The sequence below is a fragment of the Acomys russatus genome, chromosome 31, assembly GCF_903995435.1.
Source record: "Acomys russatus chromosome 31, mAcoRus1.1, whole genome shotgun sequence".
NCBI classification, from domain to species: Eukaryota; Metazoa; Chordata; class Mammalia; order Rodentia; family Muridae; genus Acomys; species Acomys russatus.
In genome coordinates this window covers 26,058,601-26,130,689 of record NC_067167.1, presented here as the reverse complement: position 1 = coordinate 26,130,689, position 72,089 = coordinate 26,058,601, and positions in this window count along the sequence as shown.

Sequence of the window (72,089 nt, the reverse complement as noted above, 5' to 3'; positions counted from 1 at the left end):
AGGCAAGAGATCTAAATGATACATACACACACACATACACAGTGCACATGAACTGAGCATGGATAAAAAATATTTTCATAGCATTAAATATTCTTTTCCATTTTATTTCACCATTGAAAAACCTTTTCCATTATATTAGTGGTACTCAATGTATTCTCGAAGCCAGCAACTTCAGAACCACATGGGAACATGTTAAAAAATTCAGCACAGGTATACTGATTCCGAAAGCCTAGTGGCAGAGCCCAGAGACCTGTTTCCACAATCCCTCCAGAGAAATTTAGTGCTTGGTGAAGTCTGAAAACAGAGGCTCTATACAAGATGGGATGTAAAATCAGCAATCAAAAGAAACTTAGGGACTTCTCTTCACAAGCAGGACTCTTGACATGCATGCCAATTTAAATCCTGGTATTTTTTTACTCTTGACGATTAACATATAACAATTTATGAGCATCTGTTGTGATTCACTTGTTCTGGTTTATAATTTGTACTTAAAGTCTTTCTACATATGGCCAAATCTAAAAATAACCATTTTCTAAGAAAGTCCTGACTACAGGTTAGGTCTGATTATGTAGGTCAGGCAATATGTACAACAACAACAAAAAAATCATGAAAAATGCATTATTTACAGCCTGCAGAGTGGCCAGGGAAAAGTAAGTTGTAAGACAAGGTAGTGGGGAGCTCAAGAAGCAGACAGACAAGAAAGTACAAGGTAGATTCTGCAGTGGCATTGGCTATGCTAAAGTCTGCAGGCCCTGTTTCTTCTTTTAGCTTTCCTGTAGGGTTGTTGATTGGTTCATTCAAAGACCCATATGCAGGCAAGATATTCTTTACAACACTCAAAGAAAACCATTGGTTTTGTTGCATTCTGTGGTTCTGGGGTACAGTGAATTTTTTGGTCAGTAGTATATGAAACAAGTAGGTACTTCACAACATGCAATAGAAATTTATATATTATTAGTTACAATATTTCTTGAGAATTAAGGTTGTTGCTGTAAGTTTAAATATAACCACCCCCCAAGTAAATACACCTACTTTTTCCTAAGTTGAATAAGAATAAAATGTCATTTCATCTAGGACATGTAAATATTGTTTATCTTTAATAATGTTCAAATATGACTTATTTTTAATTCCTAGAAATTATAACATCCTCAAGCTGAGGGAAAGTGTCTCTTCTAAATTCTTATTGTATTTTTACTTGTGTGTACACCTAGCAGCCTTCAGGTTGGGAGTGAGTAGTTCATTTTATTTTGTAGGTTATTCTGCCCCTGTCTCAACTTTATACAGAATTAACTTTGCACGTTTCTGTTTCTGTCCCTTTTCTATGAATCTGTGGCTACTAATGAATCCCATAGTGACCCATTTGAATAGGGTCTCCTGCCTCCTCTTGCTGTCCTTGCTGCAACTCTAGGGCAAAAGAGGGCAGGAGCATGGGAATGGGAAGATACAAGTGAGGGGATAACAATTGGGATATAATCTGAATAAATTATAATAAATTAAAAACATGCATCCTGGTCTTTTATTTACCTGGGAAGGGGTCACTTCCTGTTTCATGAATTCACTAGAAGAGACAGGTGAGTACCTCTTTTCTGTTGACTGACGTTTAATTTTAAGTTGCAGCACCAATTGGAGGACTTATCGGAGCAAAGCTAGTGTTATGTATACACAGAAAAAGAATGCATATTATTGGAAAAGTTAATATCAACAATTAATATGAAGACTTCTCCACCTCAGATACTGTGAAAAATCTATATTTGCATGGAGAGCTTAAATCTCTGCTATTTTGACTTATAGAAGTATTTCTAAACATTATTAAAAAACACTCTTTTCTTAGAGTTTATAAATTCAGTTTCAGGTCAGCTTGTTGGTGGGGTGGGCTGAAGGCTTAAGGAAAACAATCACTAAGCTATAGAATCCGGGGTCTAATAAAAACACTGGCTGTAAGAAATGCTTTATATAGCTTCAACAAAGGACCCAAAAGAATCAAAAATCAAAAATCTCCATCAGCTTTGGTAATTAAGCTCCAAACAATTACTTTCTGCTTTAAGTTTTTAATAGTGCACTAGTGATTTACAACAGCCTGGAAAACAACTTTCAGGTAATTTTACTATTTTTTACTATTAATAAACCTATATTTATTTTTTAATTATTCATTTGTTTGTTCATTTTACATCCCAATTGCAACCCCATTCCCTCTTCTCTTCTCTGTCCCACCCTCCCACCCACTTCCCCCATTACCATCGCCCTGTACCAACCCACCCAGGCACATTAAGTCACTTCAGGACAAAGTGCCTCCTCTTTCACTGAGGCAGCTCTGCTATGGAAATGAGGTCCAGAGGGAGGCAGCAGAGTCTAAGCCATACACAGTCCCTGTTCCAATTGTTAAGGGAGCAACTTGAGGGCCAAGTTGCTCATCAGCTTCATCTGTGGAAGGGGCCTAGGGTCAGTCCATGCATATTCTTTGGTTGGTGTTTCAATCTGTGAGCCCCCTGGGTCCAGGTTCATTGGTTATGTAGGTCCTCTTGTAGTGTACTCAACTTCCCCATCTCCGTTGATCCTTCCTCTGACTCTTCCACAAGACTCCCTGAGTTCTGCCTAATGTTTGGTTGTGGGTCTCTACTTCTGTTTCTATTGTGTGTTGGATGAAGCTTCAAAGATGACAGTCATGTTAGGTTCCTGTCTGAAATGATATCAGAGTATCATTAATAGTGTCAGGAGTTGGACCTCTCCCATGGGGTAGGTCTCAAGTTGAAGCAGTCATTGGTTGGCCATTCCTTTGATCTTTGCTCCATCTTTTAATCCTGCACATCTTTTTTTTTTTTTTTTTGGATATTTTTTGCTTTTAACTTTATTTTTTGTTTTTTTGTTTTTTGTTTTTTTTTTTATTAATTTATTCTTGTTACATCTCAATGTTTATCCCATCCCTTGTATCCTCCCATTCCTCCCCCCCCCATTTTCCCATTATTCCCCTCCCCTATGACTGTTCTTGAGGGGGATTACGTCCCCCTATATATTCTCATAGGGTATCAAGGCTAGGCTCACAACCATAAATATAATCCTGCACATCTTGTAAGCCAGGTAAATTTTGGATCGAGAGTTTTGTGGGTGGGTTGGCGTCCCCATCCCTCCACTGGAAGTCCTGCCTGGCTACAGGACATGACCACTTCGGTTTCAATATCCCCTGTTGCTAGGAGTCTTATTTAGTCAGCCCTTTTCTGGCTTTTTGAGACATACTCATTTTTTTCTTTTATCTCAGGTTGGCCTTCAATTAGAAATGTTCCTACCTCAGCCTAGTGAATTAAAGCCATATGCCCACATACCAAGCTAGACAGCAATCTGTTTTTATTTTTACTCATTCTTTGAATATTTTATAGATGTTTATAATATATCTTGATAATATCTACTCCTTTTCTATTCACTCAACTACTCTCATCTCCTTCCCAATTTTATGTTCTCTTTACATAATACTTATTTATTCTAACACACTGCATCCAATTATCTTTTCCATAAGCATATGGATGTGGAATACACTGGATCCATATGGTCCACTGGGCAATACAAATCATCTTGAAAAGCCATCATCTGCACAAGGCTCTGTAGCTAGGGGTTGGATCTCATGAGATCTTCATCTCTCCATGTTGGAATTTGAACTGGCTCATTCTTAACATGGGTCTTGCATAGGCTTGTATAAATAGCCACTGATTCTGTAAGTTCATATGTTCAACAGCTATGCTGTGTTTAAAAGACTACATTTCCTGGCACTCCTTCCCATCCTTCCTTAGCCTTGGTGGAGTGGTTGTACAGACGTCACATCTATGACTGAGTATTATTAGTAAGTTATTTGCAACACTTTGAACAATAATTTCTGTGTTAATGACCACCTACTGCAATAAGAAACTTCTCTGGGAGAGCTTGGAAGAAGCACAAATCTACAGATATAAGCAGGCAGTTTGACAATGTGACCATTTAACAAAACAATATCAGTATGTTCTCCTTTTGAATGTGTGAATTTCCTGGCTCTGGGCTTTGGCTATGTTTACACTATCAAGGATAAAATAATATGGCACACTTTGAGGACCACATGCACCATTGTCTAGTAGGGTCCCCTTCTGTCCACTCAGTACGTCTTCCAAAAGAATTGAAGAGTGTTATATATGACTCGACAAAGTGGACTGGAATGGGGCTTGCTCTATTTTTTCATGACTTAAAATTTTGTCTTTGGTTTTGCTATAACTCTCTGTAATAGATATCATTACTTTGATAACAATATTCTTATTTACCTTAAAATCTGGTTGTAAACAAGTGCACGCTGTATATTATTACTGGCAAATTGGGATTTTCATTAAAATTACACATATTTGGCCTCATATATGATAATAGTTGTAATAGTTGCAATAATGGGCAGTCATCTGAGAGGTTTGTTCTACTACTGGATAAAATTGTAGAAGACCCTACTTCAGAAACTTCTCATGATAAAAGAAGCCTCCAAGACTAAGTTGTTTCCTTATTTTTGTTTGTTTTACAAGCAAGCAACTAAGGTTTATAGGTGTGCATTGCATATGGTTTATAGGTGTGCATTGCATATGGTTTATAGGTGTGCATTGCATATGGTTTATAGGTGTGCATTGCATATGGTTATAGGTGTGAATTGCATATGGTTATAGGTGTGCATTGCATATGGTTATAGGTGTGCATTGCATATGGTTATAGGTGTTCAGGAATTGAATTAAGGTGTGCATTGCATATGGTTTATAGGTGTGCATTGCATATGGTTTATAGGTGTGCATTGCATATGGTTTATAGGTGTGCATTGCATATGGTTTATAGGTGTGCATTGCATATGGTTTATAGGTGTGCATTGCATATGGTTTATAGGTGTGCATTGCATATGGTTTATAGGTGTGCATTGCATATGGTTTATAGGTGTGCATTGCATATGGTTTATAGGTGTGCATTGTATATGGTTTATAGGTGTGCATTGTATATGGTTTATAGGTGTGCATTGTATATGGTTTATAGGTGTGCATTGCATATGGTCTATAGGTGTGCATTGCATATGGTCTATAGGTGTGCATTGCATATGGTTTGACATGGACTTCTTATTTATCATTCTTCATTGTTAACTAAAATTCCTCTCTGTGTTTCTCTGTGCAATCTCATTTCAATGTAGTACAACTTTCTTTGAATCTCACCCATAAGAGGATAGTTGCAATTTGATCTATTACTGTGAAGAGGAAAATCAATTAATCAGAGAAGGGCCATACACTGGCTTTCAGAATTGGAATGGAAATTTGATAATTTTCATGAGCATCAGTTTAATACATACTTTAAATATGTAACTTTGTATGTGGTCCATAATACAGCACACAATTGTTAGTTAGAGAAAAGATTGTTGGAATACTAATGCATTCTATTTTGTAACCTCTGATATTTATAGACTTAAAGAAAATTTTGGTTAACTCAAATGGATGTTTTAAATTTTTGTTTGATTTTAGTCTAGATTCTGAGACAATTTATTAAAGATGCTAAACATTAGTTCATAAGACATGCCAAATTATCTGGCTGCTGGAGTACATAAACACATTTTTCTTTTCTCATTTCATGGGAAAATGATGTACGCAAGATATTCATTAAATAACTCTGGTTTTTAAGCATTCATCTTGAAACTTTAAACTGTTGAAAATGTAGAAATTCATTAATCAAAGGAGTATCATCTTTGGTTTACTACCTTCTTTTCCTTACCTTTTAACTAGTGAATAAAATTGCCCACTGTGTTCTTACATGTTTAACTATTTCTGCATTACAATCTTACTTTGTAACAGACTTTTCCAGAAAGACACAACACATGCGCACACACACACACACACACACACACACACACACACACACACAGCTCACTCACCTGATGACCAACGAAAGTACAGAAAATGTGAGCTAATATGTTTTATTGGGGTTGTTTACTGGGATAATGGTGGGGAATTTCTCACATCACGGAAGCTCATTCCAACTTGTGTGACAGATAGCCAAAGCTGGAAACAGGGCATATTGCATGCAACTACACATGTTGGAGAGAAGTTTTCTCCAGGGGGCCCAATTGGTATTCTGTCTCTTCCAGGAAGCTGAGATGCAATTTGCTTCTTCTAATCAGTTTGCTTGGCTTCTCCTCCAAGTTTTTTACTCTGAAAATCATACTGATCTCCCATCCTGCTGCACTTCGCCTTTCCCCAATGAGCTCAAATTTCTCTTCACATAATAATTCTCATCTTACACTCCTCAGAATGGATAAGATGAAAAACTCAAGTGATAGCACATGCTGGTGAAGATGTGGAGAAAGTTGAACACTTTCATTGCTAGTGGAAGTGCAAACTTGTACAACCATTTTGAAAGTCAATCTAGGGCTCTTTCATAAAACTGGGAGTTGGGCTGCCTCATGACCCAGCTATTCCACTCCTTGGAATATACCCAAAAAGATGCTCCACCACACAATGGGGACATTTGCTCAACTGTATTCATAGCATCCTTATTCATAATAGGCAGAATCTGGAAACAACTTAGATGTCCCTCAGTCAAAGAATAAATAAAGGAGCTGTGGTACATTTACACTATGGAATACTACACAGCTATTAGAAATGAGGAAGTCTTGAAATTTGCAGGCCAATGAATGGAACTAGAAATTATCATCCTGAGTGAGTTAACCCAGACCCAGAAAGATACACCTGGTATATACTCACTTATAATTGGAGACTAGCCCAACATGGGTGTTCCCTGAGAGTCTTCAGTCAGCGGGAGATTGGGACAGATGATGGGACTTGCTATTGTGACTCCAGATGATAGAGGTATGGGGGAATGGGGAAATAGTAGGATCCAGAGGGTTCAGGAACCCTACAAGAGGACCATGAAGGCTGGCAGATCTGGACCCAGGGGGCCATGCACAAACTACTGTACCCACCAAGGACAGTGCATGCAGTAAAATTAGATCCCCTATTCAGATCTAGCCAATGGACAGCACATTCTCCACAGTTGTGTGGAGAGCAGGGACTGCTCTGACATGAACTCTGGTGCTCTCTATTTGACCCGTTCCCTTTGGTGGGGAGGCCTGGTGGCATTCAGAGGAAGGGTAAGCGGGCTACCAGGATGAGACCTGATAGACTGTGATCATATGGTAGGGAAGGAGATCCCCCTCTGTCAGAGGTCTAGGCCAGGGGAATAGGATAAAAGGGGTAGGGAATGGGAAGATTCAAGTTAGAGTATCACAATCGGGATGTAATCTAAATAAATTATTTAAATAAAAAAGAAAAGAATTATCTGCTTTTCATTTTGGTACTTATTATCATTATTGGGTAACTGCATAATCCTTTAATTGTCCACCCTCTACTAGACTGCAATCTTCACATAGGCAGTAAAGATATTACTGACCTGAAGCCTTAAATTTAAGGCAAACATGTATCTATATCATCTCCAAAAGAGAATAACCAAACACCTGGCACCAAGGGCTGGTTCTTATTGCAGTAGAGACATCATTCGTGCATTTTGCCCATAATAAAGACAGAGTTTGTTAAACAAAGCCTGATATCATCAGATAAAGTTGTTTGAAGGAAGTCAAGCATGGCATAAAATTCCAAGAATGTACTAAAAGTTTTATGAATTAAAAATTTGAACAAATTATTTGGAAGTGATAGGACTGTAGAAAGTTGACCTAATATGAAGAAGTTGACTTGATGCTTGATTAAAGCACTTTATGGTAGTGAAGTGACTAGATCTTGGGCAACATGAATTAACATATTTGAAGTATTCAAAACTGGTTACACTTTGGAAATAGTCAGAAAAATTAAAGGTTGAGACTACGTGAAAGAACAAGTTCACTGGGATCATGCCTTTGTTTCCCTGTCGTGTATTCGCTGCTCCTGTCTGCCCTAAGGTGGGCTGCCTTGATCTACCCAGTGGTCTGTGCCATGCTGCGCAGCTTCACACCAGGCCTAAAGCACTGTGACCAGGCAACTGGCTCCTCACATGTCTGAAATCATGAGACAAAGTAAGTTTCCTACATTACGTTATTTTCTCGGTTCTTTATTAAAGCAACAATAAAAGAATCACAGTGCGTTCTTAAAGAAGACCCGTTTCAGTAGGTTGTACTACTTATTTTTATATATCAAATAGTTTGTCTTCTTAATGAAATTAAAGGCAAAGCTTCACGTGTTTGTTGCTGACATGCAGCACCTGGAGGGGTTGTGGCCCACAGGCTGAGAATTGCTGATTTAAGGAATGGATTCATTCTCCTGCTAGCCTTCACTAAAACTCATGAGAACATGAAAATAATGCTTCTGTCTCTTTCCGTCTCTTAATTCCTAAGATGTAGGTTTGAAAAGGATTACAAAGTTTGGGTGATCAAAGGTCATTTGTTTTTAAAACTGAGGAAACCGAGGTTTATTATATTTGCCAAACAGAATGATTAGCTAACTGTACTTCCATTTACCGCCACCCCATTTTGACATCTAGATGATACATTGTTTGATCACTTTAATTGGATATCAATTCTTTTTTTAATTTATTTTTTATTAATTCATTCATATTACATCTCAATTGTTAGCCCATTCCTTCTATCCTCCCATTCTTCCCTCCCTCTAACTTTCACCCTATTCTCATCCCCTATGACTGTGACTGAGGGGCACCTCCTCCCCCTGTATATGATCATGGGGTATAAAGTCTCTTCTTGGTCGCCTGCTATCCTTCCCCTGAGTGCCACTGGGCCTCCCAATCAAGGAGTCCATGTGAAAGTCAGTCCCCACTCTTCACTCATCTGTAGAGAATGACCTGTCCCTTGGCCAGATCTGGGTAGGGGTTCAATGTATTGTCCTTGGTTGGTGCCATAGTTTGTGCAGAACCCATGGGCCCAGATCTGCCCATCATAATGTTCTTCTTGTAGGTTTCTAGGACCCTCTGGATCCTTCTATTTCCCTATTCTCCCATACTTCCCTCACCTAGAGTCTCAAAAGAATGTCCTCACATCTATCCCAATTTCCTGGTAGTTGAAGACTTTCATGGGACATGCCCCTTGGGCTAGTATCTAGTTATAAGTGAGTTTATACCATTTGAGTCTTTCTGCTTCTGAGTTAACTCACTCATTATGATCATTTCTAGTTCAATGCATTTGTCCACAAATTTCGGGAATTCCTTGTTTTTAATAGCTCAGTAGTATTCCATAGGGTAAATGTAACCACAGTTTCTTTATCCATTCTTCTACTGAGGAACACTTACAATGTTTCTATGTTCTGGTAATTATGAAGAAGGTCTCTATGAACATGGATGAGCATATGTCCTTGTTGTGTGCTGGTGCATCTTCTGGGTATATTCCAAGAAGTGGAATAGCTGGGTCTTGAGGAGGCCCTATTCCCAGTTTTCTGAGCTAGCGCCAGATAGATTTCCAAAGTGACTGTACTAGTTTGCATTCTCACCAGCAGTGAAGGAGTGTTCCTCTTACTCCACATCCTCACTTGGATATCAATTCTTTACATTCTTGCAAAACTCTTCTGTGGAATAATGGACTTATAGTGAGGTGTACTTGACCATGTCTAGATCGCTTACAATAGCCTTACTACATTTATTTCATGGAGTTGCATTAATTAAGCTAACTTATGTTGATTTTAAAGGAATCATCTGAAAGTATAAAACAGTGGTTCTCATCCTTCCTAGTGCGACCCCCAACCATAATATTACTTTGTTGCTACTTTATAATTGCAATTTTGACACTATTATGAATTATAATGTAAATATCTGATATGCAGAATATCTGACATGTGCCCTCAAAGGAGTTGTGACCCACAGATTGAAAAACACTCGTAAAGTTACAGCAGGAAACATTTATCTACTGAGACTTAAAATGTATCCTAAGTCATCCAAAAGTTATTATATAATTATAAAATATTTAATAATTCTTATCAAAACTTATGATTATTATAGGTATTATGTAACACGATATTATAATCAATAAAGGCACAGACACATCATAGATTTTTTAGAATAGCCTTATTTCACCTGGGACATGCAGATATCTCCTGAACTATCCTTACCCTAAGCCCTTGTATCATGGCATCTGCTCTAATAATTTTCTACTTGGGTGACCTCTCATCTATAATTCTAAAATACTTGGTAATGTTCTTCATGCAGGCCATTTTCCACCATCCACACCTATCCGGCCATTTGTTCTTCTCCACATTATCCTATTGGGATGACCCTGCTTCTTCTTCCTGCTACACCTGTCTGCTTCCACCCCCATGAACACTCTGTTCCACCAGAGATGAGAACCTTCACCAGGCCTACCTTCCTCTGACCTTTCCCACAGTTCAGCTTTGTATTGGCCAAATAGGAATAGTTTCTTAGGCAAGGCTTACAAGGACAGGTGAGAATGTGTTCATCTGGGCAGCAACTGTATCTTGGAAGCCAGTGTTTAGCATCAGAATACACATATCATAAGACCAACCCCCAATAAAAAGTATTTAAGATACCTATGTAGTGAGTTTTCAAATAAACAGAAAACATCAACTCAAAACAGTTATATGTATCTATTGCATTATTGAAAATAGAGAGATCAGAAACTTGAAGATATGGCTCAGCATCTAAAAGTATTTGGTCTATAAGGAAATGGACTGAGTTCAAAATCCCTGAATACATATAAAGCTTCAAGTGGGAGGTACATATCAGCTATCCTGTTATTTCTAGAGAGAGAATAAGTGTTGAAGACAGGCGAATCCCCCAGAAACTTTCTAGCAAGATATCCTGGCATAACAGCATCAAGAAAGAAGACCCTGGCTTTAATAAGGTAGAACATGAGGACTAACACCAGAGGTTATCATCTGAACTTCATAAATGCACTGTGGCACATGTAAGCCTAATTCACACATAAACATAACACACACAGTACACACACACACAACACACACGTGTAGAGATTAGTATTTATCACTTTAAGCTAACATTTTAAAATTATTTTTAACAAATAAAAACATAAAATTCTTCTAAACATATATTTCCAGTAACAAACTTAGTATATATTTCATATCATATAATATATGATTGTGGAGTTTGTATTTTACAAAGAAAAAGGAAACAAGTTCTATGTAGTCATGGAAATTTTTTTACAAAAGTGGAATATTTTCAAATATTCTTGGATTAAAATATTACGACTTAGAGACAAAAATAATAAGTATAGTCATTAAAGTTGCAAGATGAAATTTTATACAACTTCCATGGAGTAATTTAGGATCCGTGCTTGGCAGCCAGCATCTCCACTGTATGACACTGTTCTGTATTGTGCTGAAAACCAAATACAGTGTGATTCTAGATGGGTGAACTCTCTCTGAACCTTTATACTGACTGCAGTATAAATTCTTTCTATACACGGCATCAATCATTTTATTAGATTCAAGAGTTCTTAACAATGTTGTTCTTTTTTTCTATCTTTCAGAAACGATGAGATAATTCATCTTTTCATTTATAAGTTCATATAATCATCTAACTGATGGGGAACTTGCACAGTGATGTCCAATAGTGTTACACATCACAAAAGAAACATGTGATCGCCAATAGTTCATGTTAGGGACTCAGTTGAACTTGTTCACACACAAGCCAGTGCAGGTGAGTTCAGCTCCTTACCTTACTTGTCCAGGTGTGTTCTGAACAGGCTTGAGTAGAAATTGTGAGTGAAGAGGGGTGGGAAGAACTTGATGGTTGTTTGGGGCAGAGAAACTTATTTGACTGTGTGGAGTATGGTGTACATGACACTAGACTCAAATGCTAGCTGTAGGTGCATTGTTTTGTAGAAAATTGGATGCATAGTAAAAGCTGCTGCTTTGGGGTTCCAGTTGGTATTTGTTCCCTATGTTTGTCTGACATAATTCCTCTGAGAAATATATTTAGTACTGTATCTTATTTTTGCATTTGGAAAATATGAGATACCAATACCATTAAAATAAAGCATTTGCTGCCATTGAATTCGGTCTCTTGAATACAAATGGTAGAAGGAACATAGAATCTCCTCTAAGTTGTACTGTGACTTCACCTCCAAATAGATAGATACATAGATGAAGATAGATGAGAGATAGATAGATGTAGATAACTTCTCCCCAGTTTCTCATCACTTGGCATCTTATTGTACTAGTGTTTGTTTTTCTCCCTAGTAGAAATAAAAGCACCACTTTAGTTAAGAATCTTTTTTAATTTTCCACCACTTTGACCTCAGCATATATTCAGAGGAGCCACAGGAGTAACGGGAACATGCATTTATGCTCGGGTAGGTATAATAACTTGCATTCTAATATTCATAGACCACGGCAATGCTTGTTTCAGCTCGAGCCAGCACATGATATGTGTGTGTATGTGTGTGTGTGTGTGCATGTGTGTGGCAAATGTGTTTATGAAATGAATTAATTGTGAAGATTGTAATAAAATAATCAAGTGAAGGTTAACTGCAAAATCATTTAGGCTGTGAGTCAATTTAACTATAGATTTTCGACATTTTCGTCAATGTTTCCTCTTTGTGTTGCTGATGTTTCTAGTCAAATGAAGTTTAAATACTCTGTAGGCCGTTTAAACTAATAATTTATTTCCATACACAGAAGAGAAATCTATTTAAATGAGAGATTCTTGGCTTATTAATTATTGTCTTATCATCTTTAAGGGTTTAACAACAATTGTCTGTACGCTAATTATCAGGTGTATGTGCCGGTGAGTCCCATGTTACATGATAAATTATAGCCTCTATCTTCATTGACAGCACTGTCTCTTCCCTTTTTTTCTCATTCATTCTTCACCTTTAATCCTCTGTCTCAAGTGCTGCTGTTTGTCTCTTAATTAGGTAATCACTCAATTAATTAATCTCTTTTGGTCCTTTGACAGTAGCATACATTTTCATCATATTCACTATTAGTTCCCTCCACTCTTTTCAGCTTCACCCCTGTCCCACTCCCACCCCACAGCCAACTATGTGTCTTATGTTGTTGTTGTTGCTTCCAGACCAGTTGTGATGCTCAGATATTTTAGGTCAACTTGGGAAAATATATTTCAACATTCTTGTCTCTTTTCAAGTGTGGGAAATTAATGATACTTTTTTTTGGCTTCAGTTAGCCACCATTTACTTCAAGGTTGTAAGGGAAGAGTCCATCCAGGGCAACATATTCCTGGATGTAAAAGTACAGCGTGTGTGTGTGTGTGTGTGTGTGTACACGCACACATGTGTGTCTGTTAGTGGGTCAGAGGAGGAAAGAAAAGGGAAGGGGAAGTCTATACATTTTAGACTAGCAGTGAAAGATAAAAATTGTCGTTTTTATCTCACATACTGTCTTTAGAAAACCAATTGGTGTAGGAAACCCTTTTAAATTGTTTCTTACAGTGCTATTGACAGCACTCTGGAAAACATCATCTTCTCATTTCTTTATTTTGTCTGGTGTGTATATTCAAGTTCTTTCCCAATGGCTCTGTTGTGAACAGATCATTTTAGAAGAAAAGTATCACTACTTTTCTGGCATGGAAAGACTGAAATTATTTTACAATTACTTTTTCTAAAGATTCATTTGAGGTTGAATGTCATCTAAAGCTGTACATATCCTAACAGGGTAAGTACGTCGTATTATATAACAAAAGAAGGGCTTTATCCTATTAAAATGCTTACTTAAAAATCATTAGATTCAAAGACAGTGTGGGAGTGCTTTTCTGGACCTGGCAGGACACTCAGCGGCAGAGGCTGCACATTCGGGACCTGCATATGAGCAAGTCAACATAATTCCAGTATGGAGAGAGGAAAGGTCAGGAAGCTCCCTCTTTATCAAGAGCTATTGCCAATTGACAGCTGCTTGGGAGGTGAGATGGCCAGTTATCCTCAGGAATTGGCCCTCTGATAGGCTTGCTGCTCAGGCTTCAGTACTATGATCCTAATTTCTGGAAGTAGATTGGGTGTAGTTTTAGGGGAAGGGATGCTGGTAGATTTGATCAAATACATAATGTACATACTAGAAATTCTTAAAGAATGAATAATAAAATAAATTTAATATAAATGTCAAGTTATAAGCCCTCTAGACTGTTTTCTGTACTGTCTACCACAGAGATTTAAAGGATAATATTCATTTTTATATCAATATACTCATAAATACTCCCTATGCAGGTTGTAGTGTTAGCTAACAGGTTTTTTCGAATTAAGGCAATGTAAATGTAATGAATATTTAACTTTTCTTTTCCCATTAGCACTAAGATGTAAATATATCTAGTCATGTCCTCATAATTACGATTATTAATCAGTTTTGTAGCAGCATGCTAGTATGCCAAGATGAATGCAAATGTTCAGCTTTCTATTCCCTAAGTGGTGTTGATTAAGATAAGTAATCACGGGAGCTAAAACAAGAACTCTACCATGGTAATCTAATAGTTCAAATGAAAAGCAGCCCTGAGTAGATTAATGTTTTTAATACACTATACATTTTAAGAAGATCTTAAAACCAAGAATGATATCTTTAAAAAAAAAAAAAAAAAAAAGGAAGATTAGACCATGCAATGAAATGATGGTACTTGGTACTCCAACAGTAATTTTGTAACAAAACTTCCTTCACTCTGAATTACATGATAAAATAATATTAACAGTAGTTATAAGCCATTGCATTTGAATTTGTGGATACAAAATACATTTAGCTTATTTTTTTTTATTTTGTTTGGATTCAAAGCATTGCATAATAATTATTGCCAATCATATTTGAGAGATCTGTCATCATATTAACTGTCTTAAGACTGTGTTAGTAAAAATTTCTCAAGAACTGCAATATTAAAATAACAGCATCAACTAGAGTTTATAGTACATTTTCTGATGTAGATAACTATATTTGTTTTTCTATTATCCACTTTTCCTTACTTGTCAATCTAGTAGCCAAAAGCATTTGAAATCTATATAAAGGACAAATAGACTATATCATGTTTATAAGTGCAAGTGTTTACTCAAACCCAGTCTACACTGACAGCTATATGTCATAGAATAAAAAAACTTGGAGTTTCTGAAGTATATTATATTTTGATATGTTTTATTTAGATTAGGCACATATAACTGTCATTGCTGAGAGAAAAAGTTATAACTCTTTGCAATGCATTTAGGAACTTACTGTGTATAGGTATTTCATGATTGAAAAAGAACTAACTTCATAGGAGTTAAGTGACTTGTCAGTTTTAAAATAACTAATATGATGGGGTTGGGAAGAGGACTTGGTAGTTAAGAGCAAGGAATACTTTTACAGGTACTTGGATTACATTTCCAGAACCCTCAAAAACTGGCAATGGTTGGAAACTCCAGTTCCAGGGGATCCAATGCCCTCTTCTGGTGAACAGATATATATGAGGTAAAACTCCCATACACATAAAATAAAACTTGTAAAAAGTCTAATGTCATATAGAGACAAATTTTAAATCCAAACTCTTTGGTGACAGAACATATACACTTTAAAAAGTACTACATTAAACATATCTTGTGGTTGTGTATATGTATTTGCTGTATAAATCAGCTTGTATTCATTTTAATCTTTAAGTTTTTCTATAAAGCTGTTGATATTTATGACTCAAAGATGAATAAATGATTGCTTTCATGGCTTAAAACAATCAATGTCTTCTCACAGTAGTCACCCCAAAGAGAAAACTTACACTTTAAACGTTTTATTTTTAACATTTATTTTAATTAATTTATTAATTTTACATTCTAGTCATAGCCTCCTCCCTCTTCTCCTCCCAGTCCCACCCTCCCTTACCCCAACACGCTCCCCCATTCCTCAGAAAAGGGGAGCACCCTACTCACTCACGCCAGCTGATGAAGTCACATCAGGATCAAGTTAGCCCTCTGTCTTTGTGGCCTGGCAAGGCAGTCCTGTCAGGGTGAAGTGATCACAAAGCAGGCAGTAGAGTCCATGTCAGAGACAGCCCTGCCCCCTAGAGGACCACATGAAGCTTGCGCTGCTCATTGGGTACATCCATGTAAAGGACATGGGCCCAGTCCATGTATGGTCCTTGGTTGGTGCTTCAGACAGACACCACAGGCCAACTCTGGGCCCTAGTTAGTCCTCTTATGGAGCTCTTATTGCCTCTAGGTCCTTTTATCCTTCCCTCTACTTTTCCACTAGACTCCTGATGCTTCACCCAATATTTGGCTGTGAGTCTCAGCATCTATGTAATGGGCACTTAACTTTCATTTACAAGACCATAGGTATTTTGCTATATTAAAGATTATCAACTGTGGAGAATATCCTGTCCATTGGCTAGATCTGGGTAGGGGTTTGAAGTTTACAGCTTGTATTGTCCTTGGATTGTGCCATAGTTTGAGCAGGACCCCTGGCCCCAAATCTGACTATCATAATGTTCCTCTTGTAGGATTCTAGGATCCTCTGGATCCTTCAACTTTGTCATTCTCCCATGCTTCTCTCATCTAGAGTCCCAATAGGATGTCCTCCCCTCTGTCCCAGTGGGGTCTGACTTTCACCTGTACTCTGGTGCCTCATATTTGACCAAGTCCCTTGAATGGGGAGGCCTGGTGGCACTCAGAGGAAGGATAGCAGGCTACCAAGAAGAGACTTGATACCCTATGAGCATGTACAGGGGAGGAGGTCCCCCTCAGTCACAGTCGTAGGGGAGGGGAGTAAGGGGAAAAATGGGAGGGAGGGAGGAATGAGAGGATACAAGGGAGGGGATAACCATTGAGATGTAATATGAATAAATTAATAAAATAAAAAAACCAAAAAAAGAATTATCATATTTATACAAATATTTACTTAATGAAGCTTCCCAAACATGTTGCTTTGTTATGACATAAATAATTAATGTAACATTTGAAGGGAAATTTTCTTGTAATATAGCAATCAAACAGCTTCACAAATTGGATTTCTAAATGAAACTGGATTGTTTGAGTGATCTATAAATTGTCAGATTGATAATACTTTAATTAGTAGTAAAATAAAATCTGCACAATTTCAGATTTAGAAGTATGTGCAGATATACACATATACATATACAAATATACACATACAGATATGTACAGATACAGATATATTTTTGTGACAACAATCAATGAAAAAAGAGACCATGGATTTGAAAGAGAGCAAGGAAAGTATATGGAAAGGTTTTGAGGAAGGAAAAGGGGAAATGGATATAATTATATTATAGTTTCAAAAACAAAAGAAATAATTTTTTATAAGGAACTTTATTTTATAATGAACATATTCCACTTTAATATGTTCTCAGTTATCAAATCTTTATAAATGTTTCTTTTTTTGAGTACTAGGGAGAAGAGAGACTTTATTATTCTAAAGCAGAGAGAGACAACTATATTCCCTAATTTATCATTTGTATTTGGAGAAGTTAAGGTCTGGCTTCATATAGAGAGATTCCACTAAAATTGGTTTTTTTCAATGGCCAATTTTCTTAACACAATATACTAAAAAGTAAATACTTTAGTAAGGGAAATGCAGTCAAATGGTAGAAGAGGCTGATATAGCACTTACCTTAGTAGGTTTTTAGGTAGAAGAGTTTGCAAAGGAACAAAAAGGGATGGGTAGCATAGCAATCATAGTGAATTAAAAGGAAACTGGTCTAGAGAATTAGACCAAAGTAATGGTATATGCAGAAATTTTATAGTACACTAAGATACTTAACATTACTCTCATCTGGACTATATTTAAATTATGTAGCTAAATGTAACTATGTCCCCTTGAACACAACTTTAAGAGTTTTTGGTGATTTGGTTTCCATATTGTGTGCTTGAACTTTAAATGTCTTTTTTCTTATGAAACTTCATTTGGCAGCACTGCCTTTCTCTGAAGAGACAAAATATCACAAACTAAATTTATAGTCAGCATAGGATAAACATCAGAAACATCTGCACATATGGTAATTTAGGTTTAGTTGCACCTTTTTTGAATTCTAATGACAGTCTTGAAGTTTTGTGAGTTTGTGTCCTAAAGTAACACATTTTTCTAAGCAAATTTGTTTTTCATCTATATATGAGTTGTCAGCAACATATGGGCTTCAAAAGTTTTCCTGGAATATTTTTTTATTGTTTTTGATCTTGACATTACCTTTCATGTTTCCTGCTTATTTCTTTGTGTTCCTTTACTAGGCCTGTCTGCTTTCCTCCCCATTATAGAAGATGTTGGAAATTTAAAAACAAGTGGTATGAATGCCATTTATTTCCTAATTTTTCCAACCTTTTTGATATTTTATGAATATTTTCTGATTTATTCCTTAAAAACACAAAGAAACATGAGTCGTCAGTTTATACTTACACATATTTTTACAAAACAGAAATACTAGTCTAGACCTACAGGCTCCAAGGCAGAATTTGACTGCCATTGTAGACATCAATCTTGTACTCCATCCTAGGCATTACTTATCTCCTTCCTTAAACTCATCACTCTGCATTTCTCCTCCCTAGGATTTGTTTAAATTATACCTCATTTAATGCTTTAAAGTATAGAAATGAGACAATAGTTTTTTTTTTTCATATTCATCTAAACATCCATTCATCCATCCACCAAGTTAGTAGTTATTTTTTGAGAAAGAGTCCAGTGTAGCTGAGGTTAGACTCAAATTTGCTATGAAATAAAGGATTACCTTGATGTTCTGATCTTCCTACCTTTAACTCCCAAGTGTTGGGATCGCATATGTACACTATCATATCAGTTATCAGTTCTACTGGGAATTGAACCTGTGACTTTTCACTTCATGGGCAAGCACTCTACCAACCAAATTACATGCCTATACCAATTGTATTAAATCAGGTCATATTCACACAAGATTCTATTTTTTTCTATTTATGTCATTGTATTAAAATTAAACTATTTATTTTATTTTATAATTATTTTGTATCTACACTTTGTAATAACAAATGACTTTGGTAAACTGTCAGACAACTGCTTTTGTTTGACATTTTTGCATATACATAGTTACAAACATATATATTATGTACATATATAAACATACATTAGTATGCATGTACATATATACACCCACATTTTTGATAAGTTGTATGTAACAAAGAACTGAATTTCCTATATGTCCTATGTTTTTTTCAACACTTAAGTTTTTCAAGTTGTCTGAAATATTTCTATGCTGTTTTCCAATACAATTATATCAGTTTAGTCTCTCAACCACAGTGTATTTTCTAGATATTCTAAATATATTAATATTTGATGATATCAATCTCTTTATCAAACACTTTTTCTGATTTCTATTTTAAAATTATTATTTGTAAATAGTTTTGTTCCATGGTTCATTTTCTTTTTTAATTGTCACAGAAGTTTCTCTGCCCACAGTTTCTTTCTCTCTGCAGGCCCTCTGTTCAAAGCCTCTACTTTCCCCAGGTCTGATCTTCACCCTCATTTCTCTCTGTGTTCCCTCTCCTACCTTGTTCCCTCTTTCCAACTACTTCTGCTGTGTATCCTATTTCTTCTTATAAGTGAGATTTAAGTGTCCTCCCTTGGGTCCTCCTTGTTACTTATCTTCTTTGGGTCTGTAAATTGTAGTATGGCTAAAATCTGCTTATAAGTGAGTACAGACCATATTGTCTTTCTGGTCTGGGTTACCTCACTCAGGATAATCTTTTCTAGATCCATCCATTTGCCTGCAGATTTTGTGATTTCCTTGTTTTTTAACAGCTAAGAGGTGTTACATTGTGGAAATGTACCACAATTTCTTTACTGATTCTTTGCTCGAGGGACATCAAGATTGTTTCTAGATTCTGGCTATTATGAATAAAGCTGCTATGAACATAGTTGAACAAATGCCCTTGTTGTGTGGGTATATAATTTGGGTGTATATCCAGGAGTGGTATAGCTGAGTCTTGAAGTACAGCTATGCCAAAGTTTTGTAGAAGTGCAAGAATGATTTCCAAAGTAGTTGTACAAGGTTGTACTCCCCTTTCGGGAGACAACTTCCTGAACAGAACACCAACAGCAAAAACCACCAATTAATAAATGGGACCTATTAAAACTGAAAATCTTCTCTAAGGCAAAGGATACTGTCAATAGAATGAAAAGGCAGTCTATAGATCTGAGAAATGTCTAATATCCACAATATATAAAGAACTTTTAAAAATTAAGCACTAGCAAACCAAATGAGCTAATTAAAAATGGGATACAGGGCTAAACAGAGAATTCTTACCAGAGGAATAACAAACAGCCAATAAACACTTAAAGAAATGCTCAAAGTCCTTGGTCAACAGGGAAATGTAAACCAAAATGACTCTGAAATTCCATCTTACACCAGTTAGAGTGGCTAAGTTAAAAAACTCAAGTGATAGCACATGGTTCATTTTCTTCATAAAGCAAAATTACTGCCTAGGTTTTCATGCTACCACAATATACTTACAGTTACCATGCCATGCTGGTCATTGTGGTTTATAGGCATCATACCTGTGATGCCTATAGTATCATATTGGAATTCTAGATAGGATGGAAGCTTGCATGACATGACTTGGTACCTTTTAAGGTAAACATCATGGAAGAGACATTCAAATCAGTTCCTGTTGAGGGACTTCTGGGTCTTGTCTCTGAATTGCATGGTATCTTCCACCCTGGGGTAACAAAAAGCAATTGGACTTCAAATATGTAAGCAAGAGGGAAATTTTGCCCAGAAGCAGAAACCTGGCCAATTATCCATCATTAGGGAAGCGATGGATCTGAAAAGATAATCTAGAACCACCACTTTATGGAGCCAGAACAACCCCTAACTAAATTCTAAATATCTGTCCTTATATTCACAGCTAATTGTAATTTTCATGGCTCATGAAAGAAGCTTTTCTTTACAACAGACAAAGAACATCACAGAAAGACACAACCAAACAATACATAGAGCTATGATACTATGCTCCAAGGAATACCTCTGTAGAACAACTTCCATATTTAAGGCTCAGCTATTCTTGCAGAAGATAGGGTGAAAAGATTGCAAGAGGCAGGGGATCATTGAGTTTTCTGTGTGACACCTAGGACTGTCACAAGCTACACTCATAAAGCCTCACCAACATGAATGCCTAAACATGAGTTCAGAATGGAACAACAAGCAAGTATAGCAGACATGCTAAAGTGGATAGAAGAAAGCCCAGGAGGCATCAAACCTTTAAAAATGAACTACATACAACTAAGGAGTGTCAAGAGTGAGCGAAATTGTCTTTCCAGGGAAGAGCATACCAATTGTTGGTTATACAACACCAAATGGTTAGCACTGAAAGCATATGTACAAGTAACATTATACACACTGAGCCACTTTTATATATATTTTATGACTATATAGGTATATATGTTTACATATATGCATAAAACAACAATTCATGAAAAAGAAGGCCATGAATTTGAAGTAAAGCAAGGAGAGATATGGAAGGGATTTAAGTAAAAAAAAAAAAGAAGAAGAAGAAGAAGCAGCTGGTATAGTTATAGTATAACCTAAAAAATAAAAAAAGTAAAAGATGTATTTCTTTATATGTATGTGTGTATACACACTTGCCTTTTCACACGCATGTGCCTTTGTGTGTGCAGAGACAATAAGAAGGCATTTGATTTCTCAAAGTTAGAGATATTTTAGGGCATTTGGCTTGTTGCACGGTTTGAGACCCAAACGTATTCTTATGATTGCACAGCAAGCACTCTTAAACACTGAGTCATATGTCTGGCCCCAAAATTAATTTTCTCAGTTACTTCACAGAAACATTATTTTCATCATGTTCAACATATTTAAATTATTTTTCTATCTTAACTGTTTTTACCTCAATCCACAAATCAAGAAACCTGGGTAAAATCATGGCAAGGAAGTTGGTCTGTAGGCTCATGTGGCCCCTATGTTGATCTATGATATGCTTAAAATAAAGCTTCTTTTTTCTGATATGATAGGAATGTTGGCTTTAAAAGAGGACTTTAAGCAAGTATTTATTAACTTTACATCCTAACCACAGCCCCCTCTTCTCTCCTCCCATTCTTCCCTCCCTCCCTCTTCTCTGTATTTTCTTCCCTTACCACTCAGAAAAGGGGAGCCCCCAACCAACCCGCCTGAGCACATAAAGTTGTATCAGGACTGAACACATCTTCTTCCACTATGGCCTGGAAAAGCAGCCCTGACAGGGAGAAATCATTGAAAAGCATGCACAGAGTCAATGTCAGAGACAGCCCTTACTCACCTTATTAGAGGACCCACATGGAGAGAAAATGATGGTGGGGATCAGATGTGGGGAAAGCAGGGGTAGGGGCAGGAAGACCGAGAGCTTGCAGAGAGAAGAGAAACCGTGGGTGAAGGCACCTCCATGACAAGCAATGACAGGGTAGGATCCTGGGAGGATAGGAGGATAATTCTAGTCTCAACTCCCAGTAGCAGGGGTCATGGAGACTGAAGAAGATACCTTTTAGCCAGACAGGACTTGTAGTGGAGCAAGGAGAGCACCAACCCACTCACAAAAACATCAATCCCACATATATGCTACCTACAAGACATGCTAGGATAAAGATAGAGCAGAGACTGAAGGAATGTCCAACCAATGTCTGGCCCAACCTGAAGCCCACCCATAGGAGAGATCCAACCCCTGACACTATTAAGGACACTCTGCTATGCTTTCAGACAGGAGCCTAGAGTCTAAGAGGCTCCACCCCAGTAGAGGATGGAAACAGATGCTGAGACTCATAGCCAAACAAGTGGAGTGCAGGGAGCCTTGTGGAAAAGGTGAGGGAAGGATAAAAGGACCTGGAGGTGACAGGAGCTCCACAAGAAGAACTAACCTGGACTAAGAGGGGCTTCTGAAGAATTAAACACCAACCAAAATCCATTCATAAACTAGACCAAGGTACCCTGCACATATGTATCCGATGAGCAGCTTAGTCAGGTATAGTTCATTCTTATAAGAATTTCACAAGTCACTATTTCACCCATGGCCATGTTAAAGTACTCAGATAACAAACCACAGAATTGTTATTCATTTCCTAGTCATAATTTTAAATAGACTTTTATGTTTGTTTTTATTATTTTTAATTATGTGTCTTTATGTAGAGATGCATGTTGGTGCCCAAGGATGCCAGAGAGAGACCTAGCATTATTCGCCTGAATTTTCTGTCATCATGAAAGACTATGTCTTAAGTATGGTTATATGTTCTTGGGTTGCTTTTTATTCTCAGTGTATTTGTATTGTGTGAACCTCTGTTTCTTTTATATATTCTTCACTAAATAATAGTATCATCTGTCAATGGCTCTAACTGCTCCTCCACAGAAATGATGCACAAATATTTACCTTCAGTATGGACTTCCTCATTGAACTCCTGATTGCTGCTTAATGAGCACACATAATAAGGTGTCCCTCAGGCAATTAAAAATCAACACATTGAACAGTGAGTGTATTATCTATTAAATCTGCTTTGCTTTTCTTCCCTTTCTAATTTTGTTGTAATTCCCCCATTCTAATTAACCAAACAATGCACTTGGGGTCATCTTTGGCACATTTTTTTCTATGGTTTTATTCATATTCTTCAAACCGCCTAGTCTTTTCCTTAAATGTCTTTGTAACAGTTATTTCTCATTTACCATGAGTCATACATTGTTCAAAGACAATCAAAGTATTTTTAACCTATTCCTAATAACAAATTCATATCTCATCATTATCAACTTAAAATATCTATCTAGACCTAAAAGCATCTTAACCCCCTAGACAACTAAGTTTCATTGTAAAAATAAACGATCTGGTCTTCAATCCCATCAGAGATTTGAGAAGGAATAAAATTGATTACCTGAGTATACAACGAGTGCAGGTTAGCAGTTTCCTAAATGAGATGATGGCAGAGATATTTTCCTGCCTAAACAGTCACCCAAAATTCTTTATAACATTGGAGCATCATCTTTAGCCTTCTGGCCCAATATATCTGACAGATATATATGTGAGGCAGGAACTACTAAGGACTTGCATACCCTGTCTTGGCAGAGTTTGGCCTTCATCTCTGCTTGTATCCAGGTTTGCCCTTTTTTTAGGACTAATTCTGTCTATGGTAGAAACAAGGGCATTTTGCCCGGTGACTTTCTTGCCACATTTGAAGCCATTTCCATAAGGAGGTTCTTTGATGCTCATCATCTTCTTTGAGGTAGGCTAGGTGTTGCTAGAAGTTAACCTGTCTCATTGTAAAAGTATCTATTTTTTGCATTGAAAAAACTTTTTTTATTAGTTTATTAATGTTACATTTCAATTGTTATCCCATCCCTTCTATCCTCCTGTTTCTCCCTCCCTCCCACTTTCACCCTATTCCCCTTCCCTATGTCTGTGACTGAGGGGGACCTCCTCTTCCTCTATGATCAAGTCTCTCCTTGGTAGCCTGCTATCCTTCCTCTGAGTGCCTCCGGGCCTCTTCATCAGTTAATGTATCATTGAAATGCTAAAAACATCTTTAAGTGCCACATTCTGTATGTCTCTGAGGTTTTGAAGGCCTTATCTAACTATTTTGCCTTATCTTTCTATAGAATCATATCGATCTGCTACACCTGGGATGTATATTCTTGTGATGTGCTTTCTAATCATTAATGTAACCATGATATGATAAACTAACAATTAACTTGTATAACTTACTAATCCTAAACAGCCTGAAATAGCACGTTTAAAGTATTGGAAGTAAACCATGTATTATAATTGAGTTGTATCAGTACAACACGCATATTAGAGTAGAAATATATATATATATATAATGTATGAAGAATATGTTTGAATATAAATATTTATAAACTAAATAATAAATAATAGTAGACATTTATTGGTAAAATTCAGCAAGAAAATCAGTATTACCCCTAGATTTGTCTTTTACATGTGTGTGGCTGCTCACAATTTTCTGCCTCCTTTATGATTAGAGATTGTGTGTTTTCTATAGCTTTAAGTTGATTATATATGGTACACATTTGTAATAACGAGAAGAAACACCAGTCTTGATGACTTCATATGCAAAAATATCACTTAAGATTTTACTAAAATGTTGGCAGTGTCTCCTGCCTTACAGAAGCTTCTCAGTCTCATGAGGTCCCATTTATTAATTGTTGACCTTAAGCCGTGGCTGTTGGTGTTCTGTTCAGGAAGTTGTCTCCTGTGCCAATGTGTTCCAGGCTCTTCCTCATTTTTTCTTCTAAACATTTTAGTGTCTCTGTTTTTATATTGAGGTCTTTGATCCACTTGGTCTTGAATTTTGTGCATGGGGATAAATAGGAGTCTAATTTCATTTTTTTACACGTAGATAGACATCCAGTTAGACCAGCACCGTCTGTTGAAGATGCTATCCTTTTTCCATTGAATAGATTTGGCTTCTTTGTCAAAAATCAAGTGACCATATGTGTGTGGATTCATTTCTGGGTCTTCGATTCGATTCCACTGATCAACCAGCCTATTGCTGTGCCAGTACCATGCTGTTTTAATTACTGTTGCTTTATAGTACCCCATATTTGACCACGTGCTCTGGATGGGGAGGCCTGGCGGCACTCAGAGGAAGGATAGCAGGCTACCAGGATGAGACTTGATACATATACAGGGGGAGAAGGTCCCCCTCAGTCACAGTCATAGGGGAGGGGAGAAAGGGGAAAATGGGAGGGAGGGAGGAATGGAAGGATACAAGGGATGGGATAATGATTGAGATGTAATATTAATATATTAATAAATGTATTTTAGAAAACATCAAAACATCAAAAAAGATTTTACTAAAATGGTCCATACATTTTCCATAGAACATCTGTTTCAGATGGTTTATTTGAGAAGTTTGAAGTTTCATTGGAAAGTAAAGAAGAGGCCATGAATGTATAGAAAAAGCCACAAATTTCTTCATTTTTGTTTAATATAGAAGTTGTACTGAAACATAATACCATGTATGACAGTATATATTGATCTTATCAACAGAACCCATTTAAAGTAATTTTATATATTATAAATCTTGATATTTTAGTATTCATTGCTATTATAGGTCATATTAGATTAACATTTAAATTGAAGCTCAGGAAATAGTAAATTGACATTTATAAGTCATACATACCAATACACACTGTCGTTTTCTTTCTCTTTTTCACAAACACACACAAACACACATACAAACACACACACATACATACACACACACACACACATACACACGACTTGCTTAGTATAAGTGATGTGGGTTTATAAGAAAGCAAATAAATTTTCTCTAATCAAAGGTAAGCTTCCCGAATTTTGCAACTGTGTTTTTGTCACTGAACCAACAGAGAAATGGCTACTTAGCCAAATACTAAAACATCGTACATAATGTTATACTGAACTACATTAAGTTATTTTTAACTTCTTTATGCTGTATCATATAAAAAACTTAAGACCTCAAATTAATCCTGAATCATCAATTGTACTCACACAGTGGCTCTTAACATATCTAATCCTGTGATCCTTTAATACAGTCCCTTGTGTTGTGATGGGCGACCCCAACCATAATATTACTTTATAACTGTAATTTCACTACGATTAGGAATCATAACATAAGTCTTTGATATACAGGGTATCGGATATGTGACCTCAAAGGGGTTGCAACCCTCATGTCGAGAACCACTGTACTAAAGGAAATAGCACTTTATGGCTTACGTATTTTGCACACAATTACCACACCTTACAGAATGGATTTTTTTTTTTAAGTTGCTGTAAATTCTTGAGGAGCACTATTGAGCTCACACATTATAAGCTAATGACAGAAATAAAAGTTGTTCTTGTCTCCTTCATCATCCTTCACAATCCATCCCTACTCTGTGAATGTGATTATAGAAAGTGCACCTGTAGTAGTAACATATACTTGTATAAACCAATAGGATACGGCCAATTGAATATATATATATATATATATATATATATATATATATATATATATATATATATATATATAATTTCTAGAATATTGAATTCAGAAATTTAAATGCAAAAAGACCAATGAAACAAATCCTGTCATTTGGATGGGAAAATTAAATGCAATTATTCTGCTCCTTTTTTTTTTCTAAGTAGACAGTTTCATGCTCTATTTTCTGCATTCAATATATTTTACACAAAACATATGGAATAAGGATTTTTTTTTACATCTACCATGGAGGCATATGGAGGTTGGTGAGAAAATAGATCATAAGAAAACATTTAAAATGGAATACATAAAATATATTCAAGATGTGCAAAGGAAACCAAATGCAGATTTTGCATGGCCTGGCATGCTTAGGAGTGAGAAAAACACTGAATCCAAAGCCTTGATTACATCATTGCTCAAATTACCAAATATGAATAAATATAAATCAATATTTACTTTCAGTTTTTACAGTTTTGTAACTCAAGGAAATATTGGTTAAATTTTAAGTTAGATTAATGATTATTTCCATATTATAATGGGTCTGATAATGCTTAAAAGTAATAGAAAAAGCTAGTGGAGACACTCAGAAGGAAGAGGTAAAATAATAACATGGCATCAAACTTTAGAAGTAGAAAACCTAAGTCAGTGACCTGCCTACAAGTTGCCAAATTAGAGAAAGAAATTTCTAGAATTTTTAAAAATGTTCCTCTAGAAGGAATTATGGCCATAATTTAGACTGCACTTATTCTTTTACTTTTACAATAAAATAAAGACAATATTGAATTATTTTATTAATTTGTACCATTAAAATTGGGCATAGAGATGATTATATGGATTAACCAATTTGCTTTATCCGCTGAATAATTTTATATGCAGTTGATCATTTAGATTTCAGAGCATTTTATATGCTAATAAAGCATAATGAATAGCATTTTTTCAATGAGAAACCCGGAGGCCTAAATTTTTGTCAAGAAACAAACCTGAGATCACACTTCTTTAAATAAGTAGAAGTTGAATTTAGTTTTGATATTCTGATGTGAAAGTTCGGTTTCTAAGTCACTATATTAAGTACTCTTTTATATCAGAATATACTGATAACCAAATATAGTTATATATTTCTATTTACGCCATATTTTCATGCTATTACATATGTTCCTCTGTTTATAGTTTAAAAACCTAGAAATTATAGCAATCAACAACGTTTTATACAAGTGAGACGATCTTTTTTCCTGTCACATTTAAAACTTAAAAGCATTTGTCTCCTCAATATATAGAATTTGAATGGGTTACACTTCTACTTGTGTGATTACTCAATATACATTGATTCTTTACATCCTCTTGTGTAGTTCTTTTGAGAAGGTCATGCGTCCATAACTTTATCTATAAAAATCATATTTTCTTCTTCATTAAGCAGAAGCTTGTGCGCATCTTTTATTTAGCAAGTACACATTATTACTATGGAGTTAGAAACATAAAAGAAAACTTTGCCCATTCCTCAAAGTTCAACCAAAACAGGGCAGCAGAAAATTATAAAGCTGTTTGTTAATTATTTCAGTAGCGTTTTATATAGATGCAAAATAAGTATGATTTTGGATATAGTAGTATAGAATTGTAATTTAAGATTATTCTTCATACACATTATATATATATATATGTCCTCTAATGTGTGGTATTATGCTCATGTAACTCAATTATAATACAGGGTTTATGTCCAGTTCTTTGAAATTGCTATTGCCGGCCGTTTAGGATGAGTAAGTTATACAAGTCAGTTGTTAGTTGTTCAAAGCATGGTCATATCAATTCTTAGATATCACATCACAAAAAGTATACATCTTAGGTGCAACAGATAGATGTGATTCTATAGAAAGATAAGGTAAAATAGTTAGATAAGGTCTTCAGAAACATCAGAGGCATACAGAATGGGGCATTTAGAGATGTTTTTTATTATTTCGAAGACACATTTACAATGAGGCAGGTTAACTCCCGGCACCACCCATCCTACTTCAAAGATGATGAGAATCAAAGAACCTCCTTATGGAGATGGTTTCAAATGTGGCAAACAAGCCGCTGGGCAAAATGCCCTTGTTTTCTACCGTAGACAGAATTCTTCCCAAAAAATGGCAAGCTTGGATGCAGGCAGAATTGATGGCCAAACTGTGCCAAGACAGGGAATGCAAGTCCCCAATAGTTCCTGCCTCACACTATGTCTGTCCGATATATTGGGCCAGAAGGCTGAAATGATGCTCCAATGTTATAGAGAGTTTTGGGTGACTGCTCAGGTAGCAAACTGTCTCTGTCATCTTCTCATGTGGGAAGCTGCTAACCTTCACCACCTGTCTACTCAGTAATTAATTTTATTCCTTCTGAAATTTCTGATGGGATTGAAGACCAGATAGTTTAATTTTACAATGAAGCTTAGTTGTTGAGGGGTTAAGATGTTTTTAGGTCTAGATAGATATTTCAAGTTGGTACTGATGAGATATGATGATTATTGATTTACATTGTGAATTTTGGATGTACCAAGATAGGAAAGATAATTACTTCAAGTTTGTCAAATACAAGCAGCCAAAACACTAAGAATGTTACATTTATATAATTCCTGATTATTTCATGGTTCTTCTTGCTGTAGGTAGTTTGTTGTACGTATGTGTAATAATATTAATGCATATGTAAAAAATAAAAAAATTAATAAAATAAAATTTTAAAAACTGTACTCATGAGAGCTGTGTGTTATTCCTTCCCCAAAGCTCTTGCATTGAGTTAAGATAATTCTAAATAGACACCGATGTTGCAGTAAGTAGTATATTAGAATCACTGAAATTTAACAACCCCAAGATTACAGATCAATTATATAGGAAATAGGCTTTGGGTTTCTCTGTTTTAAAAACATTTTCTTTGTTGCTCTTGAATATTATTTGGCTTCTGATGAGCTCATGATGAAATTAGTTTAATGAAAGAAGACAATTCATAAAAAAAAAACTTGACTTGTATTAGGAATGTCCATTGTTGGATTGCATTCTGAGGTCTTTATAAAGTCTATTTTCGTAATTATCCTAGAAATAAATATTGAAATGGGTTATTAATTGATTATGGAGGGAAATAGACTTTATCACATATAATTCAAAGAATCATATCTGTAAACCATTCTCATTTTTACTTTAGAGTTTTAGGCAATAAAAGCACCCAATTTGCCTGGCTCTGAGGATTAAATCTAATTTATGTGAATTATCAGGTTTTTTTTTTGTATAAAATGAAAACAATCTTAAAACAGATAAATGACTCATGGGAAACCTTCAGCAATATCAGAGAACAAGACTTATAATGAGATGTGCACCACGTGTAGGACATTGACTTGGACTATACAGGCTAACTTACATGCATCTGTCCCTTCATTTTAACACCTTTCCTTTAGGTACACTGACTTTCATGTAAATCTTATACAGGAATGATCACTGTACAGTGATTAACAGACATACACCTGACATAAAGTGCATCACAAAAATTCTATATACTGTATGATTACTGATGAAAGATGTAGTCAGATAAGGCTTCCACAGGGGGAAAAAAAAGAGGATTAATGGAACAACACCAAGAGTGTAATAATAACCAAACAAGGATTTATTCAAGTACTTAAAGTTTGTAACTACAAACTAAAATTTGTCAAATGCATAATATGTAAGATGGTTACATTTCTACTAAATTTATGTCAAACACAACAGTTTTACACAATAGGTTAAGCATGGCTGCTCTTATAGACAAATAAACTTTGCTTAAAATAATAACTAGTATGTAAATTATTTCATAAAATGTAGTTTAATGTCTAAAACATTTAATCCTTAAAATGTTATTGATACCAACAATTTTATTAATTGAAATTTATTTAATGGATTTGGAAAGTCTGTTAAATAATTAAGAAAGTTTGTCAAAGTTTAATACAGTCTCAGAATTATTTATTTAATCAATTTGTAATTCTTTAATTGCCAGTCATGGGTACTTTTGTCTTAGATCTTAAGGTGTTTGTACAATATGTCTTTGTGTGTTCCACACCCAATATATTCAATTAGAGTAGCCTGAAAGTAAAAAATGCTAGACATGTTGCAACCTAGAAACCATACCATTGTTCATTCAGAAAGAAGTGAACTGCTAACTTCGTTTCCAAACACAATTTTATATAAACGAACAGAGTTGGACTCAGCTTCCATGTCTGTACTGTAGGAAAAATAATCATACCAGCTTCAAGAAATACTTTTAAGACTAAATAAATAAGCACAGATAAAGCCTTCAAATCAAAATCAGGAAACTGTTATCATTCACTCCATGGGAGCTATTACTGCTATTGATCCATTTCCTTTGAGATACTTTCAAAGCTAGAAGGCGCCTCAGAGACATTCAATACATTCACACTTCGCTCTTTCCATATTCATTTTCACTCTGAAAAACCTTAATCTTCCTTTTTGTGGAAGCATTCATCACCTTGACCATTAAATTTCAGTTTCCTGAGTTTTTCCATATATATTATATTTTTCATCTCACTAGCAATAACACTGCAGAATGTTGCAGAAGGGGCCTCACCAACATTTCGCAGTAGGATAAGCTCATGTTTTGTGTTAGTTTCTTGCCCTTCCTAACACTACCCTGTATTTTAAATCCTTTTGTTGACAATGAGGAGAGAAAGATGCCCAAAAATAATCCAGAATCTTTTTTTTGTGGGTTGGAACTAATAGCTTGTGCTTCTGTCTTAAAAATTAGAGTTTAAGTTTGTTCTTTGTAAATGAGTTATCATAATTAAAAGAATAACATCGTATTCTTATAGTGCTTTATTAGTCATAAAATTAATTTTCCCATTCATAAAGAGTCCATCACATTACATATTTTTAAGTTCTAATGCATTTTTACATGCATATACACCAAACCAAATCAATTATTTTCACCTCATCAAATATTGTTCAATGATGAGTTTAATCTAGGATTTGGGGATAATGTCAATGATATGTATTTATTTATTTGTTTACTCATGCATTCATTTTACATACCTATTGTAGCCCTCTCCTTCCTCCTCTCCTGGCCCCACCCTCTCTCTTCCCCTTATTTTCCTTCCTCAAATCCTCAGAAAAGGGAAACCCCCAAAACCCACAGGAGCGCATCAGTGACATCTGGAATGAATGCATCCTCTGCCAGTGTGGCCTGGTGAGGTAGCCTTGCAATGAGGGATTGATCAAAAAGCAGGTATCAGAGGCCATGTCAGAGACAGCCCCCATTCCCTTTAATAGGGGACCCACATAAAGCCCAACCTGGCCATCAGCTACATCTGTGTAGGGGGTCCAGGTCTAGTCCATGCATGGTCCTTTGTTGGTGCTTCAGTCTCCACACCACCCTCAATCCTGGGCTCTGGTTAATTGGCTGGATTGGTCTTCTTGTGGACCTCCTGTCACCTCCAGGTCATTCTATCTTTCCCTCCACTCTTTCACAAGACTCCCTTTTCTCTGCCTGAATGTTTAGCTGTTGAGTCTCAGCATCTATTTTGATTCTCTGCTGGGTGGAACGTCTCAAAGGACAGTTATGCCAGGCTCCTGTCTGCAAGCATAGCCGAGTATCATTAATAGTTTCCGTGGTTAGCTCTCTTCCATGGGCTGGGTCTCAGGTTGGCATAAGACATTGGTTGGACATTTCCTCAATCTCTGCTCTGTCTTTGTCCCTGAACATCTTGTAGGCATATAAGTTTGGGGTCTAGCTTTTTGTGGGTGGTTTGATGTTCCCCTTCCTCCACTAGGAGTCCTGCCGCTAGGAGTATTACATACAGTCACCCCATATCTTCCCAGAAGCCTACCATGACTTAGATCTTCAGTTTGTCACAGAGATTCTCCTATATTGCTAAAGTCTACTTATAAGTGGGTACATACCATGTGTTCCTCTCTAGGTCTGGGTTACCTGCCTCAGACCATATTTTCTGTTTCCACCCATTTACTTTCAACCTTCATTATTTCCTTGTTTTTAGTCACTGAATAGTATTCTATTGTGTAAATATACCACAGTTTCTTTATCCAGTCTCAGGTTGAGGATCATCTAGGTTGTTTGCAGATTCCAGCTATTATAAGTAAAGCTGCTATGAACATAATTAAGCAAGTGTCCTTGTTTCATGGCATCTTTTGGGTATTTGCCCAGGAGTTGTAGAGCTAGGTCTTGAGATAGAACTATTTCCAATTTTCTGAGAAAGCATCAGATTGATTTCCAGTGTGGTTGTACAAGTTTGTACTTCCACCAGCAATGGCGGAGTGTTGCCTCTTTCTCTGCATCCTCGCCAACATATGCTGTCACTTGAGTTTTTGATCTTAGCCATTCTAATGGTTGTAAGATGGAATGTCAGAGTAGTTTTGATTTGCATTTCCCTGATTACTAAGGAAGTTGAGTATTTCTTTAAGAGCTTCTCAGCCATTTGAGATTTCTCTGTTGATAACCCACTATTTAGTTGTATACCCCAAATTTTAGTTGGGTTATTTGGCTTGTTTATGTTTAATTTCTTGAGTTCTTTATATATTTTGGATATTAAACCTTTTTCAGATGAAGAATAGGTGAAGAACTTTTCTTAATCCATAAGCTGACATTTTGGTCTACTGACAGTGTCTTTTGCCTTATATAAGGTTTTCAGACTCATGAGTTCCCATTTATTAACTGTTGATTTTAGTCTTAGTTGTTGGTGTTCTGTTTAGGAAGTTGTCTCCTGTGCCAATGAGTTCAAGGCTTATACTCACTTTCTCTTCTAATAGATTTAGTGTTGCTGGGTTTATGCATACCTTATATTTAAAAGTTAGATGTTTGGATGTATTTTAGATTAAAGGTTGATAAACTTGGCAACTGTTAATCATAATTATCAAAGAGACTTGACTTTTAACATAGTTTATATTGCATAACTGAACCTTGATGGAGCCACATAGTTGGCCCTCGACAGCTCAGACTATGAGATGCTAGGATTAGTGGATTTTAGACATTTAGGTGTTTAACCTTTCAGTGAAATAGCTGAAATTTCAAGGATTCTTCTCTGAAATAGAAATTTACTTGACAAAGGATGGGATAACAATTGAGATGTAATATGAATAAATTAATAAAATATATTAAAAAGAAATTTACGTGAAAATGTTATCTTTTTTGGTGCTGATTAGTTTTCCTGAATGATTTGTTGGATAGTCCTCTCCCATTCAGATTTGTAATTCAGGAAGGAAATATTTATTGAAGAACTATTCCCTAATCAGATTCTAGGCCTAGCTAATGGGAAGTATAGAAATTTATTAGACAACCTTTCCAACATTATTTCTTGAAGCTGATTTTTCATGGATCCAACCGCATAATGTGTAGTGTCAGATAAATACCACACACTCTACAGGTTATTGTGATCATGTAATGTCATAGTAATGTAGAATGGGTGGTGGAAGGAAATGCTATACACATTAACAACGATCCTATAATTTGATGATCATTAAATAATGGAACAATCTAACCTGATGTTTTACACCTCATTGTACTCACTATCTTTAGTACATTACCCTGAATTTTACTGTTCTAATCTTCTGCCTTCTTAGGAACAGATTTTTGTTCTCTTGAAAAGTAATTTATTTCCTCCCTCCCATGTTTTTTCATTTGTCCATGAGACCTACTATGCATATATATATATATATATATATATATATATATATATATATATATACACACCTTGTTCATTGATTTTTATAAAACCAAATATACTTTGTATATTTATATAGCAAAACATTGTCACATATTTTAAAAGTTCTAACATTTGACTTTCTGGACAAATTAAGAAGAGCAAAGAAGCATAAGCTTCTCTCCCCACTGATCTCATGCCTAGAAAATGTTGCTTAGTACACTGGTAGATATCTAAAGGGTATCTGATGAATTGATGACTGAAGATTTCTATCATTCTTCTAATAGGAAAAGTGGAGTTTATTTAGATTTGATAAATAAACCAGATAATATAAGCTATAATGATATCTTTATCACATATTTTTCAGAAAATATCTGCAAAAATATTAAAGTACCCATTATTAATCTCTTGCTCTATCCAAAATCTTCTAATCAAAAAAAACATAGCTTTTTGAGTTAACTCTTTTCTTTTAAAAGAAACACTTGATTTTTCATAGCATTTAACTACATAAACAAATTTCTAAATGTTATATTTTCAAAAATTTGAAATCATAGTTATAATTGTAAACATAACCATACTACAATATTAATTTTATTTAAAATCAAAATTGGTAACATGAACATTAATAAGCATAAGGTTGGTTTAGACAAGGGCATGAACATCTGTAGTCTTTGTCTCAGGAGACAGAAGAAAAAGGATGAATTCACTCTCTTCAATGAACCTCCTCATTGGTTATCTAATAGAAACTAGGTGGCCCTGAAAACATATATACACAAACAACAAAAATAGGCAAGCATATTAAAATTACATATTTTTGCATACATAGGCATGTATATTGATACATATAATAATAATAAGCAAAGAAAAAACTATCCACTTGAGAATGGTTGGAGGGAGGGCACTTTGGAGGGATTTGAAGGAGAAAGGAAATGGGAAAAGTAGCTAAAATATATTTTAGCTAAAATATATTAAAAGTCATTAACAATTTAAAAATAGGAATAAATTAAAAACAAAAGAAGTGTACATGATGACGCATGCTTTTAATTTCAGAAGGCAGACATAAGTGTATCTGTGTAAATTAAATCTCCATGGTGATTCTCAGGATAGCCAGCGGTAACTCTGTTCTCATTTCAGTTCAGCATCCATTATCCTTCTCTTCGGCCACATACCAGAAATGTAATTGCCTGGCTTTCCATGATGCAACTTTTCTTCATACAAATAAAAATTCTGTAACTGCAGCAATATCCTATTAAGGAAAAGAAGTAGTCAAAGCAAAGACAAGAGAATAATAATGGGCCAGTGATCTAGCTCATTGGGTTAAAAACTGAATCCTGCAACCTGTCCTCTAGTTTCCTCATGTGTGCCATGTGTACAGATAGAAAGACACGCAGATAAAGAATGGAAGAGATGAAGGAAGGGAGGGAGGTGGTGGGAAGAGAGAGAGAGAGAGAGAGAGAGAGAGAGAGAGAGAGAGACAGAGAGAGAGAGAGAGAGAGGAGAACATAAAAACAGCAATTAGAAAAATAGGTAAATAGTTGTCTTCCTGATCTTTTCTTACATTCTGTAATGATCATCAGGTTATATGATCATTTTGATATATATTTTGTTTTTTTCTCCCATCATCTATTGTATCTTAGCATCATAGTCTGATGATCCAGAAAATGCAGTTGTTTAAGTAAAATAAATTATTCCTGAAAGGTCTCCATCTCTATGCATCCAGTTTTTATTATGCTATTGAATTTTTATCTTCACATATAGTTTTGAATATGACCTTATTGAGAGTTGTCTGTTAATGTTGAGTAGAAGTATTTTCATATTCCTCTTATTAAAACAAGAATTTGATCAGTTTGATGCATGGGCCATAGCTTGCTGGTTCAAATAATATAGCAATTTCCATGGAACTACATTCTTATCAAGATGACAATGGTCTTCACTTTGTCATAGTGAGGTCTACTATGTTATTTCACATTATATTAGCTCAGTTTCTTCTATGGTCTGGAAAGCATTTTACAAAAGAGAATTGAAAAGATTTCTGAATATTTTGCCTACAAATGAATCCAATGGCCGAAGAAGTTTTGTATGGGTTTCTATAGTAGAGATTACGAAAACAGTTTCCATAATGATAGTGTGATAATATCACCAGCAGATCCACTGTGGATAAGAAAGGAAAATCCATTGCAGAAAATCTTTTTATTTTGAAGAAGAGCTAATTACTACTCTTTCCATAGGGTAATGCCTATGTAATCGAATTTCCTTCTAGGCCACTGCCTACGTAATCGAATTTCCTTCTAGGCCACTAGTTGATTCTCTGTATTGATGGTGTCTATACTTGGCTCAGTATTAGGTTCCATGTTTCCTAGTTTACTCAGCAGTGGCTACATCAAGAATATCATTGGAATTAATGACATCATTTGTGAAAATCTGCCATGGTCCTTTAAATGATATGTACTGAATTAAGTAATTAACTCAGTTATATGACAATGAGTAAAATATTTGAATAATAAAATATGTAAATACAGTATTAATTCAAGAAACATTTTTTAATGTTGTAAATTTGGTAAGATTTTGGTTTAAAAATGTGCTGATGTATGCAAATTTGTTGAAAAAACTGTGAAGACCATAAGCAAATGTGTTGTAATTATTATTACCGGAGAGTACAATTATTGATCATTCTAACAATAAGCAATGCCACTGGTAGATGAAATTTTTGTTGACCCAAAGCAAAACCTTTTTAGCATATCATCTTTGAGCTTCCATTGTGCAAGAAGAGAGTAACGGAGCTATGCAGCAGATGTATGAGGGAGGCCAAGGATGCTTGCTGGGTTATTAAGAGATCATTTGGGTCGTGTCACCTTTTGTAGAATTTCATCTGGACCGCAAATCCCATGCACAGACCTCTATACCAGCACTAGTGTCAGTAAAATTTGTTTGTTTTTCCTTCTTGGTTTTTGACATCTTTGCCTAATTGTTGTCCACTGTTCTGTGAATTAGCATCAATTGATATTATAAATTTCATCTTCGAAGCTAAGTAGTCAGAACATGCAGAGGCCATTTTATCTTTACCATTCTCACATATGTCCTTCCACAGGATTTTGATGGGCTGAAATACATTTCCAGTAAGTGTAAACATAAGTTAAAAATGTATCTGCAACCCAGGTGACAAATTTTCTGAGAATTGATCTTAACTCCTTACTATATACAGTGCTGTGCCAAAGAAGGCCCAATGTGCTTTTGAAAGGTAACCCTGCTCCGTATCACAAACTCTCATAATATATATGTCTTTTCCAGTAGCTTAAAGTTATTCTACGAAAACCAAACAAAACTAACAAACAAGCAACAATCTAAAACACCTACAACTTTCTTCTTTGAATATGAATTTCTGCTGTATAAATTTAATCTTATGGTGCGGTGTATCAGATCCCACTGAGGAAAATAATTAAGCTTTCAGTTGTCCAAATCAAGCTTATACTTACCTAGTAGAGGGGAAGCCATGAACAGGACATTTTTCCAGTGAGTATTTTATCCACTGGACTCCGTATGTTCTTTCCCATGCCTTTCCCTCAAATATAGTATATTTGACCTGGTACTTCATGGTAGTGGAGAACAAAACCCAAACCACGAGTACAGATGCATCATTCCTCACAACTCTTCTTTAGATAACAGGGGGAGGCGATTCACTCTTCTTCAGATGGCATAAAAGTCGTTTGTTTTATTTTTTAAGCATCATTGTTCATAGAACATAAATTTCCTTAGCATTCAGATTCATGTTTTAATCCTGTATCTATGAATCTAGATGTTATTTCAATTAATAATCTAGTAATTTAAGAGAAATTTCCACCGACATTAAAACTGAAGAAAGTGGTTATGTAGAACAAGAAAGTCCATGACTTGTATTGTTAGCGAAGTGATAGGTCCTGCTGTTATTTTGTGGATGTCCCCACTTCAGAATGATATTAAGTCCTAAGGAAGGATAAAATGGATGCAAAAAGACACAAGAGGTAGAACTGTGCACATAGGACTATTTTTGTCTAGTTTCAACTAATTTTCCACCACAGCCTCTTTTCTAAAGATTTTTATTTCCTGTGATAGGTATGTGAATTCAACTTTTTGTGCCTTAAAAAAGCAGGAACCACTTTGAAGTCCCCAAAAGAAACCAAAGGGGTTATTCTTGAGGTAGTGATTTTGAGAATTGAGATTTCCCTTTCATTTCATTGTCCATTATTGAAAAAAGAATTTAGCACATACTCTGGTGCCTCACATTTGACCATGTCCCCTGGAGGGGGAGACCTGGTGGCACTCAGAGGAAGGACAGCAAGTAGCCAAGAAGAGACTTGATACCCTATGAGAATATATAGGGGGACGTAATCCCCCTCAGGAACAGTCATAGGGGAGGGGAATAATGGGAAAATGGGGGGGGGGGAGGAATGGGAGGATACAAGGGATGGGATAAACATTGAGATGTAAAAAGAATAAATTAATAAAAAAAAAAAAAAAAAAAGAATTCAGCATGATTAGTCACATTTACTGCATTGACCCATTTAAAAAGTGATTTTAAAAAATGTTCTGGAAAGAGGTTTTATCGCTCTAAACTTTTCCCTTTTTAAGTTCTATTTAAAACTATATAACATAATTCTATAATGGTGTTATTTATTATGTAAGTTGTATTTGTATAAATAAAATATAATCTAAACCTTGAAAAATTTAAAATTATATTAATTTAAAATTTGAGTTACTGTTATTTTAGTTGACTTGTCAAAAATAAGCCATTAAAGTAAAGACAGCTCTTGATCATCAGTTGTACTGTCTTCTTCAAAATGTCTGTCAGTATACCAGCGCCATTGCCCTAACTGCTGGGGTTTCTCTGATACATTTGGTAAAAAGGAAGTTTTTTCCCATCCCTTTTGCTTCCTAATAATCTTAGTAATTAGCTTTTCATTTTCTAAAAAAAAACACACACACAAAAAGAAAAAAACAAAAAACAAAAATAAACTAATTGAGCTTTTAGTAGGAATTACAAGGAATCCCAAATGATCCAGTTCAGGAAATGCTCAGGAACATTACTTTCTGATCTGCAATGTCACTCTTTGATTAGCAGGCTAAAAATGTAAATTAGGCATTATCAAAATGAAAACTGTTACTCATTAAAGAAAAGATAACAGGCTACAAGAAATGAAAGATACTTTCAACAAAATATATTAAACAAAAGGTAGATTTGTATCAATATATAAACCAATTATCAATTGGAGATAATCCAAAAGATGAATAATTTGATCAAATAGAACATCTGAATTACTTGTAAGTACAAAAATATTTCATATCATTAGTTATTTGGCATAAACATAGTAGATCCACCTTGTTGCATTACAAGGGTTAAAAGGAAAAATACAAATTTTAGTGAGGTTTCAGAGCTTAGGTGTTTTTCTAAATAAAAAAATCAAAACTCTAATACGGGGGCTAAGAAGGTGAACTAGTTGATGAAATGTAGTTGTTTTGCAGGACAGAGACCAAAAATTTGCCCCTCGGAGACCTGATAAGTATCAAGCATGTGTGCTACAGGGTATTTGATCACACTGTGAGCCCCATGATTATATTGCTTATAATAGTTGTGATGTGGCCCAGACCTAGCACACACCTTTACTGCAAGAGCTTTCCATTTAAGTATTGTAAACGGAATTAAATAATGTTGACCCTAGGTTAAGCGGTGGAGCAAACAAACCCACTGACAGGAAGTGAACATAGGAAAAAAACTGTAAAGAGTAAAAGGGAGTCAGGTGGAAGCATAGTGAGACACACAGGAAGTAGGAGGAGGAAACATGTGAGAGATTTTTGAGACAGTATGAGGGAAGAGAGCTTCTTCTGGGGCTTCAGCTGAGGAGAAAGGTGAGCTGAATGGATTCTCTGCCTCTCTGAGCTAAGCAGGCTTTATTGGTCAAAATTGAAGAGTTGAGATTTTTGTTACAAAAAAAAAAAAATATATATATATATATATTGTGTGACCACTGACCTGTAATCCCAGCATGGGGATCCCAAGAGCAATTTGGGTAGCCATGTTAGGTCAGATGGTTTGATGAGCTCATTTTGAGTGAGCGATCCTGTCTCAAGGCACATGGTGGAGAGTGGTTGAGGAAGATGTCCAGTGTCAACTTATAGATTAGTCAAGTGCTAGAAGTTATATCAGTTCTAGAAAACTAATATGTACATGTATCATTGTAATTCTATTTCTCCTTCTCCTCTTCTTATTAAAATTAGATTCCTTTCTCCTACAGATTACAATTTTGCCTTCCACTGCTGCCCGCAGGTGATCTCACTCTTCCCTGGCATCTAGAACTATTTCCTTTCTGCCTCTCACTAGAAAAGATCAGTCTTGTAAGAGATAACAACAACACACAACACAGCAAGATATCAAAAACTAAAACAAAAACATCATATCAAAACTGGTCAAGACAAACTAATAGAAGGGAAAGAGCGCAAGAAACGGCACAAGGGACAGGGACCCACTTGTACACACATCCAGGAGTCCCATAAAAGTAGTAAACTGAAAGCTATAACATATAAACAAGGGACCTCGTGCAGCCTTGCGCTGGCTCTGTGCTTTCAGTCTCTGTGATTTCACATGTGCTTTGTTCTGTTGATGTAGGGGGCTTTGTTCTCTTATACTCTCTTGGCTTCCTTTTTATGGGGCTTTCTGAGCTTGGAGGGGAGGAATTTGCAGGAGATATCTCATTTAGAGCTGTGTGTTCCAATGAATATCTGTCCCCCTGAGTAATGACTGGTCGTGAGTTTTTCTATTTTTTTCTCATCTATTACAGGAGGAAGCGTCTCTGATGCTGTGGAAGCAAGGTGCAGATCTGTGAGTACAGCGGAGTATCGCTAGGAGCCATTTTATCACTAATTTTTTTTTTCTTTTTAAAACCAGTAGTAGTTGGTTTTACTCTAATTCTCTGGCCTATCCAGTTCTTGATAACCCAAACAGTGTTGGGCACATGTTTCATCTCCTGGACCGGACCTTAATTCAAATCAGACATTGGCTGGTTATCAACACAAACTTTATGACCCCAGTGGCATTGCACGTTTTGCAGACAGGACAGCATTGTAGATCAAAGGTTTTGGTGATGGGTTGGTGTTTATATTTCTATTTTTGGTAACCTGTGGTAATGACCCATGTGTTTCTCTTGTTACTTTTTCTTCTTTTCTTCATTTTTGACTGTTTTAAATTTCATATTTATTTATTTATTTTTTTTTTTGAGAGAACACCCATGCTCACTTCAAATTAATTATCTCTGTATTTCAGCCTTGCCTCAAACACCTGGTAAGCTCTCTGCTTCAGCCTCTCCCATGCCAGGATTATAAGTGGATATTAATATGTACCATGGCCAGTGTGTTTCTTAGTGCCTTTGTTGCTATAGCAAAATAACTAAAAACAATCTATAAATCAATGTAAAAGTAGAGGATTTATTGTCACTCATGGTTTGAAGGAATATGGTCCATCATAGTGAAGGGTTCATAGTAGTGGGTTAGAAAAATGAGGTTATGCTCACGTTGTGTCTGTAGTCTGGATGCACAAAGAAAAGTATACTAATGCTCAGATGGATTTTTTTCTTTTTATTTAGTGTATGGTCCTGGTACATGGGATGTTACTACTTTTATATTAGTCTTAACCCCTTAGCCAAACCTCTTATCAAGCAACCCTATACATGCATCCAGAGATGAGGCTTAGAGATGAATCAAAATATACTCGCTTTGATAATGAATGTTAACTAGAAAACATTGCATGATACATGAACTTCACACTACGTAATTCTTAGCAAATTATAGAAGTATTTCCTATCTTTTTTTCCTGTAGTAAGTAAATGATGTGAGTGTTTACAGTGCATGAACTTAAGCTTAAGCTCTAAATGGTCTTCCTTGCATTTATATTAATATCAATTCCTAAATATGTTTTGAATTATATTGTATAACATTTGCTTCTGAGGTTAAATCCCTCCATTTTAGTAGGGTGTATGTTTTTCTCTCAGATTCCAAAATCTGAGAATAATGACTCATGAGACACAGAACATATTTACAAATACCTAGGACATATAGATAGGTTCTTCTTTGACTAGCCCATAACTTAAAATAACCCATTTATACTAATGTACATTCTCCCAAGTGTGGTTACCTCTGCTCAGGTACCTACCTCCTCATACCTTCCTGGGCAAATCTCCTGCACCTGGCTCTATCCCAGAATCCTTTCTGCCTACTGTGTGTCCCACCTTCTAGTCTGCCATTTCCTATAGGCCATAGGTTGTTTTTTAATCGACAGTTGCTGCATCTGTACAACACACATGACATATTCTCTATGGTTTCATCTTGGAGTATTATTCCTTAAAAGTATATTTAAGGAAGATGAAACAACAGGGGATTCTAACAAGAAGTGAAACATTCCATCTCCTGGGGAAGCTCCTTAAGCTTTGAGAGGTTAAAACACACAATAGCATCAGGAAGTCATATGACTGGGCCAGATTCACTAGGCTCCTTCCTATCCAGGAATGCATGCAGAATAAGGACAAGCAAAAGACACTCTGACAACTGAATATGCCTAGAAAATACTCATAGCAGCCATGTTATGTGGAAGATACAGACTAGCCAAGGCTCAAGGAAAAATCAGAGACCAGGCATGTTGCCTGGGAGAGGTTCTAACCACCTGAGCTAGCCTGAAGAGAGACTCTCCACACTTTTTAGTTGTCTTCAGCTTTTTCAGGGAGCTCCAGATTTCCAGGTTTCTTGAGTTGTCAGCCATGTTAGGATAGGCGTCTGCTGATGCCTCTGAATAATGTGTGCTTTTGTAGGTAACTCTTCACCTATGCTCCTGTTAGGTTGTCTCAGTAACATTCATTGGTTCATCAAATTGGACTTTGGTGCTATCTATCCCGTGGTCTCCTATTGGCTCCCTGTATAGGATGAGTAGATATCCCCGCCCCCAGAAACAGTAAAACATGACAAAATCAAACATAAAAACATTTAAATAAAATTTTATTAAGTCTATGAGAGATTCTTACAAGCAAATGATGCATTTTGATCGTATTCACCCCTTATTACTTCTTAGTAACTCCTCCCAGATCCACTGACCACCCAATCTAGTACTTCCCAGTTTCATGCCCTCTTTTTTTCCTCTTTGATAAAAATAACTCAGAAAACCCAATTTGTGTTTTCCATATACTTGTGCGAGTCAGGCTATTCACTGGATCTTGTGGATTCATCGCAGGCCACACTGGTGAACAGAACTGACTCTTCTTCATACAGAAACCATCAACTGTCAACTACTCCTTTGCTAGTGGGTGTGGGCAGTGAGTCTCTACCGGTGCATGCTAGATGTTAACTAGCTTGATCTTGTGCAGCCGCTAATGAGTTAATGATTGCAGGAGTCCTGTCAGATCCAGAAAACATCTTTTTACTCTGTTCTTCCTAGACTTCTGGCTCCAAATATCTTTCTACCCCCTTCTTCTGCAACGATGCCTCAGCTTGAGGCTATAGGAATTTGATATAAAGACTGATATCCCATTTGTAATTGTGAGCTCTCAAGACACTCTTATTTTGTCCACTTAGCATTAATAGCTGTTCACTACACAAAAATCTCTAATAATGAGGTCTGAGAGATGCATTAGTTACAGGAATAGAGACACTAATTTAAATGACAGTTTACTATTTTGTCTGCTTAATAGAGTAATAACAATAGGTTCACTTTGGGGACCTATAAACTCAAAACCGTGAGCTTTTGGCCTGGTCTACAGTACCGAGAATGCCGTTTTCCTGTGGAAGGGTCTTAAATTTCATCAGAAAATGATTTGATATTCCCCATAATATTTGTACTATTATTAAACCTATGGCACACCTTGAGATGCTGGTAATTATTGTAGCTTTCAGAATTCATAGCTCAATAAGACTATTGATGAATTTTTAATTCCAACAGTATACATACCATCTTCCTGCACTATGACAGCTAGTTAACTGAGATGAAACTTCCTGTTTGGTACCAACTTAACTCCTCATGGACTTGACTAAGGTTTATGATGTCTTCAGCAATATGACCTTATCATTAAGTATTGGTAGGCAATAAAAAGCAAAGACAATAGCTGTATCATTCTGGGGATCACCATTGGATCCCTGACCAGCAACTCAAGGGCAGGTAACACTCCACCTTGCACTAGGCTCTTTATTTGGAAACCTCTGACTTCTAGGATAAACATAATTCCCTGACTAATGTAACTGCATTTAAACTATTTTATATAAATACAAAATCCTTTACATGTCTATGTTCCAATGTTTCTATTCTATATAATAACCTCAATAACATTTAAAAATAACTGGAAGTTTCATACTGTTTAAATCATAAAGATGTTTTGGGCACTGTGAATTACACCAGAGTAAATATAAACATGGGGTTCCTTAAGGATTATTGGAATCCACTGTTAGCCTTAGGTTGTAACATAGTTACATATATATTAAATACTAATAAATTTGAGCCAAAGGAGGTCCATGAAATGTGTCCTGGAAAATTATACTCTTCTGAGACCCACTTCAAATCCTAGTAAAACTAAACTCCACACATAGAGTAGTGGTGGGACTATTAAGCACTTAAAGAGCATCATGATAATACTTGCTAGAATTTCTTGCTTGAATCGTAAAATTGGATTGTTATAAAACATTGTTATCTTTTCTCAGTATGTTACCTGTTCATGTCTCAGGGAAAAAAAATCCTGATTTCAGTGTCAGCTCATGAAGGCATGTTATACACTGAGTCCCATTAATTAATATATGTTCTTATGTTTCATTTTCCCATGGTATAAAATACTGTAAAGAATGGTTTTTACACACATGCAAAACTGTACAAAGGAAATTGATGTTCAGATAAACTACCACCATTTGATTGATATACACCACTCACTGACTGAATAATTTGTATTCTTGGAATGATGAGATATTGTTGAATATATCTTGATAAAACTCCTTTAATATAAGATGCTTTGATATGGAAGATATGAAGTAATCTTGGCTAAGGGAAAATTGAACAAGGTAGAAGGTAAAATTTAGCGGGGGACAGAGTGTATGGTGAATATTTATTTGGTATCTTTCTGACCCTCAAAACTTTAAATTATGAAAAAATTTAATTTTACATATATTTTTTCCTAACAATCTCTATATAGAGTTTCATGGCATCCCCTATCTGTCCTGCAAATCTATGTGCAAGCAAGGCTGGCCTCAACCTCACAAGAAATTTGCCTTTTTCTGCCTCCAGAGCAGTGGAAATTGAGGTATGTGCCAGCATATCTTATCTAAAAAATTTTGATGAAATCTTAAAAACATGTTCTTGATGTTAAAATCAAGACATTTAATTTTAAAAGGTGTACTCCATGTTAATAAAGAAAAGTTTGGAAGAATACATAATTAGACTAAGTCATATATCCCTCAACCACAGATGTCACATCTACACAATATAATATATTCAGTTATTAGAAACAAGAAAATCATGAAATTTACAGGCAAATGGATGAAGCTAGAAAATATCATCTTGAGTGAGGTAACCCGGACCCAGAAAGAAACACATTGATAAACAGATTTTAGTGATCTATAGTACAAGATAAATATACTACAATTCAGAGACCCAAAGAAGATAAGTAATAAGGTGGACCCAAGGGAAAATTCTTGAATGTCACACAGGTAGGGAAATAGACTAGACAGCAGGAGTGAATGAAGAGAGGGAACAGGGTAGGAGAGGGAGTGGGGAGGGAACTGAGGGTGGAAATCAGATGTGGAGAGAGCATGGCAGGAGGTCTGAGGGAATGGAGAGAAAAGAGAAACCAAGGGCAGGGGCTTCTCTGAGAAAAGCTGGAGACCTAGAACAGGGTAGGATCCTGGGAGGATATGGGAGAGACTCTAGCTAAGATTTCTTTTTTAAAAAATTTTATTAATTTATTCATTACATCTCAATGGTTATCCCATCCCTTGTATCCTCCCATTCCTCCTTCCCTCCCATTTCCCCTTACTCCCCTCCCCTATGACTGTGACTGAGGGCGACCTCCTCTCCCTGTGTATGCTCATAGGGTATCAAGTCTCTTCTTGGAAACTAAGATATCTTATAGCTTTAGTTCCTCTAGTAGGGGGAGCAGGGGTTGTCTCTAACATAGTATTTTCTGCTTTTTGATCACTTCCTCCTGGTTAGGCTGCCTTGTCCAGCCTCAGTGGAAGAGAATGTGCTCAGTCCTGATGGAACTTGATGCGCTAGGGTGGATTCCCTTTTCCGAGGTGTAGGGGAGGGGAGGTGGGAGAAGAAGGAGTGATGGTGGGACCAGGAGGAGAGGAGGAAGGGGTTGCAATGTAAAGTGAATAGATAAATAGATAGATAGATAGACAGACAGACAGATAGACAGATAGATAGGCAGATAGATAGATAGGATTTCATAATCTTCCCCTTGGAACAACAGAACATTAGTAGTGGTGAACGAGACCAGTGATGTTTCTCAGTGCGCTCCTATAATGGCTGAATAGAATGTGTACTGTGATTCATGTTGCATGACTAATTTTTTACTCAGTAATTTCAATTTATGAATTAATAAATGTTTACAAGAGTAAATAATCTTTCTTCTTTTTCTATTATGCAACTGATAAACTGGGAAGTGAGATCCATGTGCTTGGGTTTTAAAGCTCGTGATGAGAAAATAAGTGAGAAGAGGATTATAAGGGAAGGAAAATTTTTCTTTGAATTTGGAGACTAGTAGATTCGAGTGGTTCTTTTTTTTAAAAAGTTTGTTCACTTTACATTCTTGTCATAGCCCCATGTCTACTAATCTCCCAGTGCCATCCTCCATCCATTTCTCCCACTCACCATCCACTCTTTCTCAGAAAAGGGGAGCCCCCATTACCACACACCCCAGCTCATCAAGTCATATCAGGAATGAGTGTGTCCTCTTCCCCTAAGGCCTGGTAAGGCAGTCCCACCAGGGGCAAGTAATGAAAAACTTGGCAAAAAGAGTCCATGTTAGACACAGTCCCTATCCCCTTACTAGAGGACCCACATGAAGCCTGTGATTCCAATTAGCTACATCCCCCCTTTTTTTTTTAGTGTTTTTTATATATACATTTATATTATTATACATATATACAATAGATTACATATAGCAAGAAGAACCATGACACGATCAGGAATTATATAAATATACATTCTTCTTGTTTTGGCTACTTGTATTTGACAGCCTTGAAGAAGACGTATTTCCTATCTTTGTGCGTCTAAATTTCTGAATGTAAATCAATCTCCATCACATATTGTCATTATCAACTTAAAACACCTATCAGGACCTAAAAACATTTTAACCCCTATGCAACTAAGCTTAATTGTAAAACTAAACTACCTGGTCTTCAACTCCATCAGAGATTTGAGAAGGAATAAACTGAGTATGCCAGGAGTGCTGGTTAATAGCTTTCCAAATGATAAACGACAGAGACAGTTTTCTACCTGAATAGTGACCCAAAACTCTCTATAACATTGGAGCATCATCTTCAGTCTTCTGGCCCAATGTAGCTGACAGACATATTTGTGAGGCAGGAACTATTGAGGACTTGCTTACCCTGTCTTGGCAGAGTTTGGCCATCGGCTCTGCCTGCATCCAAGCTTGCCTATTTTAAGGCAGAATTCTGTCTGTGGTAGAAAGGAGGACCTTTTGCCCAGTGGCTTGTTTGCCACATTTGAAGCCATCTCCATAAGGGGGTTCTTTGATGCTCATCATCCTCTGTGAGATAGGCTGGGTGTTGCCAGGAGTTAACCTGTCTCATTGTCACTGAATCTTTAAAGCAATAAAAATATTTTTAAGTGCCATATTCTGCATGTCTCTGGGGTTTTTGAAGAACTTCTCTCCCTATCCTTCCTTATCTCTCTGTAGAGTCATATCTATCTGCTGCACCTAAGATGTATATTCTTGTGATAAAAGTAGACCAGCAATTGACATGACCATGATTAAATCCAATAACATTTGATTTGTATAACTTATTCCTCCTAAACAGCTTGCTATAGCACTTTCAAAGCATTGGAAGTAAACAACCTTGTATTATAATTGAGTTATATGGGTAAAATAACTCATATTATAGCATATATATATGCATATATATGTATGTGTGATGAATAATCTTACATTTGAATTCTATACCACTGTATCTAGAATTAAACCTATTTTGCATCTATATACAAAATTCTATACCAGTGAATTAAAAATAGCTTTGAGTGACAATTGAAGCATTAAGTTGAGGAGGAGATTCACTAATCTACTTTTTTTTTTCTGTCTTCCCCATATATTTCTATATTCCCCCTTCTCTGTTTTCAACCCTCTTCTCCAAACAGGATGTCAATGTCCAGTATGCTGCGAGCAATGCATCCTGTCAAGTCTGATCCAATGTCAGTGTCTGGTTCTTTTGTTTTGAAAGCCTATAATTTCTCACAAGCATTATACAGCCCTAAAATTGTAAGTAATTAAGGTATGCAGGATGCACAGAACAATTAAGGCTGGATTTCTGCTCTTTGTATGAGCAAGAAAAGAAGACCTCTGTAAATCTTCATTCATGACATATGAAGAATGGCATCTAATAGTAATTCATAGGGGTTCTGTAGGCATTCATGTTTCAGCCAGTCTCAGGGCTATTCCCATATGATGGGATTAGCAATATAAGTTACCTCCTTGTTCTGCAGTTTAAATTCTTCACATGCTGATTTACCCCCTCCCTCATTCCATATTAATCCCTCTCCCTCCCTCCCTTAGTACTCAGACAGGGGAGCTCTCTTCCCCTCATATCTGACCTCAGCCTATCCAGTCTCATCTGAATTAGCTGTAACCTTTTCCTCTGTAGCCTGGAAAGGCCATCTTGCCAGGGGGAAGTGATCTAAATTTTGTAGCCAGAGTGCATGTCTGAAGTAGTCCCTCGTCTCCACAGGTGGGATTCAAAAGGAGACTGTGCTACTACATCCCAGCCATGGGTCTAGGTCCACATCATACATGGTTCTTGGTTGATGTTTCTGACTCTGTTTTGTAGTGTAGTTATCCTGTATTATGTGGCCAATGTCCAATTATGAGTGAGTATATACCATGCATATCTTTCTGGGTCTGGGTTACTGCACCCAAGATGATCTATTTCAGTTCCATACATTTGCTTGCAAATTTCAAGATTTATTTTTTTTTTTTTAATACCTGAACAGTATTCCATTGTGTAGATGTACCACAGTTTTTTTTTTTTTTTGTTTTTTTTTTTTATCCATTCTTTGGTTGAGGGACATCTAGGTTGTTTCCAGATTCTGGCTATTACAAATAAGGCTGCTATGAGTATGGTTGAACATATGTCCTTGTTTTATGGTGGAGCATCTTTTGCGGCTATTCCCACAAGTGGTATGGCTTAGTCCTGAGGTAGAGTTATTCCTAATTTCCTGAGGAAGCACCAGATTGATTTCCAAAGTGATTGTACAAGTTTGCACTCCCACAGCAATGGAGGAGTGTTCTCCTTTCTCCACATCCTTGCCAGCATGTGCTGTCACCTGAGTTTTTGATCCTAGCCATTCGGATAGGTGTCAGATGGAATCTCAGAGTCATTTTGAGTTGCATTTCCTTGATAACTATGGATGTTGAGCATATCTTTAAGTGTTCTCGGCTATTCTATATTCCTCTGTAGAGAATTCTCTGTTTAGTTTGTACCTCATTTTTATTTGGATTACTTGTTTTGGTGGTGTTTAATTTCTTGAGTTCTTTATATATATTGGATATTAGCCATTTGTCTAATGTAACTTTAATACCCCCTACTTTTGACTAAACTACTATCATAATTATGATCCTGTCATATAACTTCAGTGGTGTGATCTCTAAGAAACCTTATAAAACTCTAGTGATAAGCTCCATTATCAATGAATACAACTCTTCTATGTTTACTCATGTATTTCTATCCCTTTATTATGTACATTCATTCTTTCCTTATTTATAGTTCTAGTATCTAACAGAATGTGTGACAAATGCTTAGTTCATGTCTATTAATTACTCTACTTTTTATGTTTCCTAGTTTATAGGACAGGGAGGCCAGGTCTTTCACTATAAACCAGCATAACCATCAAAATGTGAATTGCAAGCATCTGAAAGAGGAAATGCATCTGTTTTCTGAGATTATCCTCTAAAAAGACTTGGGAGTAGGGGGCCCAACAAGATAAAAGAAATTTCTGATAACTTTCCCATGATGATGCATGGGAGGGCATGCCCAGACTCACAAAGATGGTACTGCTGAAATTATGATATTATATTGTGTATTTACTCTATATATGAAGAGACCACAGTTTAGAAAGCTGACAATTCTCTGTCTATTTAGCTAGGGTAATTTAAAAAAATGTCCAGTCAAAAAGTTATGTCATGCCGGGTGGTGCTGGAACACACCTTTAATCCCAGCACTTGGGAGGCAGAGGCAGGAGGATCACTGTGAGTTTGAGGCCAGCCTGGTCTACAGAGAGAGAGATCCAGGACAGTTAGAGCTGTTATACAGAGAAATACTGTCTTGAAACTCCTCCCTCCTCAAAAAAGTTATGCAACTTTTAAGAGAGTATGACACCTTTACTCCATGTTCTTTTAACTTTGTATGTTAAAATTCTCAGCCATGGCTTCCTTAATCAAGGGTATCTAGTCTTGTTTTGAAATCTGTATTCTGAAACTATAATCCCAAGTTTTAAAATTCACTTTTTTGATGACAATTTAAAAATTTCTTATTCTGCTTTGACCTTATTTCAAAATGTTGCTCCTTTAAAGGTCATGGTGCCAAAGGCATGGTCTTAATTGAAATATATTAAACAGTAAATACACAAAAGGATAGAGGAGAAAACTATGTCAATTCAATAAAAGTAAATGTGGTTTCTCTGTTAAACTGACATTTTCCACCACTTTGAAGTGGAATAATAAACTTCTTGTCACTCATCTTCTCTCCCTCCATCCTATCTCCAGTGAATTTTTTTCTATTTCTTCTTTTTGTCACTTCTTCATTGCTATCTTTCTCTTTCTTGTTTGTCTTCCTCTTTATTGTCTGTCTTTTACTGTGAATTATATCCCTAGAAATTCATGTTGTCATGAGACATACCTGCTTTTGTGGGTGGCTTATTCATGTTGTTTATCTTTAAAATTATCATTTAAAAATTTAAAAATAATAAAAATGTATGTAAAATAAATGCATTTTTTTCTGTTAAGACATTGAAATTATGCCAAATGCTTTATATGTAACTTTTTTATTCCATCAGAGAATATTTCCCATTATCATTATCATCAGTCTCTTCTAGTCTTTAAAGAATTGATCCTACAAGTGACAAAGGAACTATCTTAACTGACTCTAGCATAATTTCCACAACCAAGATGTAAAATCAGTTGTTTCATTTCAGAGTTCTGACTCTTAATGACAATACTTTTCTTTCATGACAATAAATATAGGCGAGCAATTTTATTTAAGATTTTAAAAAATTGTATTAATTGTGTGTGTGTGTGTGAGAGAGAGAGAGAGAGAGAGAGAGAGAGAGAGAGAGAGAGAGAGAGAGAGAGAGAGAGAGAGAGAGAGAGAGAGAGAGAGAGAGAGAGAGGAGAGAGAGAAGACACACAGAGATTTTTGTACAGGGTTCAGTGGAGGGCTGGAAGAAGATGTTTTATCTGATGTTATGTGCAATTGTGTACAGCAGGGGATGGGTGCTGGGAATTGAGCTTCACCTCTCTAGAAGAGCTAAAATTGTAAAACAACTGAATTGTTTCTTCTGCATCTGGTAAAAATTTAACACTGTTAATCTGAAAAATGTCGTATTTTAACTTAAAAAGGTAGAATCATGAATGCAAATTATTTCTTTATGACAGGACATATTTTTTTTGATAAACTTCTTTCATCTTTCTGTCCCTCCCTCCTCTCCTCCTCTAATTCTTTTCCTTTCTATTATCTTAAAATGAAAATAAAAGGTATAACTTATGCTTCATAGCATTAAGCACTTAAAATTCTAATTTATAAAGCAGACTGGTGAGCACAAAAAGTTAATTTCTAAGTCATTGTATTATAATATATCCTGTAGTGACTTTTAAGGTATATGAAATGCTATTTTGATGAATGCATGTATGCATTGGGTAATTTTTACTGTAGGTAATTAAATTAACATATTAATCGCCTTCCAAAGCCACCCTTTGTTGATATATGTATAAAATACCTGTATTCAAAATATTGCAGCAACAAATACTATATTATTAATCTCTAATAGTGATTATATTTATCTATTTAGCTACCTTATAAAATTACAAGGCAGTGCCCCCAACCTATGCTGCTTCATTATTTTTCCCTTCCTGTTCTTGGTAAATACTGTTTTGCTTCCCATACATATGCATCCAGCTTGCTTAGATTCAAAATTCGAGTGAGGTCACATAACTATTTTCTCTCTGCATTTGGCTTGCTTCATTTAGCACAGTGTCTTTTAGATTCAGCCAGATGGAAAAGTATTCTTTCTACAGCGGGGTGGTGACATGTGGCTGATCTCCATGTATGTTTTGTGCTTACAGCCTTCGTCTTTTAACCGTCCACACCATGATAAGTGATCTCCACTGTCATCATATTTTTGAGTTACCTAGGAGGCTAGTGAGTCATTCCTGTGAGCCTATCTATGGGGGTATTTCCAGAGGGAATTAACTGCGAGAAGAGGACTCATATTAAATCTATCCTAATTTATCCTCATACAAATCACATAAATTTATCCACCTATCAATCATCCTAATGCCCAGAAGCCCAGGGAGAGGAATGGGGGAGGGGTAGAAAACTGCTCCAACACCATTTCCCCCTTTTCTTCCCTTCCTAGTTAACCATTACTTGACCTCCTCACTTTGCTATGTTCCCCAATTCCTCCAAAGCAGACAGGGCTTGTTGAACCTATGAGCCAAAATGAAACAGCCTCTTCTCAAGTTATTTATTTCAGGTATTTTACCATAGTGACCAAGGGTTACTGATAAACGCACATTATCCCAGGCCTTTGCTATCATGAACCATGCTGCGGTGAACATAAGAGTGAAACACGGATGCTCATGTTCTTTGACTATTGTCCTTGGAAAATGACTGCTGGGCCATTTGGTTTCTATTTGTAATATGCATGGAATTTGCATATTGTTTTCTATAAAAACTATGCCAATTTACAACCCCATCAGTAGCATTCATCTCTTCCCTTTTCTCCACACCTACACCAACATTTAAATCTTACCGTAAGAGAGGACACACATCCTCATAGGCATGAAGTGCTACTGCAGTGTTGTAGAGATTTACATTTCTAAAGATGATAGACATTGAACATATTTTCATTGACATGCTTGCCATATGTATGTGTTCTACAGGAATAAAAGGAAATAAAAAGTAAGATGTATTTTATTCATTTAAAATTTCACTTTTGTTACCATTGAGTTGTGTCTATTCCATTGGACTTTGAAAATCAGGATTTCTATGTCTTTTCTAAGACTGAAAATATCCAACTATAATTTTGAATGTGTTTCTAGCTCTTTACTCGTCTTTTGCTTCCAGTACTCTAATAGTATCCAAATCTTTCCCACATTTTACTATCTTATAAATTCCTTCCTTTGTTTCCCCATTATTGTTCTTCAGATAAAGATGCTTTCTCGATAGATGTTTTATGTTGATTGAAATGAGATATGATAGCTATTGTGTTACGTTCAGAATTTTAGACTCACTGATGGGAAAATATTTTCTTCAAGGTTGCTAAATACAAACAACCAAAGCACTATGAAAGTAACATGAATATAATTCCTCATTGTTCTGTGGTTTTCTTACTGTATGTAGCTTATTTTATGTATGTGTAATAATATAAATGTATATGTAAAAAAATAAATAATAAAAAAGAAGAGAAAGATGTTTTCTAACTGTCTGTATTTGAGGAAACTAATTCTTTGTTTCACTTGATACAGTCTTTTGTCAAAATTTGGTATTAAATATTTAACTTATTGTGTTTTCTGCACTCCTATTTATTGATATATTTTAAAAATATTTTCTATGTATTTGTTACCATTCAGTTTTCCTGGCATTACCTTTCTTGAATCAATGAACTTTTTATAATCATTCTTAGAATTCAGTACTGTATTATTAATCACTATTATATTAGAGTTGTTTTCTAGAAATGCATGTTTTTATTTCTCTGTCTTCCTTTATCTTTCCCCTATGAACTGTACTACTCACAGAAGATTTTCCAGCTTTTCTCTGTCTTGTAAGACTGGAACTTTGAAACAGGTAGACATTAGTAAGCAACAAAATCAGAGACCCTAGGTGCTAGTCAAATGTTTCTGTTTGTGCAAATTGCTGTATTTGTTTTACATGCCAAATTCTTCTTGTGTCCTCAGTGGTAGTAGAAACAGCTGTCTTTTAACTGTAGCAGGAAAAAAATGAAGGTGGACGTTATTTTTACATTTTCTGTCATCCTTAGAATGGAAATGAAACCCGAAGCTTATTATTCATATCACAGAATTAGAGAAAGAACTTAGAGTAAATAATTTGAACACATGACCATAATGTTTGGCCTAAACCTAAGGGTATAGCCGTAAATTTTGTGTGAATTTATTTAATAACCACACCTTTGTCCTCTGTAGATCGAGTACTTGATATTTGAAAAGTTCTCTCCATTACCAGAAATGCATATCTCTGATGGCTCATTGTTGATGACTGAAAGATTTGGAGTAGTCAGTGTGTGCAGGAACTTCTTCCCAGAAGACATAAATTCATTGTTTCAGTTAGTGAGGGGAGGGTCTTAAAATATCCAAACAGTCAAACATATTCATGTTCACGGACTGGAGTTTTTTGTTTTGTTTTGCTTTTGTTTTTGTTTTTGTTTTCTTAACTAGTCGCTCTTAGATTGAGGTGAAATTAAATTCCTGACCCATGCACAAATAAAACACCATTTGCTCAGAGTTGGAGATAAGACTTTTGGCACCAACCCACAGCACTGATATTAGGTTCTCCAGCTTCCGAAGGTGAATACATGTTGCTGTTAGTTAACTGTCTCTTTGTCGTCTGAATCTACAAATGCTTAAGCATGTCAACTCCCTTCTACTCCAGAAGATGAGTGATTGAGCACACAGACGTTCTGTAATATTTGTAATCACACGTAATGCATGGTTTAACTCTTTCACTTCACCAGGAAAAAGCAAGACTTGGGGATTTCTACAATTGGAGTGATGGAATATGTGGATAACGTTTGTGAAAGACTGTTTCTCAGATTTTCCTGTTATAATATTGTTATCTTCTGCATTTCTCACTAAGAAAATCTTTCAGCCAGTTTCTAGCTTGTTTTTTCCCCTCAGAGGACAATGATTTATATATAGATGTTTGTTTATTTCAGTGACGTAAGAAAGAAAAGTCAGTACCCTGCTGTTCTGGCAATTTGCTGACATAATCCCTCGCTCCACTGAGTTTTCATTTTTAGTTGTTACCTTTCACTGCTAGTGTGTATGGTCATTCAGGCTGAGTCAGGAGTATTGCTTATGGCACCAAGGATTAGATAAGCAATTATTCATATGTGTATTCTACTTAATGCACTTGTATGAGAATTTAAGGAAAAGAATGTGCTATAGATGGATAGAATACAGAAAAGTTTAAATTTACATTATCCCTAAATTAGACCATGAATTCATAAGTTAAATAATAAAACCAATATTTTAAATTAGTCTACTAAACTAATTAGTCTATTAAACTAGCCTATTAAATTATTCTATTTTAAATTAGTCTAAAGTAAGGCAACATTCATTATGATTTATTTGTTATTTCAAAATACAGTTATTAGCTATCCACAGAGATACAGCAGTGGATACAAACACAAAACCAGTGAACAAGAGAACAAAAGAGGGCAGATTTCTGGCCTCATGTAATTTCTGTTTCAGTGATTTGAAAATTGCAATCAATATTATAACAAACAAAATTGATGAACTTGTCATATATTGAAAATGCTAAGAATAAAGACTGAACAGCACATAACAGGGGTGAGGGGAGAGTAAATACTGAGGTAGAAAAAAAAAACCTTATGGTTTAAGACCAGAGCTCTTTCCGAGGGTTACTTCTGGGCTAATTTTCAAGTGGAAGATATTTGGGTTCATGTTAGACATTAATATTATATCACTTACATATAGAACTGAAGATTTTTATATATTTATAGGTAATATACCTGTGAAAGGCAAAAATATAATAGCCTGACCTTGAATACAAGTGGCCAATTGGCCATGTATTATGTGATCCACATTCAATAATATGCTTAATTACGATAAATGTTTTTAAAATCAATCTAATGGCATAAGAAAATGCTGTATTTGTGTCACAGGTGTATAAGATGTTGAGAAAGTAGGACTGTCACTTAAGTTCGGAAGCTTAAAAAATGAATGGGAAAGTTTCTCATTTGTAATTCACAAATCAAGTTCATAACCTTCATTACCTTTCATGTAGGCAATTATATAACTCCGTAGTCCTTTTATCTCTAAGTCAACTAAAGAAAAACTACTTAAAACCATGGGTAGACCCACTTTAATGAAGTACAGTTTCTGTGTAGTCTAGCAGAGGGAGTGTAGCTGTAAAGCTCATTTGCTCTTATATCCTGAACTTCCTCTGCCTGATGTCGTATGGCACTAAGAAATTAAGCAGTAAGGGAATAGCGAGTCTCTTAATATGGCTTTTCATCTGTCTCCTCTCCATGTTTCCAGTCCCTCCATTTCTCTAGTACCCCAACAATTATTGGACTGCATAAAAAACTAAAATCAATTAAATCCTCTTTTACACTATTAGAAAATAGTTTTCTTGGTACCAAGAAGAGTCTTGATACCCTATGAGCATATACAGGGGGAGGAAGTCCCCCATAGTCACAGCCATAGGGGAGGTGAGTAAGGGGAAAATGGGAGGGAGGGAGGAATGGGAGGATACAAGGGATGGGATAACCATAGAGATGTAATAAGAATAAATTAATAGAATAAAATTTAAAAAAAGAAAAAAAGAAAGAAAATAGTTTTCTAAGGCTGGAGAGATAGGTCAATGGTCAAGTGTACTTGCTACTCTTTTAAGGACCAAGGTTTGGTTCGTCACATGTGGCAAGTCACAATCTTCTGTAACTCCAGTTCTGGGGTATCTACTGCCCTTGCTGGCATTCAAAAGCACTGAATGCATGTGGTGCAGAAATAAACATGTAGGCAAAAAAAAAAAAATACTGCATAGTATACTCAATTAATTATATAGACAACACTAATATAAATACATCTTTGAAAAATAAGCTCAATTCCTTCTTACTACATTAAATAAATGGGTTATTTTGTGCATTATATTTTTATGTAGTCATTTTTAGCTCCATTGAATCGTACAGTTATGAGCATGCTCAGTTGAATTATTAGTTTGCTCAAACATCTGTTTGGTCCTAGATGCAGAATATTACACAATTCTGATCATTTTGTCACTTCCAGTGGACCGCTGCCAGTAGGTGGTCTGTCATTCATCCAAGCTCGTCCTTTTACATGCTGATACCTTTCTTCTGCATTTTAGTAAACCTTATGAGGGCTTCAGCAATACAACCCTTCACCTAAACATGACAGGTTCATCATCACTATGGTTGTTGATGAAGGGACCAATTTGGTGACCATTATCACAGTTTTTATTTCTGAGGTTTTACAGCAGTAATGCACAAAACATTAAAAAAGCTTAGGAAATGCATTCTTTTTTTTTTTCATTTTAAGTGTTATTTTTGTCTTTATTTAAATTTCCAGATTACTATCTCATAATTTATTCAGACTTGCTTATCATCTTGACTATCCTCTTAGTTTGCTTTTGCTATTGTGATCTTTACTCAGATCTTTAATCCATTTTTTTTCCCCAAGATGTTAACATTGTCCTTCAGGCAAGTAAAAACTAAAATGTCACTTTCTTTATATTATCTTACTGAGGATGAGTTCTATATAGCTGTTCACATTGCATGCCTGAACAGACACTGACTGATTTCATTGGGTGAACTCTTAAACAATAATTATGAAAACAAAGTTCATTCTTATCTTTTAAAAATTTTATTTTACTCAGTTTGCATCCTAGTTGTAGCCCCCTCTCTCCTCTCCTCTAGTACCGCCCTCCCTCATCTTTCCCCATACCCCTCCCCTATTACTCAGAAAAAGGGAGCCCTCCCACCACCCACACCAGCTCACCATCTCATTCTTATTTTTTATAATTTATATTTTGATTTTATTTTAGTGGAGAAATGAAAACATTATACATATTGATGTCCTGCCATGTTTTACTTTGATAAATGTATTCATTATATAATGTACAAATCACATTAAAATGTTTTTGTTTCCAAACTATTATCATTTTCTGTGAAAACATCTAGACTCCTCTCTTGCACTGTGTTTTTCTAAAATAAGTGTGTGTGTGTGTGTGTGTGTGTGTGTGTGTGTGTGTGTGTGTGTGTGTGTTCAGGTGTTGGATGCACATATGTGTTCACGTTTGGGTGCATGTGTGAAGGTGTGGATGCATGTGTGTGGGTGTGGAGACCAGGGGGAAATTCTGATGAATACTTATTTGATATGAGGCCCTCCCTTGACTTGGAACTTGTTGTTTTCCTAGAATATCTGGCTATTAACCCTTTAGTGTCAGCCTACGTTTCCCTGGCTGCACTGGGACTATAAATGGAAACCTGGTTAAGCCTTTTTACCTTCTTATTTTCATTCCTTGTTTCTTTATGTCTTTGTTTCTTTCTTAAACATGAATTCTAGTGATTAAACTCAGGTACTACTGGCAGAGATATTTCAATCTTATTCTAGTTTTTTTGAATTCTACTACATCTTGATTAATAATTCTCTTGATTATGTCCTAGGATGGTTTGGGAGGTTTGATTTTGAGGACTTACAAAGGACATTGACCTACAGTTTTCTCTTTTGTTGTGACTTTTCATTTATTCCTCAGAGAATAGAAAATGCTGAACATAGAGAAAACGTTGCTTTTTGGTGTCTACAATTTGTAGAAACAATATTCTAAATAAGCTTTAGGAAGTAGAATATTTACAGTTACATTGACTCATTTACGCATTGAAATTAAATCAAAGGTAAGAGGGTGATTGTGTGTTGGTGACTATTTTTAACACACAGTTTATTAGACCATTTCTATTACACAATAAATAACAGCATGATTCTGACAGCGTTATGGAGTGTTTTAGTTTATTTTTAATGTGAATGCCTTCTTTTATATTTAGTCCCATGTTTTCAGGTTATTCCTTTAAAAAGTGATCAAGGTCCACACTTTAGGTGTCCAGACACTATAGAAGAAGAAAGAACTTGAAGAATTGTATTGCTCTAAAGTTGCATCCCTAGTCCCCTTGAAGACAGAATTATAGTGTCTAAGCACAAGTTACAAAAATTCCCTATATGAAACATAGTGTTAAAATTATGGGTAGACAACATATTCTTTTATCTTTGTGGTTAATATGTTGTAATGTGACACAGAATTTCAGAATGCATTCATAAGTTTCCATCTAAAGATGCACTTTCCTTTAAAAAAATTGCTCCATTGTTATATCTTGTGTCTCATTTCTATTTTATGAATCTTACAATATGAAAATGGATAAAACAAAATATTTAGATATTTTACTTTTGCAAATAATACTTAGTGAGCTTTGATACCTTATTTCAAGAAACATAATACACACAGTTAAATAATGGCAAGAAAATACTTCTTTGTTTATATTACACAGAGACATAAATATATATTTTGTAAGGTAACTTCAAAGACATGAAAAGAAATGGAATGTAATAGATGAATCAATGTCGTGTACTTTATATAGATGCAGTCGTGACAGGAAAAAAATTTTATGTCATTTTTGTTAAGAATTTAGATTTGTTAGAAATAGGTAAGGTTGCCACAGGGAAATGCCAATTAAATCTTAGTATAAAGATAATTTAGTTATCTAAGAAAAAATTTCAAACTTTTAAAGAAAATTTGATCTACTCTTATATCAAATATGAATAAGGAGACAAAGCCACACCTATTATTATAGAAACCTTTTTTATCTCAGTGGAGACTGTTATGGATAAGGCATTAATAGCCTTCTCTGATACCTGAATGTCCCTGATACCAGTTTAATACATGACTAGTGCTTTAGCATCTTATACTTGGCTACTCTCTTTCTTGCTATACCATTTTTTTTTTGTCTTAGCTGATATTTTCAAATCAATTTTAACTGCGTAACCACATATACTTAAAGTGGCATACTTTAAATGTCACCTAAAAGATTGAATACAGGTTGGGCCTCATTATATGAGTCTCTGTTTCAAGTAATGAGTCTTAAGCCGCCTAAACATTCATTACAATTTTTAGCAGCTACCAAAATAATTTATTAGAAGCTATTTGGCTATTTCCACAATAACCTTGACATCTTAATATAAACAAGGATATTAAATAAAAGAAAATGCCTCCATATTTATTACCATATTTATCGCCTTTTCATCCTCTCCTGTATTCTATAACTATCTCTATGAATTCTAGCTGATAGATTTTTAAAAGAAATTACATTTTCAGTATAAAATCTAATTTACTATGGCAAATCAAATTCGAACTTTGTAATATAATCAAATTAAGATGAGAGAATGAAATTTAATTAAACCACAATGAAATAAGACAGTATTTGCCAATAAGTTTGGAATTCAAACCAATGGAATTAACATGCATTTTTGTCTTAGTCATAGAAATTCAATGAAGCTGTATTGATTTAACCATCGCAATAGGAGAAATTATATATATATGTATATATACAATTTCCTATCTTAAAATTATATATACATACACTATTATTGAAAATATGCCTCTTTTATTCATAATGAGAGAAACTGTATTTTACATTTGAGTGAGTCTGAGCGATTTCTTTTTGTAACTGATCAAAGAATAGTATATTACCAGACAGTCACAAAAAAATGCAACATATTTTTGGACCATATTTTCACAGGTTTTGTGGGGCAAAGGGAGTATCTGTAAATATAAGGTCGTCTAGACTAGACACTAGATTGTGCTGTTATGTTAGTAGGTTTCATACTATTATACCAAAACATGTAAAGCAGTGAACACACAAAGGGAAATAAGGGTGTGTAGCTAGTGCATCTTTCATTCCCAGATTGGTTGTCCCCTCTCTGGTGTCCTCAGATGTTGGAGCCTAAAAACAATGGTGAAGAACCTCAGCAACCCATTTATTTTATTAAGCCAGGAAGAAGAGAGAATGGACAGCCGCACAGTATATAACCCTACTCAGGTAACAACCAAAAAGAATTAAGCCCCCATGCCCACCACTCAAAGGTGGACTTCTTCCTCTCAATATTAATACCAGGAAGAGAGAGACATCAGCAAATACAGCTTTATGAACACTCGTCCAGCTTGTAGGCAACCCACTGCCTGCTTGAGAGGAGGACAAGAAGAATCCGAGAAAGAGAAATTAAACACAGTGCTAAAGTCACTCAGCAGCATGGCAGGAGTCTCTGCCTCAGAATGCTCCAAATAGCAGCAGTGACTTTGAGCCTTTATAAGCCTGTGGTTTATTTTATCTATGGGTAGCAGATGTTGGGTACAGCTTCACAGCGTGCTCAAAGTAAGCAGACTCTAAATGAGTAAAAATCTGTTTATTTTGGCTCTGGTTAAAACACTGTATATGTAAGAATTTACATTTGGTGCCAGCAGGCTTTTAGTTTACAGGTTTGGGCCCGCTGTGAAGAGCAAAGCAGTACAGAGCTAACAGAGAGGGAGCACATATTTAACTTGTTCATGTAACACCCCACAACACCATCTCCACTCTTCTGTATATCTGGATTTGTGAGCAATGTGGAAGAGACATATATATTTATATTTATAGTTAATCTGCATGTTTATATTAACATTCTTCTTAAAAATAAAATATAAAGATCTATCTACATATCATCTATCAACCTATTATCTGTCTATATACATTTTCTACCTATGTATCTGTCATCTATCTATCCATTTTCTATCTCTCATCCATCTTCTGTCATCTATCTATGTATCTATCTCTCATCTATCTCTCATCTACGTATCTATGTATCTATCTATCTATGTACCTATGTATCTATCTATGTATCTATCTATCTATCTATCTATCTATCTATCTATCTATCTATCATCTCTCTGTCATCTATTTTGTGTATATTGCCTATCTTCTATCTATATATCCCCTGTCATCTATCATTCTCTTCATAATCTATAATCCACCATTCGTCTGTCCTTCAATCTACCTAACTATAGTCTACCTATTACCTACTAATTTTCCTTCTGTGAATCATTTATTTTCTGGATTGGTTTGTACAGCTCTGGAAGCAAAGGCACCCTATATCTTCTTTTTTGAGGATTCATAATCTGTGTGAATTCAGATAGAATCTGAAGACTGGAGAATCAGGGTAACTGATTGTAAATTCTAATCAGAAACCTGGAAAAGAAGGCACAAGTCTTAACCAGTGAGGAAATGGGAAGTTTTATATGATATATTATAATAGTATTAATATTAATATTATGTGATAATGCTATTTTATATTGTATATATAGTTGATATAATCATATTAATAGTCAATATTAAAATTAGTTTAACAATTCAAATATCTTTTTTCTCCTGTGCTGCGTACACTAATGAGGAATTCAAGACCAAATTATAAAAGTAACACAAAAATAAAATTTTCAATGCAGGTTAATTTTAAAAGCAAAAATTAACTGCTTTTCATTTAAATATAAAGTATTTGTATTTTTTGAAGTACAGTCTTAACTGAAACATACTTGTCTTATTAATTTATTTTTTATATTTAATTAATTTATTCAGATTACATCTCAATTGTTTTCCCCTCACTTGTATCCTCCCGGTCCTCCCTCCCTCCTGCTTTCCCCCTATTCCCCTCCCCTGGATGGAATGTGAATAAAGTAAAAATATTTAAAAAATTAAAATATAAAGAGAAAATATGTCTCATCAAAAATGTACCAGTGATCATTTAAACATACCAGTGCTCATTTAAATTATGTTGTTATTTAAATAACTTTTATAAAAACATACTTTATGTTTTAAATTATTCAACACACTATGACAAATAGGACATAATATACATAAAGTAACAGTGCTAATCACAGAATATTGGAGTATACTAATAATGTAATCTTTAATTAGTTATTACTCATAGTAACATTATGTTGTGTAACATAATTTGTTCTCATAATGTGTATAGCTGTCAGTCAGCAGTCAGGCATGGTGTTGCTTCAACAGTTAGGCATTGTGTTACTTTTTCATTGCTGCAACAAAGTACAGAAACAACTTCCATCCCTTCCATTGGAAAGGCACGGTCAGTCCATGTTAGTGGGAGTGTGTGACAGAGGTTCTTCCATCTGTGCTTCCATCAGGAAGCAACGAACCAGAATGGAGGTGAACACTGCTATAATATTCAAGGGACTACCCCAGGTAGTTTAGATCTGACAGCTAGACCCTATGTCCCAAAGGCTCCTCAACTTGTCAAATTATTGCTTGCCACAAAGTATGAGCGCTGAAGCTTGTGAGCTGGGGGTGGGGGGTGGGGAATGGGGTGGAAACATCAGCTCCAAACCATAGCAAAAGTGGGTGGAGAATGCAGAGTATGTGGATACACTTTCATGTTACACTAGGACTGAAGTCATGTATTCTGTATTCTCAGAACTGGTACAGGGAGAAAATACAGGCATTGTCCATGGGAGATTTTACTACCACTGATAGATCTAGAGGTTCAAATTCTTCCGAAATTTCTGATATTCTTTATTTTCAAACTGCTCATGATGTCCTACCCCTATATTAGGCACTATCAGTAAGTGATGACTGCTGGACAGGCAGAGTCAATTTTCAGGGAGATGCAAATCAAAACGACTCTGAGATTCCATCTTCCAGCTATGCAAGTGGCTAAGAACAAAAACTCAAGTGACAGCACCTGCTGGTGAGGATGTGGAGAAAGAGGAACACCCCTCCATTGCTGGTGGGAGTGCAAACTTGTATAACCAGGTTGGAAGTCAATCTGGTGCTTTCTCAGAAAATCGAGAATAGTGCTACCTCAAGACCCAGCTATACCACTCCTGGCCATATACCCCAAAGATGCTCCACCATACAACAAGAACATTTGCTCAACTCTGTCCAGTAATTTTTCTTAAGGATTCACATTTATTCTCAAAGTGTTTACAGAAATTATTTGTGGAGACTTAAAAGTTTTGAATGCTTTTGAGTAGATAGTACAATTAAACCTGAAGCCTGAAGGGAGAGAAACTTGGTTAATTAAATCTGACGACAACTAAAGAAACAGAGTAGGAGAAATAGTCTCTCATTGGGAAATATATACCAATGGTTATCTGATACCAAATGGTCAGCCTAAAAATGTATGTTTACAAGTATGATTAAAAAGATTGAGCAGGTTGTACTTATGTATTTCTAGGAATGCATTTACGTATATATATATATGTATGTATGTATGTATGTATGTATGTATGTATGTATATAGGAGACAGAAACCAATAAAAATTGGCTCTGAAATTGAAAAAAACAGATAAAGCAAGGAAGTAAAGATGAGAGCATTTGGGGAGAGGAGAGAGAAGGGGAAATGATGACGTTGTATTTTAATCTCAAAAATACCATTGTTCTTAAAATTTAAACTTCTGAAGTTTGGTTTCATCTATTAACCTCGAAGCTATTTATGAACAGTTGGTGTGTTTAATAAGTCTCAGCATTTTAGACAATCTTCTGTATCTAAACTTACACTTTCATGGCTTTACTATAATACAAAACAGCCAAGCCACTGTCTCCCTAAACTTCCTATTAAGACATCATTTTTAGAGTGCTGCTGCTATGTTGTCGAGTTTATTTTAGTTCTTGTATTGGAGATACATCTGCAGTCATCATGAACACCAGGTTGTAATTTCTTATACTGTCTCCATTTAGTTATTTTTTTGGTCAGTGTAAATCCATCTTTTATAATTTAGAAGGATTCCAGTTTGAAATATTGAGGAGAGTTCACAAAATATTAGCAATGATTATTCTTTTTTTTTTTAATTTTTTTTAAATTAATTTCTTTTTACATCTCAATGTTTATCCCATTCCTTGTATCCTCCCATTATTCCCCCCCCCCCATTTTCCCATTATTCCCCTCCCCTATGACTGTTCCTGAGGGGGATAACCTCCCCCTGTATATGCTCATGGGGTATCAAGTCTCTTCTTGGCAACCTGCTGTCCTTCCTCTGAGTGCCACCAGGCCTCCCCCTCCAGGGGACATGGTCAAATGTGAGGCACCAGAGTACGTGAGAAAGTCATATCCCACTCTCCACTCAACTGTGGAGAATGTTCTGACCGTTGGTTAGATCTGGGCAGGGGCTTAAAGTTTACCGCCTGTATTGTCCTTGGCTGGTGCCTTAGTTTGAGCGGGACCCCTGGGCCCAAATCTGCCTATCGTAATGTTCTACTTGTAAGTTTCTAGGACCCTCTGTATCCTTCTACTTTGCCATTCTCCCATGCTTCTCTCATTTAGAGTCCCAGTAGGATGTCCTCCCCTCTGTCCCAGTTTCCTGGTAAGTGAAGGCTTTCACGGGACATGCCCCTTGGGCTAGTATGCAGATATAAGTGAGTATATACCATTTGAGTCTTTCTGCTTCTGGGTTAATAGAAGAGAAATCATACATTCTCAACTGCTAAACTATTTATTTATTTTAGTTTTGTTTTCTCTCTAATAAGCAAAACTACTTGTCACTGTTGAATATTTATTGTTCTTTAAGTTTGGAATCCTGGAGCAATGTTTTTGAACCTGTAGTACAATGAATATACTTTATTACTATCTTTATTCCTATTGATCAATTCCTGATATGGCTAGACTGTGTATCTCTACACGGCTCAGACTAGGTCAGTTATCCACTTTGAGGAATTCATCCACATTTTTCTATACAACCTCCTTTTTTTAAAAAAAATAATTTTTCACAAAGTTCTATTACAAACCTGCACATTTCTGTGCTATCAATTGTCTTGTTTCCTTTCCTACATCTGGATGTATTTAAATATAAATGCTCTTAGGCTCTTAGTCTAGCTAAGCACTTACTGACTTTATCTTGATATTTTTCAGGTTTTTTTTTTTTTTTTGGAATTTTTTTTGTTAGTTCTCTGGACTTTTATGTATTTCTTCTATGTTGTTTCTTCCTTTGAAAAAATTGGGCTTAGTTTGTTCAAACTTTCCTCTTTCTGTGCTGTGTGACATCAAATTCATTACTAGAGGTACATTTAGTTGTTAACTGTTATGATTTCCCTTCTACAACTGCTTTGGATGCACCCCCTTGGATTTGTTATATTTCCATTTTCTAAAAGTATTCTGTACAATTCTTCTTTAATCCAAATGTGTCCTTTAGTAGCATGTTGTTTAATTTCTTTATATTTGTGACATTTATATAATTATTGCTGGTGCTGGGTTCTGATTTCTTACCACTGCAATGTGGGATGATGCTTAACAAAATTTCTATCCCCCAAATTTGCTGATCTGCTCAGTGGCAGATCTATCTTCAAGAATGCCCTATTTTCACTTCTCCCAGAGCTTTGGACACTTCACAAAGTTTAATAAACTATTTGAAGATACAATATTCAAAACATACTGTCACAATAATCTGCCAAATTTTAATGTGAGTTGGAAAAGAATTGGATATTCTTGAATTTTACTTGATTTAATAGTTGTGTCTTCATTTGCAATTCAGTATCTATGTATGTAGCTAATAATATCATTAATATTTTATTTAATACTTGATGCATATACATAATTAATAAAAACTATTACTTATTTACATGCCATAACATTTGTGATTATATTTTGAATTAAAGACAATCTTAAAAACAAAGTAATAGTCATATGTTTGAAAATATTTCCTGAAAATATTTCCTATATTTCCTGAAAAATAGGACTACTTTATATTTTTAGCTATAATAAATGTTTAATAAAATCTCCTTATTCTAATAAATTTTCACTTTTAAATAATTTCCTTAGCTACTGCAGTAACATAGCTGCCCATACATAACAATTTCAGACATAAGTAATTTGAACACAAAGGACAAAACTAATTCCGTAAACTTTGACAGCAAGATGTCTTCCATAGCTTTCAACTTTAGGAAATGCTGTTGGAAATAAATTTTTTGTTGTTAAGATTTTTCAATTGATTAGAAATGTCATGCTCCATTTCTAATTGTGCATTCATGTCATCTCCATGTCTATTATTCATCTTTTCTTGTAGCTATCACATGAGATTAATCGATACCTTTTCATTTAGTAAAGTGAAATGTCATACAAGTCATTTAAAAGTGCATTAGAAAAGTACAGAATGATCCTCCAAACCCTCACAATTCTAAAATTAAATTAAACTTAATCACAGACATGGAAAACATTTTTTCAGGTTTTTCTTCAAACTTATTTACTTTGTTGTTTTTCTTTTTTAAGAAAAGAAAGGATATATGCTTTCCATTCTTGTTTATTGGACATGCCCATTTTATGTAATTGAGCTATACTTATGTATAATTTAATATTTTGCTATTATTGTGGCTTAGAAACTTATCTGATGCACTTTCTGTTGAATTAATGTATACTTAAGCATTTTTCTCTTTTTTTAACGTGTGGGAATGTATTGCATCCTATCTAATGAATATATAACAATTAGTTTAATCAGTTTACTTTTCACTTTTCTCGCTAATATAAACAAGGGTGCAACTAAAACCATTAAATATGGTTTTTCCAAGAAGGAATTCTATATTAATAGGCTTATATTTGGATATAATATGATTACATATTTATCAAATGAAAACTTAGAAAACAAATACACCTGTGGAAGTAAGGTAATTTTAACTTGTTCCAAAGGATTACAGGGATTGGATGGTGGTCTGGGTTTTCTTCTTAGCATGATTAGGGCCAATCCATTGTCTTGAGTTAGGACTCTTAATTTGAACATTAAATAGCTAAATTCATTGTGACAAAATGAATGATGAGGCTTTTCATACTGCTAGAGAAACAATTTGTCCTAATTCGTGTGAGTAACTAAAGATGGCCTGCTTATATGTGCGTGACATCTGGTCGTTATGACTAGCTCTGTGCTTAGTGTTGCATGAGTGGCAAAAGGAAAAAAGCCCTTTGAGAGGGAAAAATAAAAACAACAGCACACTTTGCTTTAAATCAATTTCATGTGTATTTAGCCATAGGAAACAACATAAATGAATAAAGGTACATTTAAAAGCAACTGGAAAACACACTGACGAGCGTTCATGTGTGTGCGCACAGACCCACACGCACCCATATGGGTAAAATTGTGTAGACATATATGTTAAAGTCTCATTTTTCTCATTCCACAAATACTAACTAAATTGGGTTCCCTGTAGAGAAACTGTATCACTGTTCTGGAAGCCAGAAGTGGCTTTTGATAAAAGGCTTCCCTGTCTCGTGCACAATGCGTCTGGGGCCTTCACAGTTGATTACCATAATATTTATACAATGTAGCTTTGACATAAAGTTGAGAAGTATAACACATTTAATACTGAAAAAAAATTGGCCAGCATCTGATATTTTAATGATTTGGAAGACAGCCTACTTTTCTTTGTCTCAAATCAAGAAACAGTGCCAGATGGGTCACTAAACATTACTTGATATTTTTACAAAGAATGTTTGGGACTTTTTTTTTAGATGTGGATCTCAAGTTCCTTCATCATTACACTATAAAGCTGAAATGAATACAGGGACTTTGTACAGACTCCATTAACTATGGTAGCAAATCAAGAACATTTTCCCTATGAAAACAAGATAATACTAGTGAATTTTTTAAAATGACTGTTTTTCTTTGTAGGTAATAGAAATTTTGTTATGCTGATTTTGAACATTTACACTAACATGAATTGATTTATTTGCCTATATAAATTCATAATAAATACTATATTAAATATTAAGATAAAACCCATATAAAATTACAAATAAAAATCAGCAAAACTAGAAACCTAAAATTGATTAGAATAAGTTAAATACATAGGCCTCTCAAAGAATAATATTAAGTTTTACATAATTTAAACACAAGAGTTATAAAGATATAAAACATTTCAAATAGATTAAAATATGCATAAGCATCTCCGTCTTCTTCAGTGCCTCAGGCGTAGCTCAAGTGGTATTCCTAGAAAGCAACATCATTCTTGTGGTATCTTTAGCAAAATATAACATCAAGCCTGCCAGAAAAACATGCCAAAGAATTCAAATTAATATTTATTTTGTGATCATCTGTGTGAGAATGACCCACAAAGGTCCATATATTTGAATGTTTGTTTCACAGTTGGTAGACTGTCTACAAAGAATGGGCAGGTGTGGCCTCGTTGGAAAAGTGTGTCACTGGGGGAGGTATTTGACGTTTTAAAAGACCAGTCCCCACTCGCAACCCCGTGTGTGTGTGTGTGTGTGTGTGTGTGTGTGTGTGTGTGTGTGTGTGTATGTTGGGTATGTGCATACTACGGGGAACCTTGCCAGATTTAGATTTTTTTTTTTTTTTTTTTTTTAACCTTCCAAAAAGTAAGTCCTGAGGATCAAACTCAGGATGTCCAAGTTCATGCAAGGCACTTTTAACTACAGGAACATCTCACCAGACCTCTTCTTATTTTTTCATTGGGTTTACTCCTTTTAGTCCACATTTTAAAAAACTAAATATCCAAATCCTATATTTTTTATTCATTTATTTTTTTTCTTTTTACTTATTCTTCTCTGACATAATTCATTTCAACCACAACCTCCCCTTCCTTCACTCCTCCTAGTCTCCCCTCTCCTACTCCCCTCTCCTACTCCCCTCTCCTACTCCCCCCTCTCCTACTTCCCCCTCCTACTCCCCCCTCTCCTACTCCCCTCTTCTACTCCCCTTCTCCCTGAGACCACTCCTCTTCTCTTCTGAAAAGAGCAGGCCTCCCAGGAAAACAACCAAACACAACATAATAAGATGCAATAAGACTAGGCGCAAATCCTCGTATCAAGGCTGGATAAGGCAATGCAGTAGGAAAGAAAGGATCCCAAGAGCAGGTAAAAACATCAGAGATATTCCCACTCCCACCTTTAGGGGTCCACCCCCCCCCAAAGAACCCCACAAAGCTAACGACCACAACATATGTGCAGAGGACCTGCCTCTGACCTAGGAAGGCTCTGTGGTTGTCACTTAAGTCTCTGTGAACCCCTATGAGACTTGTTGTGGTGACCCCCATATTTAAAATGATTTTTTTCCAATTTCACAATATACTGTTATGAACTGTACTGTATATTTCTGATATTCAGGATATCTGATATATGATCCCATGAAAAGGTAGTTGATGCCCCCCCCCACAAAGGGTTCCAACCCACACGTTGGGAACTGCTGGTTTAGAGTGTCTATTACAATGTTAATTGGCCAAGGGTGTGTCTGAGGGTCTAAACACTGAAATCTTATTAAAGTTTTCAGGTTAAGTTCTTTTGAGTTATCTTAGCGGTGTGTGTATTTCACTTGGATAGCCACATTACTATAATTCATAGCCTACGATCTGTTCTTGAATGACAGGATCTTTACTTTTTACTTTCCAGCATTGTTAATTTAAAGTTTTATGGATTGTGATGTTATTTACTGAGTTGCAAACAAGAATTATTATAAATTGTTATAAAGGCCAATTATATTATTGATATAGACTCATGGATTTATAAAGCAACTAGTTTATTGAAATGTACTTAGTCTAGTTTTAAAATATCTGTTTTAACTGCTTTAATTATACCATTATTTACATAGACAATTTGTTAATGTGCTCGATCATCTTAAGTAGAGTGCAATGGCAGACGAGAAATAATTGTTGAATTTACTCATTGAATCCAAGGTGATATTGGTCCATTTCTCAGAATCATCTATTTCCCCCCCCCCCCCCCCCCCCCCGCTTTTCTGTTATTCTCTGATACATTGTATCTCGATTCTTCTTAGTTCTTCCCACACCTCTGCTTTCTCCCACACCCACCTCTCCTCTCTTGAGAAACACACACACACACGTAAAGTATTTTGGTTTCTCTTAGCTGCTTCTCATTAATAGCAATTTAAATCCTACTGATTATTAAAAAACAAATTATTGCCATTCTCTTCTTAGGAACTGTTACTTGGTTTTTTTGTTGTTTTGTTTTGTTTTTTTGTTTTTTGTTTTTTGTTTTTTGTTTTTTACCTTTACAGTAAAGTGCAGATTATTTTTTCTATTCTTTCATCTGTCAGTGTCTGATGTTTTATTATCTATGTTATTTCATGTTTTAAGCCTAAGAATATATCATTCACTCTACTTTCCATGCCTTTAAGTTTTCTATTTCTTCTCTTAAGCATTCTAATATGTCCTCCTCAATCTATTCTATGCGCTGTCTTAGTTTCCACTAATAAAACCCATGTTGAAATCTGGCTGTCACTGCGATGGTGTGGGGAAGTGGGAACATATTAGTGACTCATGTCTTTCCCCCTCATATCAGATTCATTCTAATCCAATGGTTTTCTTCTTGCAAGAGCAAGTT